Genomic DNA, 72,089 nt, shown 5'->3' on the forward strand with positions numbered 1-72,089 from the left:
AAATTTTGAAAATTATGTGCATTAAACTTATATGTCTATTATTTAATATAGAAGAACGGGAAGAGGCATAAATTACCTAGGTTGTGATTGGGTTGGTGGATTTTATATATTTTCATGATTTCAAATTCTTTAACTTTTAATTTGGATTAATAAAATTCAAGTGATTTTATAATCCGCTCAAAATCAAGTTAAGCACTTTCACTTGTAATTGTGATAGTTTTCAAGTTGATCGGCCAATAAATATATATATATATATATATATATATATGTATATATATATTTGAAATATATTTTTCGGATCATTTCCCCTTAATAAAATCTCTTTTGTCAAATATAATGCAATATAATGCAATTAATATTCAATCCAAGCAGAGCAGTTATTAATACTAGGGGTGAGTTTTCGTTATACCGTATCTGATATGAATCTTATGTATGAAAGGAAACACGACTACAACGAATCGCACCTCAATTCTATAACAAAAGAATTCAAAGATTTTTGTCCCGACTTTGAAACAAGTAACAGATTTTGGAATCTCCACCTCTAGTTGAACCTGTAACTAGCAACAGAGAATTCACGATAGAAAAAAAAATCAATGATTCAATTAGACCTTCAAAGAAACCTGTCTTTGGCAACCAAATTGAAAATCGATTGACAAACGCCACAAAGTTATGAAACTTTGATAAGTTTGATTTTGTGTAAAGCAAAAAGCTTTGATAAAATTCTAGAGAGAATTTTGTATTGAATAATCAATAATCTAAAAATCTTAATTGTTCTTAAAATAATGAATGTTGTAGTATTTATATTACAACCCAAAATATTGAAAGATAACACAAAATAAATCAAAAAGATATCAAAGATATATACTAAAGTTTTCTAGTAGGAATAAAACACCTATTACCAATGAGCTAACGAGCCAACCATTCCGACCAAAGTAAGGAATAAACAAAATAAAGCTAAAATATTAAAATTCCGAACACACACACAAACATATTTTGTGCGTGTAAAAACATCGGGGCGGGCGCGATAGGGAGTGACGCGGGCGCGTCGAAGTTGCGCAGAGCACGGCGCGGGCACGCCGAGAGTTCGCAAAAAAATTCGTCAATTTGGCATCCGAACGCGCGGGCGGGCCGGTGGTTCGTGAATTGAAGGCACGGGCGCGCCGCAGCTTCGAGTTTGGTCTTCAATTTCTTCACTTTCTTGACCCCCTTTGACCTCAATAAGATTATAACAACCTCCAAACTGAATGTCAATTATTCCAACGCCTTCTCGTGAATTTATCATCAATAATTGAATAGCTTCCTTGAACCTTTTATCTCGGCCTTTCGTAACTGGTCCTAGTGGTATCTCCAACGGATCCTTAGCCACTTGTTCAGCATGCGAGCCATCCATGATCGCATCAGTATCAAAAATATTGATATGAAAAAAATTCATATCGATACCGATATCAAAATTTCGAAATTTTGGTATGAAAAAAATCCATACTGATGCCGTACAGATACCAAAAAAAATTCGATATACAAAAAAAAATGTATATATATCGAAAATTTTGGTACAGTATCTCGAAAAGTCGATATTTTGGTTCGGTATCACAGCCCTAATTAATATGATTAAAACAGCAAAAAAAAAATTACTTGCTTTGAAACAACCTTCTCCCTTCATAATTACTCACTTACTAGCAATATTTATATAATAACTCCTAAACATAAACATCTTGATCATTTTATTTTAATAGATATAAAAATGTGTATTTCTTCCATTTAATAAAAGCTATTATAGGAGTCTATTTTAATAGATCCTAAAAATAATCAAATGATTTGTTAGTTATGATCAATAATTGTAAAAACTACAATTATCTCATGAATCAATTTTATGAGACAAATTTTTTATTTAACTCAAATATTCATGAAAAAATATTATTAAATAAGTCAAATTAACCCATCTGACCATATAAATATGTGAGACCGAGATCTGAACGAAAACCTTATAAAAAAAAATCCATGTACACAAATTATCACGTGGTTGGACTGCTGATTCATATTATTACATGGCTCCATCTTAAACTAATTAACCTACTGTATATGTGCTTCTCTATCTCACCAAAGAAGCCCTAAGACATTGACTAATTTCGGTTCCATCTGTCTTTGTCTCTCCATTAAAGCTTTCTTTTAAGAATACCAGCACTCAGTTGTTCTTGCCACTATAAATGGAGAGACAAATCCACAAAATACACCGCACTTAGCTTTTTCAATCTGATTCCCTCATAAGTTTATTAATCCCATTTCTCAAAACAAAATCCCAAACCATTTTTCAATATTTTCGCCAGCTTGGTTTATAGTTGATCCGTCAATCCTTTCGCCTGTTCTCTCTGTTCTTTCCCCAACAAAAATGGCGATTTCATCACATTTCAATCAAGAAATGCCACTTTCGAGCTTACCCTTTTCGTTTTTTGGCTCCTGTTGTTGAATTTGATGCGACAGATAAACTTTAATATATATACATGGTCTTTTTTTTTCTTTTTTTCTTTTTTAATGGAGGGAGCTGTATAAATTGATGATTCAATTCATATATATTATTAATTGTAGCTGCTTCAGCTGCACTTTGTGCAAATCTGAAACCCTAGAAAAAGCATGAAGAAGATTATAGGAAAAAGTTGTACGATCTTGTCCAAGATTCAAAACCCATTAACCCTAGACACATATATAATCCACGGTTGATTTGATTTGATTTGATTTGATTTGTTGTTGTTTTTTTTTTAATAATTTTTAACATCATATATATGGATTCTCCTGATCAAGTGGAAAGCGCAGACTCGAAGAATAACAGCAGTGGCAGCAGCATCAACACGGGGGCGGCCTACAGTTGTTCATCGGCGGGAAACTCGTCATCATCGGCCACTCTGAGCCGCTACGAGAACCAGAAACGCCGTGACTGGAACACGTTCGGGCAGTACCTGAAGAACCACCGTCCCCCGCTGTCTCTGTCCCGATGCAGCGGCGCCCATGTTTTTGAATTCCTCCGCTACCTAGACCAGTTCGGGAAAACCAAGGTTCATACCCCAATTTGTCCCTTCTACGGCCACCCAAACCCGCCGGCGCCCTGCCCTTGCCCCCTCCGCCAGGCCTGGGGAAGCCTCGACGCCCTCATCGGCCGTCTCCGCGCCGCCTACGAGGAAAACGGCGGCAAGCCGGAGACAAACCCGTTTGGAGCAAGAGCTGTAAGGCTTTACCTCCGCGAAGTTCGTGATCTGCAGTCGAAAGCAAGAGGAATCAGCTACGAGAAGAAGAAGCGGAAGCGGCAGCTGCCTCAACCACCACCGCAACCGCCGGCGCAGCCGGGTGAAGGTTAATCAATTAAAATGCACACTTCAAAACCCCGTAATCAATAATTGTTGTCAGCATATATATATTTCACTAAATGTTTAGACTTTGTTGGGGTTGAGATTTGACTGGAATCCGAAGCACAACCTGTGGCAGTGTTAGCAGCGATAATAGCAGTTTCAGTTCAGATCAGTAATTTTGTGCGCGTATAAAATTTATTTATATATTCTTTTATTATTATTAATAAAATAAAATTGCACTACTTCAATTCACTCATATGAGTTTTTTTATCAATAGATTAATATATATGGGGTTTCCTCTCAATCGATCATTTATTTCATGAATTAGTGTTTTTATATTGATTATTATTTTATGATTATATATTTAACAAAATATTTTTATAAAATTAAACCATACTTGGATAAGTAAGGTTAAACGATCATTATGGTGCACATGCATTCAAAGACCTTGTGTTTCATGGCTCCGGTCGATTTCTTTAGGTGAATTTTATTTATTTATTTTTTTTACATCGATTGTCGGTTATGATTTTTTTTTTCCCCCCATGATTTTTGAGACTTTCTTTTGATGATATGTTTAACGTACGATTATTTTTATAAAATTATATGATTTTTCGATGATTCTGGTTTGATGATCATGGGTAATGCTACATATATATTAAGAGTTACACGTTGTGTTACACATTGCACTTGAAATTACATGATTATACTATATGCATTTTTGAAAAAAAAATTTCCAAATAAAGTCATGTAATTTCAAGTGCAATGTGTAATGCTGCATGTACATTGAAAATTACACGTTGGACAATGTGTAACCCAACGTGTAATTCTCAATCTACATGTAACATTACCCAATGTTACATGACCCGATGATCATTTATATAGTTCTCTCTGGTTCGATGATTCTGGTTTGACTTTATACATTTAAAATCCAGAGTCAAGTGTAGTTTCTCCCAATCAACTACTCTTGAGGAAGTTGTCATGGGTTTTAAATATTTCATAAATTTTACAAATATTTCAGATGTCACGCGTCAACCTGTCCCAAAAATATTATATGTATGTCATTTTAACAAATAAGATATACATGCGTTAATTAGATTATTATATTATCCTTAAATTGAAAAAATAAAACAAACCGATCTTATATATATCATATATATTATGATTTTTCAGAAATTTATTTTATAAATACGAAAATTTGAAGAAGATTGAGTTGAGAGACGAGGTGAAAGTGGAAAACGTGAGAAGTGAAAAGAACAGTGGAACCTCGAAGAACATGAAAAGCAGTGTACAGAACCCAAAGCACATGTGCATAAAGGGGCAAACTGGAAAGCCTAATCAATTTATATAGGAAACCCCTACCTATAATGCCTCCCCACATATTATAGCTAACTATTAATAGAAATTTTAATGATATTAACCAAGAGAGATTCTACGCTACAGCGTAGCATGACAAGTATTTTTGGTGTATTTTCATGAGACGCAAAAATTTCGTTTGAAAAAAAAAAAAAAAAACTATTGGATTTCATATAAAATTTTACCGAAAGTTTTTATTTCGATGTAACATATAATCATCGTTAACTAGTTTATTTTGTATTAGGATCATATACAATATAAATTTTAAAAATTTATATTAAAATAGGGGTTACATATAATATATATATATATATATATATATTTTGTAGGGAGAATTGCAATATTAATATGTATGTTTATTATTATATTACCGGATTTCGATTATCTACTCAATATACTGTCAAATTTATCGCTTAGTTTTTTTTTTTTTTTTTGATGTTTTAGTGAATTTTCCGACAGTGTGAACTTATGCGGTATTGATGTGATGCAATGCTAGCTATGTGCAATATCATATTAATATTCTCGATGAAAAAAATAATTAAAATTGCGAAAAAGTGAAAAGAATAAAACATGCATGATTGTGACTGAAAATTGATGACTTGAAAGATTAAGTTCGTAAAAAACAAACATGTATAAGACTAAAACTATCATTTTCCCAATTTTGTATTGAAAAAAATCCATTATTAGCTTATCCTCTCCTGGCTATATTATGCCAAATTGGCATGTTCATGGTGATCCGAATCTCCTAACATTTCTTTAAAAATTAGGATGATGTTTAGTTAAATATATATTTTTACTTTATACAGTTTATAAAATATATACAATATCTTGTGAACTGTTTCCGTACGTGTTTATTAAAATTTGTGACCATATTTGATTCTTCAAAATGTTAAATCTGACCTTAGAAAATAAGTCAAGGACTCAAGGGACCCCAAAATTTGACAATTTTAAATTCTTTCAAAAATTTGTACTAAATATTTTTTTCGGTCGTTTGAGAACATAAAATTTTAGCAACACATGATCCAACCAACATATTAAAAAAATTAGGGAAAACTGCAATTTTGGTCATTTATGTTTGTCAATTTGCGATTTCACTCCTCTATGTTTTTAAATTTCAGTTTTCGTCCTCCATGTTTCGATTTTTAGCAATTTCAGTTTTTTTTATTCGAAAATGCTTACGTGGCATTATATACGTCACCTCAACATCAGCACTGCATTGGTGCCACATCGACGCCACATTGAAAAAAGGATTAAAGTTGCCAATAAATAAAGATAGAAAACTAAAACTGAAATCTAAAAATATAAGGATCAAATCGCAAAGTGACAAATATATAGGACCAAAAAATCAATTTTATCAAAAAATTATGTTTTTTGTGATATGATCTTGTATGAAAATCTATATTTATGAACATAATGACTCGATTCATATTTATAATAAAATGTATAATAATTATAATATAAATAATAATATTTTTTCGTTCATTTGGTCGAGTTGAGGATCTGTTTCACATGACCCGAGACATTCTCAAGTTTGGGGTGATGCTTGGCTCCACCGGATGAAATTCACCTGGTGGATCAAGACCGTTCATGGCCCGGGCCCCACATAAAGGGGCGAACCCACACATAAAATTGTTTGGAGCCCGGGCTCATGAACGATGGATGCTACACCAGCATGGAATAAACCCAAGTTTTGTGAAAAAAGAATTAAAGACCGTAGGTACGTAGGTCTACCAAAAGGAAAGCAACCAGCTTGGCCAGTAGTTGTTGTTCATTCATTAAGATTCCTGATCAGCGTCAATTATCCTTCAAATATCAATCGTCCCATTAAAAATAATAATTTTAATAGGAGAGTGATATTTAATATCTATCGATTGTAAAAAATGCTCTCGTGAGATTATTCGTGAATCAATTTTGTTAAACAGATTTCGAATCGAGTCCAACTCATAGAATTATCATTTTCATTCTAAATAAGAATCCAACTAACATATCTCAAAAATATAGATTTGACATGCCATCTCATATAAGATTTAATCATGGATTTATGGCTTGAATGGCTGGCCATTTTTTAGTATTAATATTTTTCAAGAAAGAATCATCAAAATTGTCTTATAAATTGCTGATTTATTTTGGGGACTTTTTTTTTTGGACAACTTGGTCCAAGTGTAATAAGTTGATATTCTTTTTCATATTAATTATTTTTTCTGAAATACCGACGCAGTATTAATAACATGAAAGGGAAAAAAAATTAGAACTTAAAAAAAACAACAATCTATCACATTAAAATCTAAATTCTACTATCTTAATTAACTACAACTAAAACACAATTGAGTAAGTATCTTGTGAGACGGTTTATCCGTATCAATCTTGCACATATTTATAATGAATAATAATATTTTTTGGATAAAAAATAATATTTTTTCATAGTGGGACTCGGGTTAAACAATAGATATATATCACAAAATTGATCTATAAAATAATTTTATAAGAATATTTGTGAACAAGATTACACCACCTTGTTTGACGACTTTGGTAGTTGCTCATTTTTGGATTCAAAGGTAGAGTAATTAGCATTTGTGTTTCTTAAAAAAAATATATACATAAATACTTAAACTTTTGGACATGTGAATGGTAGATTTGATCCTACATGTATAGATATTGCCCTAATGAACATCTAAAAATGAATATTTATCAATAAATATTTTTTGTGTAAATTTCATATATCACCCCTGTGAAATCGCGTGTTTGCTGATAACCCCCTATGAAAAGTTTTTGAGCTAGAAGCCCCTTATGATTCTAAATTTGTAGCATACACCCCATTCTGGCTAAAAAATGACTAAAATGCCTTTAATGTTATAAGATAATTTAATATTAAAATATATTTTGTGTATGACAATTATTATGATAAAATAATTATATATAATTTTCATAGTTATTTAAATAAAATTTGATTATTTTACTCAATTAAATATAGAATTATAAAAAAATTAATTTAATTATTTATTTAAGCAAGGGTATTTTTGTCAATTTTTAACTGAAAATGGTGTGTATGCTACAAATCTAGAATCACAGGGGGTTATTAGCTTAAAAAAATTCATAGGGAGTTATTGACAAACTCGAGATTTCATATGGGTGATATATGTAATTTTCCCATATTTTTTCAATATTTTTTCAGTGAATCTCATATATTAATAAATTTTCAAACTTAAATTAACTATTAAAACATTGATTGAACACATATAAGGTGAAATATTCCCAAGTGAACACGTAATTTTATATAATTTTATTTATATGCAATTTTAAACAAATAAAAATAATAGGTATTGGAATGTCTAATTTACCCCTACAAGTGAACACATGGTTTAGCTAGCTAGTGGAAGAGGCAGTGGGGAGCCGGAGGGATTCAAAAGGACGAGAATCCCGCATCCTTCGGTCAAGTCGATTAGATGTTGATTTGATCAAAAACGGGTCCCACGATTCGGAGCCCCATTTGGAGGAATCTCCATTCAAATTCCCACGTGCACCCCTGCCCCATATGTCTTCTACTGTTTTCGACCCATACCCGCTTTTTCTTTCGGGCCAAGTCTAAGAGGCAATGTAGGGAATACAAACAGAGAGATAAATATTAACTAAATGCTAGAATTCAAATTTGGGAAAATGCGATTATAGAAGTAGAACTAAAATATAGGATTTCAGTTTGCTATCAATTTGACAAATTTTGATAACTTGAGTTGATATATCTTTTAAATTTGACAATAAAATTATACATACAACAAATGTGGTGGATACTCAAATGGACCCCAAGGGAATACCTTTTTAAAAAACAAACGTACATACACTATTGAGACAGTCTTTTTTGTAATTGAGTTTGGACATAATTGCTCAAGCACTAAGTTTTTAACCTAAACACAAATGGATTTTAAGTATTAATTTTAAACCTAAAAATAAATTATTGAAGCAAGAAAAGATGTGGGGGAGTACTGCAGGTTCTCCTTGCTCTCTGATGTTTTATTCTGTTTTATGGATCTGTTAGTCTTTTATGTTATATGTTTTTATGTACTTTTGTATCCTTTGGAGAGGTCTTGGCCTAGTTCCCCTCTCTAGTTGGTGTTTGTTTTGTTGTGTTCATATAATAAGTGGTTTTGCCACCTTTTTCCAAAAAAAAAAAAAAAAGATGTGGCATACTCATTTTCTTACAAGTTTGTGAGTTTGAAAAATTTTTGCGGTAAAAATTATTACGAATATTAATACTTATACTGAAAAATATATATTTTGTAGTTTGTCGAATGAAGTTATTATTATTTTCAGAAAATGTCAAATTGTAAGGGTAAATTATATATATATATATATCCTTGGTTCTATTTGGTTGCCATCCTTTGATAAAGTTCCTAGATCCGCTCCTGCTCGCAAACATGTCTATTAATAAGCTCACGAGTTTAATTTGGAAGCTGGATGTAGTATTTTGAGATATTCAATGATGTGTTGAGTTTATGTTTTTTTTAGTTGTTAGGTTTGTTCTTTTCGTTATTTATGCAAGAATTGACTCTTTTATGTCTGAGTTGAGAATTAATTTATAGATATGCATTATATTGTATGCTCAAGCTCAATTTTATCATGCAACGAACTAAAATAAAACTCAAATTCAAGCTCAGTTGTATGTTTGACGAGCTCAAAAATGAGCCCGCTTAACGAGTTTTTGAGCTCACTTAACGAGTCTGAAAACGACGAGCTATTAATAAACCAAACTCAAACCTTTATATATATTGAACGAGCTGAACTTGAGTCTAATATTTTTTGGCTCGATCAACTCATTTATATCCCTAATTGAGGCAGGTTGTATTTCATAAGTGTATATTGAGTTTTTTGTTCACTAGTGTTTTATGTGGTTGATAACACAAACATTGAAGGTAGAGATGTCAAAATGGGTTGGCGGAGCGGGCCAACCCACAACCCGTCGCAACCCACTATTAGGCGGGGCGGCCCACATTTAAGGTGGGTTGGGAAAACTCCAACCCAACCCACCTATTTTAAGTGGAGGGACGGGCCAACCCGACGAGCTTATGTGTAAATTGGTGGGTTTTGGCGGGCCAACCCGCAACCCATCACAACCCACCATTAGGCGGGGCGGGCCGACCCAATTTTTAGGCGGGTTGGAAAATTTCCAACCCAACCCACCTTTTTTGTATGGCGGGGCGGGCCAACCCGACGGGTCTAACCCAAATTGACATCTCTAATTGAAGGTTGAATAGTCGAATCTACACTCAAATCAGACACTAAACATGATATCATCAATCATTCTACATAGATTACCTATGTAAATCAATTTTTTTATTAATAATTACAATTTCATAATATTAGATGACTTCATACTGTTGGAAGAAATAGGAGGGAGTATGATAATATTTGAATGTGGAAGATTTTGAATTATAATTATAAAATTCAATCCAATAAAATTAAGAAGTTATAAACGTGTCTCAACCAGGCTACATCAAACCCCTAGACTATGGGGAATTAGTTCATGCTCGAATTTAAATAAAACAACACCATGTTTCCAATTCTCAACATCAAATCAATAAAATAAAAAGTTCAGAAAAAGATAACAAATCCAAAGTCGGTCTCCCGTGTCCGGTTGAACGATCTTCGTCTTTGTTCTTCACTTGTTCTTCACAGATTTTCCTTCAAAATTACACGTCCAAGCTCTCAGATTTATGTCCTCATTTGTGGCGGCTGCTTCCTTCTTCTGATGTTTAAAGTCACTTTTATACGTCGTATGAAAAGCCCAATAACCAGCCCAACAAAATCTGAAAGTTTCCTTCCCGAGAAATTAAAAACTCTGAAAATCTTGATGGTGCGGGCGCTCAAACTAGGTGGTGCGGGCGCGCATAAGGTATGAATTTTATTTTCCAAGGCTTGCAAGAATAGCGCTACTGCGCTCCATCAAGCGTTGTTGCGCTTCTTCTTTCCTCTTTAGCGCTTTCTTCTTGATTACATCACTTCTTTCTTCCTTTCTTTTATGCTGTTTCTGCGTCTTTTTTTTTCTCTCTCTCTTATTCTCTTTTGTTTCTTCTTTTATTTCTTTTATTCTCCACTTTTTCACCAACTCGTGCATGTTCCTTCAAGCACACAAACAACAAGTAAAACACATAAATTTGCTCGAAACAAAGCAATTTACAATTAAAATCATAAACAGATTAAGTGCATAAAATGCACTTATCAATAAGAGAGGTTATACTTCCGACGACCCGTGATGAATGGAATACGTTAAGATTTCAAGACTTTAAAAAAGTCAGTGATTATAATTCTGCGATGTATCGAATAGTCTCACAATTAAAATTTTGTGGGCATGGGGTTACTAAAATGGAAATGCTTGAGAAAACATTTTTCACTTTTCATGCATCAAATATAATTCTACAACAACAGTATAGAGTGCGTGGATTTTTGAGATATTCTGAACACATCACATGTCTTCTTGTAGCGAAAAAGAACAACGAATTATTGATCAGAAATCATCAGACCCGACCCACTGGATCAACAACATTTCCAGAAGCAAATTTCGTAATTAAAAATGAAAATCAAAATCAAAGTTATAGACAAGATTTTGGTTGTGGTCGAGGTCAAGGAAGAGGATGTGGGCATGGATGTGGACGTAAAAATGATCGTGATCGCGGTCGCGGCCGTGGATATGAAAACAATCGAGATAGTTACTTCAATAAATCATCTCCAATGGGCGTCAAGAATCACCCACCAAAAAGGCAGCATGAAAATATGAGTGTAAATGAAAATCACTCAAAAATATCTGAGAGTGTTTGTTATAGGTGTAGCACTCTAGGACCAATTTTGTTGAAAATAGTGACCATTTAAGTGGTTCAACTCATTTCGATGCTGCTGATTTTTTGAATGATTTCGAGGACATTGATCAATATATTGGTGGAACAAAAATGTAACATATTTCTCATGTATTCGTTTGTTATTATTTTATTGTATAATTATGAAATATGTTATATTTTGCATATATTGTCATTAATTTTTCTTTACTGCTTTTTTTTTAAGTTCGATCTGGAAAACGGTAGAGCAAAGCTAAACAAGGAACTAATCTCATGAAAGTTTGCATAGTGGTACAACACACAATATTCTCCGAGATAAAATATATGAGCCGAAGTCATGGGAGTTTCACGTAGTTCACATCACCATGTCAATGAATGTCACAGCTTTTCGGCATTCAAGCCCCCTCAATAATATGAGCCGAGTATTGAAAAAGCTACCTAAATGAGTCCAATGAAGACCGTTCTTATAGTATGCATACTAGCACTTCTGAATCAAAAAAACAATAGTAATATTGAAACATGACTCTCGAAGTGTTAAAAAAAATTCTATTGTTAAAAATGCTCGCAAGCGTACGAGTGTTAAGTTTTAATAAAGTGATGAATCAAGTATCGTTTCCACAAGGAGTAAATTGTCAAATATTATTAAAATAAAGATTGTCATACAAGAGTTCTCTCAAGGACCATCGACCAACACATTGGCTCAACGGGCACCTACTCTAACAATCTCTCACTTGCACTAGAGCCAACTACCTATATTCTTCAAACCCATTGATTCGCGATGCTTTTCGAACAATGGTCCTGGTAAAGTCTTAGTTATTGGATCATCAACATTATCTGCGGAGGCGACTCTGTCTAACAAGACATCTCCTCGTTCCACAATTTCCCGGATGATGTGGTAGCTTCCAATTCCAAACGCAACTGGATTTGGCACCAGAGACTAAATCACCTCAACTTCAAAACTATTGCCAGTCTGAGTAGGCTTGAGCTAGTAACATGACTACCTAAAATTGATTTTTCTAAGGACAAAGTTTGCTCAGCTTGTCAGTTTGGGAAGCAAGCAAGGTCATCTTTTAAAAACAAGGGTTATAAGTCATCTGTCCGATGCTTGGAACTGTTGCATACTTGGTCCTATACCAGTAACCAGCTTAGGGGGAATGAGATACACTCTTGTAATCATTGATGACTACTTTCGTTTCACCCGAGTCATTTTCTTAAAATCTAAAGATCAAACTGCTACCCAACTGATCAAGATTTTCAAAAGACTTTTTAATGAAAAATCAAATAAGATTGACAGAATCAAGAGTGACATGGGAACTAAAGTTGTCAATCAAACTTTGTCTTCTTTTTTAGAGCATTATGGAATCAAAAACATACTTTTATCCTTGAATTTGTGGGTACCTTTCTTCGAATGACAGCAGAGACCTGTTCTCCCAATTCAACTTTCTAACACCCCTTCAGTTTGTGTCTTCTCTTTACAATAAACAACTCTTTTAGAAATTTAGCATAGCGAGATACTTGTTTGATAGCATCTAACAAAGGAATATTGACCTCACATCTACGAAAACTTTCATACAACCCCTTGATACCTTCATCCTTCCTAGACTCTTTCAATGCAAGGGGAAAAGGGGCTACAGGTTTATACTCAGAAAGAGGAGAAAACTTACCTTTTGGTGTGTCTTTCTGACTTGGCTCACTCTCCTCTACCTTAGATTCCTTCACATCATCATTATGTACTGGTTCTTGCATCACGTCTTCATGAACCTTCAACTCTCTTCCACTCCTCAAGGTGATTATACTCACATTCTCTTTCGGATTCACCACTGTCTGTGATGGTAAGCTGCTAGAATTTTGTCTCTCCAACCTGTTAATGGTTGTTGCCAACTGCTCCACCTGAGTGTTCAAGTGCTGGATACTTACTCTCGTTTTCTGTTGAAAATTTAAAGTATTATTTGCAAGATCCTTAACTATAATTTCTAGAAACTCCCAAAGCGTTGGAATTTGAGGACGTTGTGGTGGAGGATACGGTGTCCTGTAAGCTTGACTATTTGGCTGCACTTGAGGTGCAGGCTGATTCATCGGAGGGTTTCTGTATCTAAATTTGGGATGATCCTTCCAACCTGGATTGAATGTATTCGAGTAAGGATCATAATTTCTCTATGGTGCCCCAGGAAATCCTCCAGCTGCATTGACTTGTTCGCTCGTTTCCTCTTGAAGCGTGGGACACATGTCAGTTGCATGTCCCCTTGCAGTGCAAATTCCAAAAACCTTCATATTTTGTCCATTCCCTACAGCCATTTGACGAACAAGAGACGCCAGATCAATCAGTTGTTGTTCAAGAGAAGAAACATTTACCTCATTACTCCTTCTCGGTGCATAATCACTTCTGTTACTGCCAAATTACTAAGAATTGGCAGCCATGTTCTCGATCAAGTTTCTTGCAGCTTGCGGTTTTTTATCAACAAACACTCCTCCACTGGCTGCATTGATAAGAACGAATCTTATAGCTTATTTGGCATTATATTTTGTCGTATTCGTGCTTAATTGTCATTTTTATTCCGATTTTTGCGCCTAAATCGTCATACTTTTATGTGTTTGTAGGTTTGACTAAAAGTTGAGAAAGCTTAAATATTGAAGAAAAAGTCAAACAATGAGATGCCACGTCAAAACTTGGCCGAAAAACACGGATAAATCATAAGATGCCAAGAAGAGTGAAAGAAAAATAATGTCCGGACCCCGTGCTTGAGCTGGAAGGGGGTCCGTGCATTTTGGAGAAAAAGAAGGAGTCGTCCCAGAATAATGTTCGGACCCCGTGCCTCCTTTGGAAGAACCCCCGTGTCAATGAAATTGAAGAAATCCGAGACAGACGACCTCCGGAGGGGTATCCGTACCCTTATCCGGGGTCGGGTGGTTACTGTTCACGTTTGAAGAAAAATATCCAGAGGTGTATTCGGAGGGGTATCCAAGGTCCGTGCCTCACGAATTTGGAAAAAATTATATTGCCAGAATTTAGAAATTTTGGGATTCTGATTATTTTGGGCAATATTGAAAGCTTTTTGGGAGACATATAAAAAGGAATAAAGCCCTAATTGAAGGGAACTTTTGACTCGGAGACTTTTGCGGGATTTTTCGAAATTTAGATGTTGCGCTCGATCCTATGAGTTCGTGGGATCGAGTACATGGACTTTTTTTCCAAAATCCTTCTTCTTGATCTTCAACTTGAAATCTCCTACAAATTAAACCCGGGAGTATGTGATGAATATAAATGCATGCAAAAGACAAAACTAAGGTAAAACATGAACAAAAACAAATAAACGTATGCAAACTACTAACAAAATAACAACAAAATATGCAAACAAAACACGACTATCAGTCGACCACGCCTGGGTCAACCAAGTCGGGCAGCCCGGATTGGTCGACCCAGGCTTGGTCCACCCAAACCAGTATATATATTTTATTTGTTAGTATTATTATTAAAAATATTGATGGTTTAGTGGTTAGAATCCGGGATGAGAGAGGTGAGCCAGGTCCAAATCTTGGAGAGGAGAGAGGGAGACGGAGGATGGGAGTTCCACATAATTGATTTTTTTTTTCAAAAAAAAAAGACCAAGCTACACTTAATGAGACCCTTTGACTGAATTAAAAAGTCAAGAGTCCCTTTTATTGAATTGAAAACAAGATCAGACCTATATATTTAAAGGCAAACACTTGTATGCAACCGTTGCACGGGTCGTATTCGTGTGACGGATCTTTTATATGGGTTATCCATTAAAAAGTATTATATTTTATGTCAAAAGTATTATTTATTATTATAAATATGGATAGGTTGACCCGTCTCACGAATGAGACCGTTTCACAGGAGTGTTACTCATATTTAAATGGCCCCACATCTCATGCCCAAACACACACCAACATACACGAAATTTCCCCCCTGTTCCTCATAGCACACCCGACGGCTTCCATCTTATCTTCTTATCCATAGCTCACGCCGCCAACCACCTTTCTTCTCCGGAAAAAGTCCACCACAGCGAGCTAAGCGAGCTGTTTCCCTTATTTTTGGAGCTCGATTTTAGCTTATTCCAGCTCTCCATCATTTCGGCCGAGCTCCCCTTTTTCTGATTTCAGTAGCGTAAGGCAAGATTTATGGGTTTCTTTGGCCACCAAGTAGATTAATACTATGTGTGCTTGTTTTCCTTGCTTACATTTCGATTTTGTTGGATTTAAGGAGCAGCTCGAAATATTTTCATTTTTATTTATTTATTTTTCCTGATTTTTGATGGCTCGTTCGAGCCCTATTCTTCTATTCTTGGATGAGCCGTTTGAGTTTCCGTTTCATTTAGACGTATTTTAAGTGCTTGTGATCGTTATACGTTGTTTATCTTGTGTGTGTGCATTTCATTATTTTCGAAATTTTTTGCATTTCCCTATTCGAAGGATGCCCTGTTCGAAGCTTTCTGCCCAGATTTTTTTGTTTTTTTGTCACGATCATGCTTGTGGAATTATGATATTATGACTTTTATTTTTGAGGAATAAAACGAGTTATGCATTTGATTGGTGTCTTCATTGATGCCCATGTTCTTCGAAATTTCCAGAAAATGTTCATTGTCTTGCTTGGTTTGAAATTTGTGTGATGTTGTTTGTGTTGATTTGGATGGTGGATTAGGGGCTACCATGGGTGAAATGTAGTTCACATGGTAGTGCTTAGGATGACTTGAAGTTAGTAGGTTGGGTTGGATTGTAGGTGAATTCGAATTGAAAGGGGGTAGGGGCTCGGTTTTTGTGGTTGGAAGTTGCCCTTGTCGAGCTAAGTTCAAGCTGGTTATAGGCGTGCTTATATAAGTTTGGGACGAGCCTAAGTGTTGGTCTTGGTCCTAGTCTAGTGGTTTGGAACTTGGGAGTTTCATAGTTGAGTTTTATATTAAGAACAAGTAGTAGGCTTGAGCAGATTTTTCTGAAATGTTTGAGCTGTCCGTAAACTTATGGTTAAGGCTGGGTAAATCTCATGATTTGGTTAAGGGCTCGGGTTTGGAATTGGTTTAGGATGTTAGGAATATGTCGGTAAAAGCGGAATTTAATTCGATTAAGTTTTGGTTGAGTTCTAGACATTGGAATTTATAGGTGCAGAATTTTAGTGTGTTGTGCTTGCTGTCCGGAAACAAATTTTCATAAAATTATTGGATAGGAATAATACCCTGAAGATGAATTATTTACTTAGTTCTAAGTGTGTGGGAGTTGTGGTTTCAAGCGGAATCCTTTTTGAATAAGAATTGAGTGAGTTATAAGTTTTACGGGCGAACCGCTCGAATTGACTTGAGCACAATTTATGGTTTAGATTCCTACCCTTGGTTTGTTTCCTAAATCACCATCCCGGTCATCCATATTTGAGTCTCTTGCATGATTATTGAGTAAACATTTACATGTACGTCATATCTACATATGCATGCTAAGTCCATGAATCAAGAATGAAAGAAAATATTTTTAGGAACGAAGTGAGATGATTGTGACTATAGAAAGTATGGGTTTGGACGAGTTGGGAGACGTTCTGACTTCCCTTATCAAATTTATGGGTTTGGACGATTTGGGAGAAATCCTGACTTCCCTTACCAAGTATGGGTTTGGACGAGTTGGGAGAAATCCTGGCTTCCCTTACCAAGTATGGGCAAGACGAGTTGGGGGTTATCCTGACTTCCTTGCGGCATAGTGCACTGTAGCCATGATCATGATCGAAGCCACAGAGTCACAATTCAAGGATCTAAGTTCACAGTTTCAGTTCAAATCATTTATGACCATGTTTCAGTACAGTTTATTCAGTTACAGTGATTATATTCGACTTAGTCATGCATATGTTTCATTCATATTCACTTCATTCTTTTAGAAATCATTTGTTTAAGTTAAGGGCACAAAGTATTTTTAGTATCAGCTATTTTTAATCTGCGTGTGCATGTATTTATGTAGTACTTGTTATTCCCCCATATTCTTGTTGAGTCTTTAGGCTCACTACATCTATTTGGTGCAGGTATAAGTTATCATAGAGATTGAGAGGCAGAACTATCAAGTGGACTGCGATGCGGGCACGACACATCCCTCCGACCTATGTCAGTCTTCCGCAATAGTTTACTTTAAAAATTTAAAGTCTTCCATTTTGTTGTGTTGTTTAGAAAAATGTTATTGTAAGGATTTATAGAATTATTTGTGGGCATGTAAATATGAAATTGCTTAATCTTTTGTTGTTCGTAATGTCGAATATTTTTCTCTGGTTCTCGTTCCTTTCTCGGTTTAGTTTATTTAGTAATGTTGGTTGCATTTTTGTTAGTTGTTGCTGTTTGTGACAGGCGGGTTTAAATATAAACAGATAGGTGATGCCGAAATTTTTAATTAAATTTTTTGAAAATTCGTATTTTATTTAGTTTAATTTAAAGTAGAACTAGGGTCGTTTCAAGTTGATAAATCCTTACAAGTGTGTTTTAAAATTTCAAAGTTTGCAAATTTGAATATATATAATAAGGAATAAAAATCTAACTTGTGATTTTATGATATTTTATTACTAAAGGACTAGTAATAAGCTGGTTTGGAGGTGTGATGATGCTACAACTTAAATTGTAATTCATCCAAGTGTAGGTTGTCTGCAAGTAATATACTCGTGAGTACGAGATCGATCCACAGAGAGGATGTTGTAGGTTTAATTTTAGCAATGATATATTATAGATGAAAATATTATTATAAAACTTCAAATACAAATTATAAAATTGTCAAGGCTTCAAAGGTTCATTGTTGGTTTATTTAAGATTGCTTAACAAAAATAAATAAAAGAAACTAAAATAAGAATAAACATAAAAGAACAATTAAATATTTATACAAATATATCATATAATATAGTTTCCACTATATTAAATTCAGATTAACCGATATTTAATACATGATACCCATAATATATATATAAATGCATAATATAAACATAAAAGAACAATTAAATATTTAAACAAATATATAATATAATATAGTTCTCACTATATTAATATCATATTAACCGATAATTAATATATGGTACCCATAATATATATATAGGTGCATAAATATAAATTAACATAAAAGTAAATGTTAGATCAAATCACATATTTCATTTAGAACAACCGGCAGAGCCACGCTATCGTCAAATAAAATATATGACTTTTTATGTTAGATGCGATAAAGTAAATGTTAATTGCGGAAATGTAAATGTTAGTTGCGGAAAGTAAATGTTAATTGCGGAAAGTAAATGTTAGTTGCGGAAAGTAAATGTTAGTTGCGAGAAAGTAAATGTTAGATCAAATCACAATATATTATTTAGAACAATCGGCAGAGCCACACTATTGTCTAAATAATATATATGACTTTATTATAAATTGATACATATATTTATAGTATATAATTATTGTAGTATTTATTGTATCATATTAGACAACAAATCAAGGTAACCACATTCAAGGTACCAAGTATTTGATATAAATAGATAACAATAAATCATCCAAATTATACCTACAAATAAAGATCAATTAGTAAAACAAAATAAAAAAATAGAAAAAGAAAGAATATACAAAATATAAAAAATCTTACTTGACCAACAATGAAACCTTTTCACCTTGACATAAAAAGATTTAGCTTGCCATGAACATGAAACTCAAGAATAAGGATAAAAGAAATTTCATACTTGAACTTGAGAAACTTGCACACTCAAAATTTTATTCACACACACCCAATATTTATTTTACAAGTGAGGAATTTCTCTACACTTTTGCACACTACAAAGCTTATACAACACATCTATTTATAGGCCAAATGAGAGCAAGAGTCCAAGGCTCATTAAATGTGGAATAGTAAAGTTGGTGGGTGCTTGTCTCCTTGAATGTCAATACCATGACCCAACTTTAATTGGCATATTTGATGCCTTAGACCACCGATTCAGCCTTTCCATTCAACATAGAACATGTAGGATATTTTGTGTAGATGTGTTTGGACATATAATTCACCTCTTTTGGGTAAAAGGTGAAATAGTTATGATATTTTTACTACAAGCTGGTCATAGTAAAAGTAAATATGTCTCCATTTTGATGTTTGATTATTTTGATCATCTTAATGAGGTTTTTGGAATTTCTTGTCTTCTACAAAGTTGAAGATGCCTCTTTTGTGATTCTACAGGATTTGAGATTACTCCAATATGACCTTTGTAACTTGAGTAATTTTATTTTTACCAAACCTGCGCAAAACATAAAATACAACATTTTTAGTAAAATATTTAAATATAAACACATAACACTAAAATAATACAAATTCATAATTTTAATGAAACTTTAATTTTAAAACACACTTTTTAACATATAAATAATTACAAATTTTAAGTTTCATCACACCCCAAACCGGCTCATTACTAGTCCCTTAGTAAAAAAAATATCATAAAATATCATAAAATCACAAGTTAGATTTTTATTCCTTAATATATATATTCAAATTTGCAAACTTTAACATTTAAAAACACACTTGTAAGGAAATCATATGTTTATTTATAAATCTTGTTATCAACTAATATAATAATATATAATTGGATGTGTTATACATATATATTTCACACAATATCAAAATATTAAATATATATAATTTTTTATATAAATATTTTCTAAAATCTTTGAGAATAATAATAATCAAAATGATAATAGAAATCATTTTTATAACATGTATAATATCAGAAATATTAATGTAAAAGTCTCAACTCCATATTCTCTCGGGTTAAAGTATTTCATATATAGTTGTTTTTCACTCATGAAGTTGGAAGAAAACTATACACTCATTGAAAATGGCTAATATGTAAAGCAGACAATCAAATAACCTAATATTGAAAATAAGATAGGATAATTTACAAAGAATAAACCCATTTTGTTTTTTTTTTTTTGTTTTTTTTTCTCTTTTTTTTTTCTAATTTTTTTTTAAAATGGGTTTAATCTAGTAATCAACCATTTCTTAATAATCAATAAAAGCTTATAAGTTGTTTTCTCAATTCTCACCTCTCACTCACAAAATTTATGTGAGTATATATTGCACTTTTACAAATTTATTCCTTCAATTATACATGTTATTATTCATTCAATCAATATCACTTTAACTATATATTCCTAAAATTTTTAGAAAATATGTTATTTGAAAACACACAATTATATATTATTTATAACTTATATCCCATCAATTATATATTTTTTTATTAAATTGATAAAAATAAGTGTAAACGAACATATATATACAAAAAGACTTCATTTTCTTAGTATTTTGCAATTTGAATATATACGGAATATTAAAATCTAATCTATTGTGATAATATGATAAATAAAAACTAATGCGTGTCAGGAGTTTTTGACTCCTTACTCTGCCATTGAAAAAGGAAAAATAAATATTATTATAGAAATATTTTTTTTATTTTTTAAAATTTTAATAATTTTTTTTAAAGATAAACCCTCCCCCAAACCTGAATATGACATTGTTTTTAGTTTTTTTTTATAAGAAAAATAAAGAGTACATGATGAAAGAGATATCACCTGGAATTTATTGAAGATGAGGGACAAACACAAACCATTTCGTGACATGTTGAATCAATGATCCAGTTTCCTTTTCTTACTAGTTGGTTGAGACCAATTGATCTTTGTTATAGCCGAATCAGGTTGATGAACAAAAGCTTGGAGATCATCAATTAATTGGTCGTCATTCGAAGCAGAGATGAGCATCCTTCGTGAATTTTCTGAAATGAAATTTTGTTCTACAGCTACATCAAGAAAAGTCAACAAACCATCATAATAGTTATTGATATTCAACAAGCCAACATGTTTATTATGAATATTAAGTTGTGCCCAAGAAACAACATGAAAAATTTCTTCTAAAGTACCAAAACCACCTGGTAAGGCAATAAAAGCATCAGAATTATCTATCATTCTAGTTATTCTCTCGTACATTGATGAAACTTTCAAATCTTCTCCAACCGTAACACCTGTAATATTTCCTTCAGCTAAAGCTGTAGGAATAATACCCAAAACCTGACTACCTCCAAGATGAGCTGCTGTTGAAATAGATCCCATTAACCCAATATTGCCTCCTCCGTATACCAAATGAATTTTTCTCTCTGCTAACTTTTTTCCAAGATTAATTGCTGCATCAACAAATATTTCACTCTTTCCAGTATTAGAACCACAAAAGACACAATATTTTTCAATTTTTGTGAAGAAGATCCTGCCATGTTTTTTTTTCTTTTCTGCAAAAATATAGAGATATTTGAGTGATTTTATAAGAAAAACAAGGAATACGACAAAAATAGGAATAAAGGTGTGAACATAATAACGAAAACAATAAAAAAAATAATATATAATAATGACATGCATGCGTATATACAGTGATTGTGGCTTACAATGTTCCTTCAATATTTATGAGTTTAGGGTTGGCTTACCATCCAATTTTCTTATAAATTGGCAAATATGGTCTTTTTTAGTCAGATTCCCAAGACCATTACCATGACGCTGTGCTTGGAATAGTTTTCATAAACGGAGAAGTTGACCTTGCACATCTCCACTAGAATGCGTCTCAAGAGTCAATGAGATATCATCTAATGACTCTTTACTCAGCCCATTCTTAATGAAATCAATTTTATCTTCTCTATTTGTGGAAACATATCCCAAAGATCTGCATCGTCTATCACAAGTCCATCTGGCACATTTATGACAAACATCTAACCTCTTGGCCCTCCTTTTCTTCGCATAGATGCTTTTTCCTAGTCCAGACATATTTCGAACAAGTAAGAATTTTGGAACTTCACCACCCAATCGAACTTTGGCTTCAATTATAAGACGAATATCCTCCGGAATTTCTTTTTGCATAAGCATTCTCATTCTTTCACATCTACCTTTATAAATCATTCTCAGAACTTTTTTAGAAACAGGCGGAAAATATTTACCATGTTCTTTGATAGCTTCATCCATTTTGAAAATAAAGAATTTTTTTTTTCAATTATTTTGGGAAATTGAAAGAAAAACGACTAAAAGATGTCACGGAGTACCGTTATCCGCCACTTAACCGGGAAGTGAACTCAATTCTGCAAAAAAATAAAATGAAAATATAAGTAACAATTAATTGGGATCATATAGAGGCATAAAATCATCATTAAGAATTTTATTTTCTAAAAATGGTTTAAGTATTTGTCCATTAACTTTAAACACATTATTATTTTTAGGATTTTTAACATCAACAGCACCATGAGGATAAACATTTTTTACAACATATGGACCTGTCCATCGTGATCTAAGTTTTCCTGAAAACAAATGCAAGCGAGAATTATAAAGTAAAACTTTTTGTCCAATTTCAAACGATTTTCTCATAATATTTTTATCATGAAAGGCTTTTGTTTTATCTTTATAAATCTTTGCATTTTAATATGCATCATTTTTTAATTCTTCTAGTTCATTTAGTTGCAATTTTCTTAATTTAGATGCATCATCTAAATTAGTATTAAATGCTTTAATAGCCCAATAAGCTTTATGTTCAATTTCAACAGGTAGGTGACAATGCTTACCAAAAACTAACCTATATGGTGACATCCCTAATGATGTTTTAAATGCAGTTCTATATGCCCATAATGCATCACTTAATCTTAAAGACCAATCTTTTCGATTTGGATTAACAGTTTTTTCCAAAATTTATTTTATTTCTTTATTTGCAAGTTCAACCTGACCATTCGTTTGAGGGTGATATGGAGTAGAAACTTTATGTGTAATACCATATTTTCTTAACAAAGAAGAAAATGACTTATTTATAAAATGACTTCCCCCATCACTGATTATAGCTTTAGGTATTCCAAATCGACTAAAAATATTTTTTTTCAAAAATTTTATCACAACTTTATGATCATTAATTCTACATGCAATTGCTTCAATCCATTTTGAAACATAATCGACAGCCACTAAAATATAAGTAAATCCAAAAGATAATGGGAATGGACCCATAAAATATATTCCCCAACTGTCAAATATTTCAATAATCATGATTGGATTTAAAGGCATCATGTTTCGTTTTGAAATTGAACCCATTTTCTGACAATTTTCACAAGATTTGCAAAATGAATGCGTATCTTTGAATAAAGAAGGCCAATAAAATCCACATTGAAAGATTTTTGCAGCTGTTTTCTTTGACGAAAAATGACCTCCACATGCCTCAGAATGACAAAATTTAATGACACTACTTACCTCATTGTCGGGTAGGCAACGTCGAAAAATTTGACCAGGACAATACTTAAACAAATAAGGATCATCCCAATAAAATTTTTTGACCTCTTTCAAGAATTTATTTTTATCTTGTGAACTCCAATGAGAAGGCATTTTATTTGTCACAAGAAAATTTACAATATTAGCAAACCAAGGCATAGTAGTAGCATAGAATAGTTGATCATCCGGAAAACTTTCATTTATTGGTATTTTATTTTGAGACGATTCAAAAATTATTCTTGATAAATGATCGGCTACTACATTTTCTTTTCCTTTTTTATCTTTTATTACAAGATCAAATTCTTGTAACAACAAAATCCATTTTATTAATCTCGGCTTAGCATCTTTTTTATTTGATAAATATTTTATGACAGAATGATTAGTATAAACAATAGTAGTAGAACCAATTAAATAGGATCGAAATTTATCTAATGCAAACACTACTGAAAGTAATTCTTTTTCAGTTGTTGAATAATTGATTTGAGCACTATTTAAGGTTCTACTAGCATAGTAGATCACATGAGGTTTACCTTCTTTTCTTTGTCCTAACACGGCTCCCACAGCATAATCACTTGCATCACACATTAATTCAAATGGTAAATACCAATCAGGAGGTTGTAAAATAGGTGATGTAGTTAAAAGATTAATTATCTTTTTAAAAGCAGTTTCACATTCTTGAGTTCATTCAAATTGTGCATCTTTTGTTAAAAGATTTGAAATTGGTTTCGATATTATGCTAAAATTTTTTATGAATCTTCTATAAAATCCCGCATGACCCAAAAATGATCGAATTTCTTTGATCGTATTTGGTGATGGTAAATTAGCAATAACATCAACCTTAGCTTTATCAACTTCAATTCCTTTTTCAGATATGACATGCCCTAACACAATTTCGGATTTAACCATGTAGTGACATTTTTCCCAATTTAAAACAAGATTTTTTTCTTCACATCTTTTTAAAACTTCTTCCAAATTTTTAAGACAGTTTTCAAATGAGTTTCCAAAAACAGTTATATCATCCATAAAAACTTCTACAAATTCTTCAATCATGTCACTAAAAATACTTAGCATGCATCTTTGAAAAGTAGTCGGAGCATTACATAAACCAAATGGCATTCTTTTAAATGCAAAAGTTCCAAAAGGACAAGTGAAAGTAGTTTTTTCTTGATCTTCTAATGATATTGGTATTTGATAATAGCCCGAATACCCATCAAGAAAACAATAATAAGGATTACCTGCCACTTTATCTAAAATTTGATCTAAAAATGGTAACGGAAAGTGATCTTTTCTAGTTGCATCATTTAATTTTCTATAATCAATGCACATACGCCAACTAGATGGAATCCTAGCTTGTAATAATTCACCTTTTTCATTTTTTATAACAGTAATGTCTGATTGTTTTGGTACTACTTGTGTTGGACTTACCCATTTACTATCCGAGATTGGATAAATAATTCCGGCATCTAATAGTTTTAAAACTTCATTTTTAACAACTTCTTTCATGTGTGGGTTTAATCTTCTTTGTGGTTGTTGATATGTTTTAGCATTTTCTTCCAAGTGAATTCTATGCATACAGATTAAAGGATTTATACCTTTTATATCTTGCAAAGTCCATCCAATTGCATTTTTATGCTTTTTAAGTAATATTATTAAATCTTCTTCTTGTTTTGATAGGAGGGTAGAAGATATTACAATAGGATATGTTTGATTTTCACCAAGAAAAACATATTTTAGTTCTTTTGGCAAAGGTTTTAATTCAAGTTTTGGATGATCATCTTCTTTTACCTTTTCAAGTTCATTAATTTCTTCAAATAACTTTGATTTAAAAACACTTTCCACTAAATAAACTTCAAATTGTTGATTTAAGTTTTCTTGGTGTATATTTTCTTCCACAATTGTTTCTATTGCATTATCATCTTCATCTTCATTAATAATTGGTTGTTTACATAAGTTGAACACATTAAGTTTTAACGTCATATTTCCAAAAGATAATTTCATTATTCCATTTCGACAATTAATTAAAGCATTTGAAGTTGCTAGAAATGGACGTCCCAATATTACTGGAATTTCATTATGCACTTCTATTGGTTGTGTATCCAAGACAATAAAATCCACAGGATATATGAATTTATCGACTTGAACTAACACATCTTCTACGATACCTCTAGGTATTTTGATTGACCTATCGGCTAGTAAAAGAGTGACAGATGTAGGTTTTAAATCTCCCAACTTAAGTTTTTCATAAACTGAATAAGGAAGTAAATTCACATTTGCTCCCAAATCTAACAAAGCTTTTTTAATTTTATTTTTTCCAATAATGCATGAAATTGTTGGACAACCTGGATCTTTATATTTTAAAGTAGAATTATTTTGAATAATAGAACTTACTTGTTTAGTTAAGAATGCTTTCTTCTTTACATGCAATTGTCTTTTTACAGTACATAAATCTTTTAAAAACTTTGCATAAGAAGACACTTGTTTAATAGCATCTAATAATGGAATATTTATTTTTACTTGTTTAAAAACTTCATAAATATCATAATCATTTTTTTGTTTTTTATTGTTTACTAATGCATGAGGAAAAGGAATAGGTTTATTTGACTCACTTATTACTTTATCATCAACTTTCTTATTTTTAGGTCTTAAAGTATCATCTTTCTCAAAAGTATCAAGATTTTCATCCTTACTCTTTGAGTTTAAATGATCTTGGTTTTTATCACTATATGGATCATTAACTATTTTACCACTTCTAAGAGTAATAACAGCTTTTACTTGATCAAATTTATCTTGATTTTGATTTTTAGGATTAGGTTGTGGTTGAGATGGAAATTTTCCTTTTTCATGAATATTAAGTGCGGATGCAAATTTTGCAAGAGTTTCTTTCAAATCATTCATAGATTGAATGTTTTGAATATTGATAGACTCTTGCTTTTGAATGTATGCATGAATTTCATCTTCAAAATGTCTTCTTGGAGGTGGGATATAAGGAGCATAACCTTGATGATTTTGGTTATTTTGAAAAGGTTGTTGTGAAGGTTGTGCATTATTATCGTTCCTCCAACTAAAATTAGGATGATTTCTCCAACCAGGATTATATGTTTGTGAAAAAGGATCTAATGTTGATTTTTTAAAATTGTTAACATAATTGGCTTGTTCATGGAGACATTCTTTAAATGAAGGCAAAGTAGGACAATTTTTTGTAAGATGATCATGTGTATCACATATAACAAACAATTTCTTGAACACTTTTTAATTGATCACTCTTTTTCATTTCTAATGACTCAATTTTCCTTGCTAAAGATGCAAGTTTTGCTTGAATATCTACGTCATCTTTAAGATGATAAATACCAACCCTATTTGTTGAATTATTGGTTTTACTTGGTGGTTCAATTGAGTCTATATTATCCCAATTTTGAGCATTTTCTGCTAATGACTCCAAATATTCCATAACTTCATTTGGGTTTTTATCTTCAAAAGTTCCATTACACATGAATTCTATCATTTGCCTATCTTTAGGTATTAAACCTTCATAAAAGTGAGAAACTATCCTCCATATTTCAAAACCATGATGTGGGCATGTATTAAGTAACTCTTTATATCTATCCCAACATTGATAAAATGTTTCCCCTTGTTTTTGAGAAAAAGTTGTAATTTGTCTTTTTAAAGAGTTTGTTCTATGGGAAGGGAAAAACTTTTTTAGAAATTGTTGTTGCATTTCTTCCCATGATCTTATTGAACTTGATCTCAAATTTTGCAACCATGTTTTAGCTTTATCTTTTAAAGAAAAAGGGAAAAGCTTTAATCGAACAATATCCATGCTACAATTTTGATCATTTTAAGTGTTGCAAACCTCCTCAAATTCTATTAAATGCAAATATGGATTTTCAGAATCTAGGCCATGAAAATTTGGTAAAAGTTGAATAATTTGAGGTTTAAAATTGAAATTAGATGCATCAGGAGGAAAAACTAAACAAGATGGTGTACTAGTTCTTATTGGATTCATATAGTGCCTAAGTGTTCTTGGTTGTTCATGTTCTTGATTATTATTATTATTATTATTATTATTATTATTATCATCTTGATTATTAGAATTATCCTCCATGTTTAAAATATTTTCTGATACTCGAACAAGTCTACCACTTTGTTTACGACTCCAAACAATCATACAATTAAAAACAACATACTATTTACATAAATAACATAAATAACAAAAATTAAACTTAATTTATACCTCCCCGGCAACGGCGCCAAAAACTTGCTACAACTTAAATTGTAATTCACCCAAGTGTAGGTTGTCTGCAAGTAATATACTCGTGAGTACGAGATCGATCCACGGAGAGGATGTTGTAGGTTTAATTTTAGCAATGATATATTATAGATGAAAATATTATTATAAAACTTCAAATACAAATTATAAAATTGTCAAGGCTTCAAAGGTTCATTGTTGGTTTATTTAAGATTGCTTAACAAAAATAAATAAAAAAACTAAAATAAGAATAAACATAAAAGAACAATTAAATATTTATACAAATATATCATATAATATAGTTCCCACTATATTAAATTCAGATTAACCGATATTTAATACATGGTACCCATAATATATATATATAAATGCATAATATAAACATAAAAGAACAATTAAATATTTAAACAAATATATAATATAATATAGTTCCCACTATATTAATATCATATTAACCAATAATTAATATATGGTACCCATAATATATATATAGGTGCATAAATATAAATTAACATAAAAGTAAATGTTAGATCAAATCACATATTTCATTTAGAACAACCGGCAAAGCCACGCTATCGTCAAATAAAATATATGACTTTTTATGTTAGATGCGATAAAGTAAATGTTAATTGCGGAAATGTAAATGTTAGTTGCGGAAAGTAAATGTTAATTGCGGAAAGTAAATGTTAGTTTCGAAAAGTAAATGTTAGTTGCGAGAAAGTAAATGTTAGATCAAATCACAATATATTATTTAGAACAACCGGCAGAGCCACGCTATTGTCTAAATAATATATATGACTTTATTATAAATTGATACATATATTTATAGTATATAATTATTGTAGTATTTATTGTATCATATTAGACAACAAATCAAGGTAACCACATTCAAGGTACCAAGTATTTGATGTAAATAGATAACAATAAATCATCCAAATTATACCTACAAATAAAGATCAATTAGTAAAACAAAATAAAAAATAGAAAAAGAAAGAATATACAAAATATAAAAAATCTTACTTGACCAACAATGAAACCTTTTCACCTTGACATAAAAAAATTTAGCTTGCCATGAACATGAAACTCAAGAATAAGGATAAAAGAAATTTCATACTTGAACTTGAGAAACTTGCACACTCAAACTTTTATTCACACACACCCAATATTTATTTTACAAGTGAGGAATTTCTCTACACTTTTGCACACTACAAAGCTTATACAACACATCTATTTATAGGCCAAATGAGAGCAAGAGTCCAAGTCTCATTAAATGTGGAATAGTAAAGTTGGTGGGTGCTTGTCTCCTTGAATGTCAATACCATGACCCAACTTTAATTGGCATGTTTGATGCCTTAGACCACCGATTCAGCCTTTCCATTCAACATAGAACACGTAGGATATTTTGTGTAGATGTGTTTGGACATATAATTCACCTCTTTTGGGTAAAAGGTGAAATAGGTATGATATTTTTACTACAAGCTAGTCATAGTAAAAGTAAATATGTCTCCATTTTGATGTTTGATTATTTTGATCATTTTAATGAGGTTTTTGGAATTTCTTGTCTTCTACAAAGTTGAAGATGCCTCTTTTGTGATTCTACAGGATTTACGATTACTCCAATATGACCTTTGTAGCTTGAGTAATTTTATTTTTACCAAACCTGCGCAAAACATAAAATACAACATTTTTAGTAAAATATTTAAATATAAACACATAACACTAAAATAATACAAATTCATAATTTTAATGAAACTTTAATTTTAAAACACACTTTTTAACATATAAATAATTACAAATTTTAAGTTTCATCAGATGACACTTAAAATTATTAATTATTTATATGTTAAAAGTTGTGCTTTAAAATTAAGTTTCATTAAAATTATAAATTTATATTATTTTCGTGTTATGTGTTTATATTTAAATATTTTACTAAAAATATTGTATTTTACGGTTTGCGGCGGTCCGGCGGCGGCGATGCAAACTTCTCCAAAAATTATGAAATTCGGCAGGATTGTAGATCTCGACGAGACGATTCTAATGTACCAAGCCACGACCGGACTAGAGCTCCGACGCACCGTAGATATGAGAAAAATAGAGCGATTCCGGCGAAGCTTTTTCGAGCTTCGATATGCATGCTTTTTCCACGTAAAATGCTATAATAAGCTCGAGAAATGATCTAAACATCTCAAAGCATCATCTAGTACCTTTAAAATCAACAAAATCGAGCTTGAATCACAAATTTCTGACAAAGAAGACGATGAATAGTGAACTCGCGACTGAAAATCGACGATTCCCGGCGATCCAACTGTTGAAACTTTGATTTCTTGATATAGTAGGAATGGTCTTGATCTCCTCTAGATTGTGACCGTTCGGATTTCTCATCGGAGCACTTATGACCGGCCGACAAAGTCAACCTGTGAACTGCTACAGTAAAAATCGAGAATTTCGGGAAAAAAATCGGGGAAAAATCTTGATCTGCTAATCCTGTTGTCTTCACTGGTCACTGGCTACTCCAAGCTCCTGGTGCTCAACCTGCACCTACACTTGCCCTTCGAATGGGGTGTCCAGACATACCAAAAACACAGGACGTGAGCGACTACGCTCAATACTGAAGCAATGATATATATAATATATGCAGCACATAAGTGTGTTTAAAACGAGGGTAAAAATACAGTACTCAGAGGCGCCATGAATATACAGGGAAATGCCGGATAGCTAGTCCGCAGTGCCGCTCATATATTCTCCTATCCACTATAGCGTGTACTCCACCGTCGTGGTCTCTTCTAGTGATAGCAAAACCATGGGCTGAGTGTCTCCAGACACGAATCCATAAGGATTAACTCATCACCGATGGAAACTGTCTAGACTCACATCATACCAGATGCAGTCTTACGTAAAAATCATGCATGTGCTAAAGTAGTAAAACATACAAAACACGTAGCACATACCCATGCAACACATATAATATATATCATGTTGGTCATCTTAGTCAGTACTTACGTACCTTACCACAGGAAGTCCCTAGCAGTCCCACTCTAGGTTCCAAGCCTATCATCAATTCTACAATGGAAATACCCATGCATCATTTAATAAGCTCTAAAAGCCTTAACTAAGCTATTGCATACTCCTAAATAATTTAGGGAGACCATAGATATACATGTGTCCGTCGTCAGCCCGCTGATGAAGATTACTTCAAAACTTAGGCACAACTCGGCTACGACGCCAGGATCTCTATGCCACTTTCGGAATCCCAAAAGAATGCCTAGAATTCTTTAGATCTAAGTTAGAAAGCTAAGGAATCGAGAGAGAGTTGAGCTAAATTCTAAGTCGGTCTAAGTACTACTATGCCAATCTAAGTCTGATTGGGTCATTTTAAGTGTGATTGAGCCAGTCTAAGTATTTTTGGGTCAGTATAAATGTTAATGAGTCAGTATAAGTTTATGACCTTTAGTTAAGGGGCAGCAACTCGAACTAGCTAGTGGCAAACAAAATAGTCCGTAAATATATATATTTAATTGATGTATATTTATATACTCATATAATATGATTTTTATTATGAAAAATGAATTAAATATATATTTACGGGCAAAATTTTAAGAAAATGATATTTATAAGTTAATGATTCATGCATATATTTTATGATTAGATATCGGGCTTGTAAAGAAAATATTTTTGGGAAGTCTAAGTGATTTGTGACAAACACGGGACTAGAGGTCGGGATACCGGGCCCGATGAACTTTCCACTTACGATTATGAGTCTATGGATCCTCAAAGGTTGGGTGAAGTGGCATAGGGCGTTAGGGGTACACCCCACAGGCCGCCACCACGTACGATGGATTTAGATTGATCAATAAAATTAGGTTACACTTTACTGGTATGACCCACAGAAAATGATTTTTATGTTTATGACATGCCAATGTTTATGTTATGTATTATGTTACGTATTATGTTATGATTTAGATTACGACACAATTTATGCATACGATTTTACGATCATGAATGCATTAGAATTCTCAGGTTATTTTTATATATGTTATGTGCTTGCATGTGGTTTTATTTAGTAGTACTCGTTATTAAAGGTACAACATGCAGGGCCTTTAGGCTCAATAGATCTAAATGGTGTGCATGTGAAATTTTATGTTATTCAGGAGGTTGTAATCCCGACTAGTGGTGAAGACCTTTGTGCATCCGTGGCGAGCTAGCACACCCGTGACCTTCGCCAGCTCATGTTTCAGTTGATTTAATTTATGATGAGATATTTTATGTATTGAGCTATTTTCCGCACATGTGTACTATTTCTCATTAGTTTGCATACTTTTGAGATTATAGTCGTTTGCATGGATTTTAATTTATTCGACTTTTTAAACTTTTAAGATGCAATCGATTTTTATTATGCAGTACATTTTATGAAAATCTATTTTAATTATAGATGCATATATGTATGGGCATATATGTAGTATTAAAAAAAATTCGAGTAAGGGTCGTTTCATTTGGTATCAGAGCAAGGTCCTTGGAGGGTTGGCTAGCCTGCTACGTGGAGCTCAGAAGTCGCACTGCCAGTTTGTGAGTTTTTAAATGCTTTTAATTACGTTTTATGAATGGGACCCATGAGTTAGATTTTTTTTTCACTGAAATTTATGTTACAAGGCTTTTAAATTAAAATAAATAGCTATGCAATATGGTTGCGTGAGGGATTATTGGGAATTGCAGTATGTCTCCGAGTCGCGTAATTTGCGATGCGGGTAATCAAGATCCAACTTCGCCTCTACCTTCACCTGCAGCTTTTGAGAGGGCCAACATGGGCATGCTAGCTGGTATCACGAGTTTACTTGAGCATTAGGCTGAACAGCTTAGGAGGGCACACAAAGAGGACATCACTGAGTGGTTCTGCAAGCAGGGACCGAAGGATTTTGCATGAACCCATGATTCACTTGTGGCTGAAGAGTAGATTCTAGCGTTGGAGACGATCTTTGCCTACATGGGGACCCACGATGCCGATTGGATCAGATGCACAATCTACATGTTGAAGGATGATGCAGCTCTCTGGTGGAAAGGCGCAGTGACTGGTCTTGATCTGGCTAGGATGATTTGAAAAGATTTCAAGATGGCTTTCTTTGAGAATTACTTCACAGAGGATGTGCGAGGCCAGCTGATTTGTGACTTCATGAGCCTCCGACAGGGAGACAGGACTGTGGCCGAGTAACTGAGTAAGTTCGAGCTGGGTTGTCACTTCGTGCCCATAATTTCTACAGTGGAGAACGAGAGGCTGCGACATTTCACTGATGTCTTGAAGTCTGACATCAAGCATGATGTTTCCATGGCGAACGTGACAACATACAAGGTAGCGGTTAATCGAGCGTGCCGGTCTAATAAGGGGAGGAAGGAGATGCAGGCTGACTTCCAGAATAAGAGGCAGTTCCAGCAGTCATCTAGAGGACATTCCTTGCAGCAGCCAGCATAGAAGTATTATCTTGGGTCGTCAAAGGGCTCAGATTCTCTTAGACCGCAGCAGCGGCAACAGTAGAGGCCGCAGGGCTCGCAAAGACAGTAGCCTTAGGGGACAGTTGCTCCTAGCACTGGATGGTTATCTTTATACAGACAGCGTCATAGGCTTCATTCTGGAAAGTGTTTGGTTGGCTCAGGCAGGTGCTACCATTGCGAGGATCCGGAATAATTTCATGGAACTGTCACAGGGCGAGGCAGACCACAGGGCGCTTGTTTGTGGTACAGGCTGAGGATGCATATATTGATACTTCTCTTATCGCGGATAGTCTTAATTTGCGTTCTTAAATTTCAGTTAATGGGATGTTTAGTTCATATTTTTATTGAAAATTGCTTGACTGTTGTACTTGTGTTTTAGAAATGCATGTGTAGGATGAGAATTATGAATTGGTGAAATTAGAATGCATAGGATTGAACTTTAGATGTTAACTGGTTTGCTCTAGAAGAATGATCTAGATCTGTTGGTAAATCTTTTGCGTACAGGGAAGATTATCATTAGATGTATTGTTACCTTTGTGTTGCTAGATTCAGGAGCTACGCACTCTTTTATCTCTCAGTAAGTTTTGAGGATTTTTAGTAATTGTTTGCTATAGGTTAGATGCGAATGTTGGGTCGTAGAGAATGTTTTGAGAATTATCTTAGAGATTTGATTGATAGCCATTGAGGAATTCCGATTTCATTTTTTTCTCAGGAATCGTTGAGCCAAATGATTCGGGTGAAGGGTACTATTGAGAGATGAATTAGTTTGTTGCAGATATGAAATTTGGGAATTTGGTGATAGTTATAACTGATTAATTAAGTATTGATTGACGTTTAGTTGATTTTGTGAGGGTTTGGGAAGGTGCTTTCGGGATAGAGGAAAATCAGTTATGTGAGCCATTTTATCGATTATTTCTGAAAATATTGGAATCCTTCTTGTAGTTCATGCATTCCTTGATTCGCATGAAATTGTTCATTGAAATTCAATCAATTTGGCTTCGAATGATATTTCGATTATGAATTTGAAAATTTATATTTCTTGAGAACTTGAATTCTAAATCTAGACAAGGATATTGATTTGGGTGATTATTGTTATTCTATTCCATTTGGATCTCGATTTTATTTTGTTGACATCGGATTACACCTTGGGATTTTATTTCTTTTTCGTTGAGTGCGTGCGGATTTTCTCGTGTGTAAGTCACACTGACAACCTTGATTTTGATTTGTATTGATTACAGACATGATGTCATACATGTTGACAGGTGATCACCTGACTTGATATTGATTGATTGACTCATATCCCTTGTTCATGGAGCCTTGAATTGATTCGCTCACCCCGTGTATTAGACTGCAAACGAGTTGTTTCCTTTTAGCAGATTTGTTTTCTAGATTATTGTATTTTGATATTGTTCTGAACCATGTCCCTTCGATTTCGATTTGATTATGACCCAGCAAGTTATTTATTGAGTTGAGTTATACTGAACTTCGTCTTGACATTGTTTTGGCTCTTAACTGATAGATTAGAATTTAGTGATTGGTGGGTACCAGATATAATCGTGAGACTGTTGATATCGAGGTTTTGTTGAGAGCCTGTTGTGATTGAATTTCAGGGCTCTTAGGAGTTGAGACTACCTTTAGTGGAGTTCACCTATAGCATCAGTTGTCAGGAGTCTATAGCTATGGCTCCATACGAGACTTTTTCGAAACAAGGTGTAGATCTCCCGTGCATTGGGACGTTGTTGGCGAGAGGATTCTCTTAGGTTCCGAGTTAGTTCAGTAGACTGCAGATATCATGGCTCGAATTCGGGATAAGATGAGGGCCACACAGAGTCGTCAGAAGAGTTATGCTGACCGACGACTATGAGACCTCGAGTTTGCTGTTGGAGATCATGTGTTTGTGATGATTGTGGCCATGAAGGGCGTGATTCGTAATGGATATGAGCCTCTGCATTTTGCGTCAGACTTTTCGTCCTAAGAACGACTAGGGTAGATCTTAGCACGGGAGGAGCAGAGACTAAGAATGCGAGTTTTTCCCTTGATCAAGGTCCGGTGTAAGAATCAGTCAGAGGAGGAGGCTCTCTGGGAGGCCGAGGTCGTTATGCGGACGTATTGTCCAGAGCTTATCGGTACTTACTCCAATTTCGAGGACAAAATTCCATTTGAGGGGGGAGAATTGTAACGCCTGAAAAGTTTTGCATCGCCGCCGAACTCCTGTGAGTTAACCATTTTTGATCATATCGACGTGATAGATCCAAATGTTCGAGTTTAGATTCGAGATTCAAAATCGTGAAGCGGTGAGAACGAAATAAAGTTCGGTAATTTTTGGTCAAAGTTTGACCACAGTTGACCAGGGTTGACTTTTGACCGTTATGTGATTTTTCGCAGATTGAAAGCTAGATGGGAATAATTAGAGGCAGAAATCAGCAGTTTAGGGATTTGAGCTTCAAGAATTGGATAATTATGAGATTCCCGAGTCCCCATAAATGCAACCGTAACAATATAGGTTTTTCGTGCGTTTTAAACGCAAAGGCATGTTATACCCTTCCTTTCTCACACCATTTAGATCAGTATATTCACTATTTTGATGATTAAATTGTGTTGTTGCATTTGTATGTGAATACGATAGCTCAGATTTTAACTCATGCATTATTCACGTTTTTATGTATTGTGGATGATTTTTTTGCCATGGCTAGGTCTTAGTTGTTGTTCAATGGTTGATGGTTGGATTAGGTCCCTTTTGGTGTTGGTTTAAGATGTCTTGAACTAGTGTCGGCTAGGTGAACAATTGCATGGTTGTAAGGATGGTCTATCTAGCGGGCAGCTCAGGCAGGGCTCGGGCGAGTGGGTCGTTCGGGTCGGATAAAGTGTATTAGGGTCATATGTTATGCTTTGGTTTCAGATTATTTTATTTTGGGCCGGGTAATTTATTTAAGAGTCCAAGTGTTTGGTTTATTCATGGGGCCAAGTTTGTTATTGGGCCTAAGATGTTTATTGTACTTAATTTATTTATTGGGTCTAAGATGTTTATTGGGCTTAATTTGTTTATTGGGCTTGAGTTGTTTATTTGAGCTTAAATGTTATTTGGGCTTGAATGAATTTATTTAGTTATTGAGTTAAGCTTATTGGACTTAAGATAGATATTGAGGGCTTAATTTATTAATTGGGATAAAATCGTTAATGAGCCTGAGTTGTTTAATTTATTTGGTTGAGCTAAATTCTATGTCGGTCTAAGTACTATTGTGTCAATCTAAGTATGATTGGGTCATTTTAAGTGTGATTGAGCTAGTCTAAGTATTTTTGGGTCAGTATAAATGTTAATGAGCCAGTCTAAGTTTATGAGCTTTAGTTAAGGGACAGCAACTCGAACTAGCTAGTGGAAAAAAAAATAGTCCGTAAATATATATTTAATTGATGTATATGTATATTCTCATATAAGTATGATTTTTATTATGAAAAATGAATTAAATATATATTTACGGGCAAAATTTTAAGAAAATGATATTTATAAGTCCATGATTCATGCATGTATTTTATGATGAGATAACAGGCATGTAAAAAAATATTTTTGGGAAGTCGAAGTGATTTGTGACAAACACGGGATTGGAGGTCGGGATACAAGGCCCGATGACCTTTCCACTTACGATTATGAGTCTATGGATTCCAAAGGTTGGGTGAAGTGGCATAGGGCGTTAGAGGTACACCCCACAGGCCGCCACCACGTACGATGGATTTAGATTGATCAATTGAATTAGGTTACACTTCACTGATATGACCCACAAAAAATGATTTTTATGTTTATGACATGCCAATGTTTATGTTACGTATTATGTTATGATTTAGATTACGACGTAGTTTATGCATACGATTTTACGATCATGCATGCATTATAATCCTCAGGTTATTTTTATATACGTTATGTGCTTGCATGTGGTTTTATTTAGTAGTACTCATTATTAAAGGTAGAGCATGCTGGGCCTTTAGGCTCACTAGATCTAAATGATGTGCGGGTGAAATTTTATGTTATTCAGGAGGTTGTAATCCCGACTAGTGGTGAAGACCTTTGTGCATCAGTGGCGAGCTAGCACACCCGTGAACTTCGTCAGCTCATGTTTCAGTTGATTTAATTTATGATGAGATATTTTATGTATTGAGCTATTTTCCGCACATGTTTACTATTTCTCATTAGTTTGCATACTTTTGAAATTATAGTCGTTTGCATGGATTTTAATCTATTCGACTTTTTAAACTTTTAAGATGCAATCGATTTTTATTATGCAGTAAGTTTTATGAAAATCTATTTTAAGTATAGATGCATATATGTATGGGCATATATGTAGTATTAAAAAAATTCGAGTAAGGGTCATTTCATTTGGTATCAGAGCAAGGTCCTTGGAGAGTTGGCTAGCCTGCTACGTGGAGCTCAGAAGTCGCACTGCCAGTCTGTGAGTTTTTAAATGCTTTTAATTACGTTTTATGAATGGGACCCATGAGTTAGATTTTTTTTTTCACTAAAATTTATGTTACAAGGCTTTTAAATTAAAATAAATAGCTAGGCAATACGGTTGCGTGAGGGATTATTGGGAATTGCAGTATGTCTTCGAGTCACGTAGTTTGCGATGCGGGTAATCAAGATCCAACTTCGCCTCTACCTTCACCTGCAGCTTTTGAGAGGGCCAACATGGGCATGCTAGCTGGTATCACGAGTTTACTTGAGCATCAGGCTGGACAGCTTAGGAGAGCACACGAGGAGGACATCACTGAGTGGTTCTGCAAGAAGGGACCGAAGGATTTTGGACCCATGATCCACTTGTGGCTGAGGAGTAGATTCTAGCGTTGGAGACGATCTTTGCCTACATGGGGACCCACGATGCCGATTGGATCAGATGCACAATCTACATGTTGAAGGATGATGCAGCTCTCTGGTGGATAGGTGCAGTGACTGGTCTTGATGGGTGATTTGAAAAGATTTCAAGATGTCTTTCTTTGAGAATTACTTCACAGAGGATGTGCGAGGCCAGCTGATTTGTGACTTCATGAGCCTCCGACAGGGAGACAGGAATGTGGCCGAGTAACTGAGGAAGTTCGAGCTAGGTTGTCACTTCGTGCCCACAATTTCTATAGTGGAGAACAAGAGGCTGCGACATTTCACTGATGTCTTGAAGTCTGACATCAAGCATGATGTTTCCATGGCGGACGTGACAACGTACAAGGTAGCGGTTAATCGAGCGTACCGGTCTAAGAAGGGGAGGAAGGAGATGCAGGCTGACTTCCAAAATAAGAGGCAGCTCCAGCAGTCATCTTGAGGACATTCCTTGCAGCGGCCATCATAGAAGTATTATCTTGGGTCGTCTAAGGGCTCAGATTCTCTTATACCGCAGCGGCGGCGGCGGCAGAGGCCGCAGGGCCAGTAAATGTTGGAAAACTGTGTTCAGATCAATTAGAATTGATACCCGGTGCAGCAGAAGTTTAAAAATTTTATTTTATTAATATGGAACGATTCCATATCTGGGTATCAAAACTTTACGATTAAATTTGTGTAAGTAAAACAAATAATCACAATTAAATATTTTACCTTAAAATCTCGAAGCGAGATTATGGACACCAACAGAATTTAATCTGCTCTTGTTGTATATCCCCGGAACTGATGAACGAACGTTTCTTCAATCAGGTCCACGAATTGAAAACAAAGCCCTCTGATTGACTGCACTAGAAATCAATCAGAAGTTTGCGTAGAGAATAAACAGATATGATTTGTTAATTCAGATTGTAATTTTTCACAAAAATCACAACCCGAATTTTTCTCCAAAAGGGACAGAGGATTTCGAAAATCCCCTTGAAAATTCTAGAGTGTATTTTCGAAAATTGCAATATACAATGTGTCTGATTTTCAAACCCAACACCTCTATTTATAGATAATTTCTAGTTATAATTGTATCAGGACTCTAACTCCTTAAAGCCCACAATCCATAACTTAAGCCCAACAAGCCAAGCCTGTTGTTATAGAAATTAATATAAAATTCATCGTGACTCCGATTGATAAACTGATTTCACCAATGTGCACAGAAACCATTTCTGCATCATTTAGAGTCAAGATAATTTTTCTGAATCCGAATTCAGTGATTTCCAAAAATGCCCATCCCTATGTCATTTTAGGAAATCCCACTCCCTTTAGTTAAGAAGTCCAACTTCTCTTTCATTAAATTTAACTCTTTAAATTCAACTATCTCTATGGGGTTTTAGTAATCTATTACTTGTGTAACCCTCAATGGTTCAGGAATACAGCTAGCCGTGGGCTCACAACTCCTTGTGACTCGGAACAACAATTTCCGACTTACCCATCGAATCATGGTAAGAGCGCCAAGCAACATCGCCCCATGATTCCCTAGGTATTACTGATAGTGCCTGCAAGAACCAGTAGATTTTGTTTAGCGTACAGTACGGTCCCTTCAACCATATATCCCGATCGAATAAACAACCATTGGTGCATCGAGAGTCGTTCGAGATTCGATAACTATGCATAACATCTTGGAGATCAAATAGTGACATCGCATATATTACTAGGATAACCCATTAACCTAAAACACATCATGTACTCTGGCCAGAGATTCGTCACACTAATATCTCCTCAGATCGCATAGGATATCCACACTCGCAAGTATGTGATGAATCCTTGACAACAAAGCATCGACTCCTATATGTGTCGTAACTGTACCCAATCCCGACACCTGATGACCCCAATAGAGTCGGTAAACGAGTCAAAGTACAGTACTAGCATATAGAGTCTCAATAATGTTTCAAGTAATAAGGACTAATGGTGTACAACCAAAACCGCGGACTTTATCCACTCGATAAGTGATAACCACTTGAAAAGTCCGAATAGGGTAGTTCGATCATTCATCATATGAATATCCATTTGCATGCTTTGAACATCTCTATGTTCCATACCAATGAAACGTGGTACTCGGCATCGCAAATGCTAGTCTCAATCTCGAGCGATCCTTATCCTTATTTGCGGACGGCTCAATTGACTAGGAACAGTTTAGAATATACAGTGACTATAAGATGTGTTTCATGATAGTCATCCCCATGTGCTACCACATCTTACATACACTATAGTATATTCAAGGTCTTTATCAAAACAACAATAGTATATCATAATATAACAATATGAAGAAAGATAAAGTCAATGCCATTATAAAAGTGTAAATTATATTAAACAAAAGATTGTTTTACATAGAGTCATAAAAGCCCTTAGCCACCAGTTGGCTAACCGGGCACCCACTCTTTCAATCTCCCACTTGCCCTAAAGCCAACTAGTCATACTACGTAATCCCATTGCTTCGCGATGTTTGTCAAACAATGGTCCTGGCAAGGGCTTAGTAAGCGGATCAGCGATATTGTCTGTAGAGGCCACTCTCTCGACACTGATGTCTCCTCTTTCCACGATCTCTCGGATGATGTGGTATTTCCTCAGTACGTGTTTGGACTTCTGATGAGACCTTGGTTCATTTGCCTGAGCAACGGCACCCGTGTTGTCACAGTACACCGGGACTGGACCAACAGCTTCAGGAATTACACCCAACTCTTGGATGAATTTCCTTATCCAAACCGCCTCTTTGGCAGCAGCTGATGCTGCAATGTATTCTGCCTCAGTGGTGGAATCCGTTGTGGTGTCCTGCTTGGAACTCTTCCAAGAGACAGCACCACCATTGAGCACGAATACAAATCCAGAGGTTGATTTCGAGTCATCCACGTCACATTGGAAGATAGAGTCGGTATAGCCTTCCAACTTCAATTCTCTCCCTCCATAAACCATGAACAAATTCTTAGTCCTTCGCAAGTACTTAAGAATATCCTTCACGGCTTTCCAATGCATTTGACCAGGATTGGCTTGGTATCTGCTCGTGACGCTCAGAGCATAGGCCACATCCGGTCTGGTAGATATCATCCCATACATGATACTACCTATGGCTGACGCATATGGCACGTGTGTCATCTTCTCTATCTCTTCGTCAGTTTTGGGACACATAGACTTGGATAGAGAAAATCCATGACACATAGGTAGATGTCCTCTCTTGGACTCATCCATAGAAAACCTTTTCAATATGGTGTCGATGTAGGTTGATTGAGTGAGTCCTATCATTCTTTTAGATCTATCTCTATAGATCTGAATTCCTAGAATATAGGATGCCTCACCTAAATCTTTCATCGAGAATCTACCTAATAACCATATCTTTGTTGACTGCAACATCCCTACATCATTCCCCATGAGTAGGATGTCATCAACATAAAGTACTAAGAATGTTACCGCATTCTTAACTACTTTCTTGTACACGCATGGTTCCTCCGGGTTCTTGATGAAACCAAAATCCTTTATTGTTTCATCAAATTTCTGGTTCCAACTTCTTGATGCTTGTTTGAGACCATAGATTGATCTCTGAAGCTTGCATACCTTATGCTCGCTTCCCATGGATGTGTATCCCTCAGGCTGCGTCATATAGATCTCTTCCTTAATGTTTCCATTAAGAAATGCAGTCTTTACATCCATTTGCCATATCTCATAGTCATACCATGCTGCTATGGCAATAAGGATTCTTATGGACTTGAACATTGCGACTGGTGAAAAGGTTTCATCATAGTCAACTCCTTGTCTTTGAGTATAACCTTTTGCCACCAATCGTGCCTTGTAGGTCAATACCTTTCCATCAGGCCCAAGCTTTCTCTTGTAGATCCATTTGCACCCAATTGGAACAATTCCATCGGGAGGATCTACTAAAGACCAAACTTGGTTAGAATGCATCGAGTCTATTTTCGATTGCATAGCTTCAAGCCATAAATTCGAATCCGCATCAGAAATTGCTTCCTTGAAGTTTCTTGGATCACATCCAATGACGGGTTCACTTTGATCCCCTTCAAGAAGAAGACCATATCTAATAGGAGGCCTAGAAGTCCTCTCGGATCTCCTAGTAATAGGCGTGTCTTGTGATGATTCTTGAGGTGTAGGATCGCTATTTTGTATCTCGGGTTCTTCTCGAATTTCTTCGAGTTCCATCATCTTGCCTTTCTTATCCAATAAGAACTCCTTCTCCAAGAAGGTGGCATTCCTTGAAACAAACACTTTTGTTTCAGCAGGATGATAGAAATAATATCCGATTGAATTCTTCGGATACCCTACAAAATAACATAAAGTGGATCGAATATCCAATTTATCTCCCACTGTCTGCTTCACGTAAGCAGGACATCCCCAAATCCTCAAGTACGAATACTTAGGAGCTTTGCCATTCCATAACTCGTATGGTGTTTTATTTACTGCTTTAGTGTGGAGTTGTTTAACAACAATACCGCCGTTTCAAGCGCGTAGCCCCAAAACGAAGGTGGAAGCTCAGTGAAGCTCATCATGGATCGAACCATGTCCAACAAAGTTCGATTGCGACGCTTCGAAACACCATTAAGCTGAGGTGTCATAGGAGGAGTCCACTGAGAGAGAATCCCATTCTCTTTTAGATAGTCCAAAAACTCGGTACTTAAGTATTCTCCACCTCGATCCGATTGAAGTGCCTTAATACTTTTACCTAGTTTGTTTTCTACTTCAGCCTTGAATTCTTTGAACTTTTCAAATGCTTCAGACTTATATTTCATTAAATATAAATACCCATACCTAGAATGATCATCAGTAAAGGTAATGAAGTAGGTGTTGCCACATTTAGTACCAATCCTAAATGGACCGCAAACATCTGTATGGATCAAATCCAACAGATTTTGACTACGCTCAGGTTTCCCTTTGAAAGGAGATTTAGTCATTTTTCCCTTTAGGCAGGACTCACAAGTAGGTAGAGAGTTAATATCAGACATATCAAATATGCCCTCTCCCACTAGCTTGTTCATCCTCCTTGAGGAAATATGACCTAGCCTAGCATGCCAAAGGTTTGTCGGGTTTTGACTATCGTCCTTTCTTTTAATTTTTGTTACCGGTTTATCAACATAATTAATTGGAACGTCTTTTAATTTTAAGCTATATAGATCGTTTTCAAGTTGTCCATTTCCAATCAAACATTCATTCTTGTAAATATTGCAAATCCCATTCACAAAATTGCAAGAAAAACCATCTCTATCAAGCATAGAAATAGATATAATGTTTTTGACCAAATCCGGAACATATAAAATATCTCTCAAAAATAATTTAAAATTGTTCTGCAAAACTAAATAAATGTCTCCTATAGCTTTGGCTTCGACTCTAGAACAATTCCCGAGCCTTAGCTGGGTCTCACCCATCCTTAGCTTACGACTTCTTGTCATCACCTGCAAATCATTGCAAATGTGAGATCCACATCCGGTATCCAATACCCAAGAAGAAGTATTAAGCGAAACATTTATTTCAATGTAAAACATACCCTTTGCAGTTCGCAACTGTTCGAGGTATTCCTTGCAGTTACGTTTCCAATGACCGGGTTTCTTGTAGTAATGGCAAACGTTTTCATCTTTTATCTCAATTGAAGCCTTGGCCTTTCCCTTCTTATTTGGTACAATCTTCTTGGGGGGGGGGGGGGGGGGCAGAACGTTTCTTACCCTTTCCACTTGGTCCTTTCTTAGAGTTAGAAGAGGAGCCAACCAAGAGTACCGGTTTATCCTTTTTTAGTGTGGCTTCATATGTGACAAGCATATTGACCATCTCTTCGAGGGTGGCCTCTATCTTGTTCATATTGAAGTTCATCACAAAACCGTCAAACGATGAAGGAAGTGATAGAAGCAACAAGTCCGCGCTAAGTTCATGCTCCAAAGTCAAGTCGAGTGTTACCAACTTTTCAATGAGCCCAATCATGTGCACCCCATGCTCACGGACCGAAGTCCCATCTCGCATGCGGCTCGTCATGAGCTCTTTGACGGTGGCATACCTCTCCGACCTTGACTGAGCTCCAAAAAGTTCCTTGAGGTGCACGTGTATGTCAGCAGCATTCACGGTATCCTCAAATCGCCTCTGGAGTTCATCAGACATTGAAGCTTGCATATAGCATTTAGCCTTGATATCATGGTCCCACCATTGATCAAATTTTACCAATTCTTCCGGACTTATATTAGCCGGTGCTTCCTTCGGAGGCGGCTTCTCTAACACGTAGAAAGCTTTTTCCGAAGTGAGAATAATTTTCAACTTACGGAACCATTCCGTATAGTTTGCGCTAGTCAATTTGTTTTGTTCGAGAATTGAAAACAGTGGATTGCGAGAAGTCATTGTAATAGTATACTGAAAAGGAAACAGCCAATAATCAATGATTTGTTTAATTAATTTACTAAGACATAAAATATGGCGAATTTCATTTTATGAATTACACTCCCACTATTTTGACGATTTCACTACCCTCTAGTGAAAACGAGAAACATTTTCTTTAGTGGGAACATGGAGTCCAATTGACAAACTATGATCCCGAATAATATCAGCCAACCATAATTTTCAAAAGGTAGAGCCCAATTGCTTCCAAAGCAACCTCCATGTTTTTACCTCATGTCCAATAAGGGCCCAATAATATGACGCCGTTTATTGTGACATGTCAAGATGACCCATCAATATTAAGTTGTGATGGACGGTCGCCATGTGGATCCCCAATAATATGAGCCAATCCCATGGGAGTTCCACCCAACTTACAACATGTGTCGATCCAATATACAGCTTTCCGACGAACGGGCCCCCCCAATAATATGAGCCGGACAGTATCCGCGGGTAGCATCACATACATTGATCGTTGATGGAAGGTAGGAATTTTTAAACAATATTTAAAATTCCTTTTGTTTATCTTGATATCAATTTTAAATCATATTTAAAATGAGGTATTTTTAATTTTGAAAATTTGTCTCATCATGCATCTTATGTATGCTTGCGGGATTCATACAATTTAGTCTAAACATGCATACATCAATAATATCATATATTATTTAAGAATGATCGATCCCATTAACTAGTTGACCCGTGGTTGCCAATCACGAGTCTAAGTCCAATCCTAGGTGATATGTAAGTATGCAATGCAATCCTATTACATTGTGCTTCCAATTTACATTTCTTGGTCTTCATTGTCTGCTGGGCCCACCATTTCTTCAAATCTTTGTCTCCCACTAAGTCTAATAAATTTACAATAAATTTCGATGACAAATATGGGATACATTTTAGGGGTGGGAACGGGCCATAAACCAGGCCCACTTTTATTACATATGACAATCATATTGGGCTATAAACCAAGCCCATTAATAAACACCAACAATAATAAGACAAATGTAAATCACCTAACATACACCTAAAACATTGGTCATGACAATCGATCATCCTTTATCCATTAATTAATTCAATAATTAAATAATTAGATAAACATGCAATGACATCATAATTAAAAGATAAAATCATATTTTATCTTATCCATCCATAAGATCATATCTTATCATCAATTGTACCAAAATAATTAATTTTATAAAATCTAATTTAACGGATAAAATTTATAAATTTTCCAAAAATTCAAATTTATCCAAAAATCAATTTTAAAAATTTCGGACTCGAAAAATTCGATCCGATGCCTCGTGATCTAATCAAAAACAATTTTCGATCGGATCAAACACTAAAATTTCAAAAATTCAAAATTTTTTCAAAAATTAAAATTTTTAATTTTCCGGGCTGCCCGGGATTGTCCCGACCGGGGCTCGGGCTGGGCATCCCATCGCTGCCCATTGGGCAGCGCCGTGCGCTGCCCGTGTTTTGCCCGTCAAAATTTTAATTTTTAAAAATTTGTTTTGTTTCAATAACCGAGGCTTAAAAATTTTGTACAATCGATTAATTTAATCGTTTAATCTGAGCAACCTGGCTCTGATACCACTGTTGGAAAACTGTGTTCAGATCAATTAGAATTGATACCCGGTGCAGCGGAAGTTTAAAAATTTTATTTTATTAATATGGAACGATTCCATATCTGGGTATCAAAACTTTACGATTAAATTTGTGTAAGTAAAACAAATAATCACAATTAAATATTTTACCTTAAAATCTCGAAGCGAGATTATGGACACCAACAAAATTTAATCTGCTCTTGTTGTATATCCCCGGAACTGATGAATGAACGTTTCTTCAGTCAGGTCCACGAATAGAAAACAAAACCCTCTGATTGACTGCACTAGAAATCAATCAGAAGTTTGCGTAGAGAATAAACAGATATGATCTGTTAATTCAGATTATAATTTTTAACAAAAATCACAACCCGAATTTTTCTCCAAAAGGGACAGAGGATTTCGAAAATCCCCTTGAAAATTCTAGAGTGTATTTTCAAAAATTGCAATATACAATGTGTCTGATTTTCGAACCCAACACCTCTATTTATAGATAATTTCTAGTTATAATTGTATCAGGACTCTAACTTCTTAAAGCCCACAATCCATAACTTAAGCCCAACAAGCCAAGCCTGTTGTTATAGAAATTAATATAAAATTCATCGTGACTCCGATTGATAAACTGATTTCACCAATGTGCACAGAAACCATTTCTGCATCTTTTAGAGTCAAGATAATTTTTTTGAATCCGAATTCAGTGATTTCCAAAAATGTCCATCCCTATGTCATTTTAGGAAATCCCACTCCCTTTAGTTAAGAAGTCCAACTTCTCTTTCATTAAATTTAACTCTTTAAATTCAACTATCTCTACGGGATTTTAGTAATCTATTACTTGTGTAACCCTCAATGGTTCAGGAATACAGCTAGCCATGGGCTCACAACTCCTTGTGATTCGGAACAACAATTTCCGACTTACACATCGAATCATGGTAAGAGCGCCTAGCAACATCGCCCCTTGATTCCCTAGGTATTACTGATAGTGCCTGCAAGAACCATTAGATTTTGGTTAGCGTACAGTACGGTCCCTTCAACCATATATCCCGATCGAATCAACAACCATTGGTGCATCGAGAGTCGTTCGAGATTCGATAACTATGCATAACATCTTGGAGATCAAATAGTGACATCGCATATGTTACTAGGATAACCCATTAACCTAAAACACATCATGTACTCTGGCCAGAGATTCGTCACACTAATATCTCCTCAGATCGCATAGGATATCCACACTCGCAAGTATGTGGTGAATCCTTGACAACAAAGCATCGACTCCTATATGTGTCGTAACTGTACCCAATCCCGACACCTGATGACCCCAATAGAGTCGGTAAACGAGTCAAAGTACAGTACTAGCATATAGAGTCTCAATGATGTTTCAAGTAATAAGGACTAATGGTGTACAACCAAAACCGCGGACTTTATCCACTCGATAAGTGATAACCACTTGGAAAGTCCGAATAAGGTAGTTCGATCATTCATCATATGAATATCCATTTGCATGCTTTGAACATCTCTATGTTCCATATCAATGAAACGTGGTACTCGGCATCGCAAATACTAGTCTCAATCTCGAGCGATCCTTATCCTTATTTGCGGACGGCTCAATTGACTAGGAACAGTTTAGAATATACAGTGACTATAAGATGTGTTTCATGATAGCCATCCCCATGTGCTACCACATCTTACATACACTATAGTATATTCAAGGTCTTTATCAAAACAACAATAGTATATCATAATATAACAATATGAAGAAAGATAAAGTCAATGCCATTATAAAAATGTAAATTATATTAAACAAAAGATTGTTTTACATAGAGTCATAAAAGCCCTTAGCCACCAGTTGGCTAACCGGGCACCCACTCTTTCAGTAAAGATAGTAGCCTTAGGGGACAGTTGCTCCTAGCATTGGAGAGGTATCTTTCTACAGACAGCGTCAGAGGCCTCATTCTGGAAAGTGTTTGGTTGGCTCAGGCAGGTGCTACCATTGCGAGGATCCGGAATAATTCATGGAACTGTCACAGGGCGAGGCAGACCACAGGGCGCTTGTTTGTGGTGCAGGCTGAGGATGCATATAATGATACTTCTCTTATCGCGGATAGTCTTAATTTGCGTTCTTAAATTTTAGTTAATGGGATGCTTAGTTAAGATTTGTAAATTGCTTGCCTGTTGTACTTGTGTTTTAGAAATGCATGTGTAGGATGAGAATTATGAATTGGTGAAATTAGAATGCATAGGATTAAAATTTAGATGTTAACTGGTTGCTCTAGAAGAATGATCTACATCTGTTGGTAAATCTTTTGCGTACAGGGAAGATTAGCATTAGATGTATTGTTACATTTGTGTTGCTAGATTCGGAAGCTACGCACTCTTTTATCTCTCAGTAGGTTTTGAGGATTTTTAGTAATTGTTTGCTATAGGTTAGATGCGAATGTTGGGTTGTAGAGAATGTTTTGAGAATTATCTTAGAGATTTGATTGATTGCTATTGAGGAATTCAGATTTCATTTTTTTCTCAGGAATCGTTGAGACAAATGATTCGGGTGAAGGGTACTATTGAGAGATGAATTAGTTTGTTGCAGATATGAAATTTGGGAATTTGGTGATAGTTCTAAGTAATTAAGTATTGATTGACGTTTAGTTGATTTTGTGAGGGTTTGGGAAGGTGCTTTTGGGATAGAGGAAAATCAGTTACGTGAGCCATTTTATCGATTCTTTCAGAAAATATTGGAATCCTTCTTGTAGTTCATGCATTCCTTGATTCGCATGACATTGTTCATTTAAATTCAATCAATTTGGCTTCGAATGATATTTCGGTTATGAATTTGGAAATTTATATTTTTTGAGAACTTGAATTCTAAATCTAGACAAGGATATTGATTTGGGTGATTATTGTTATTCTATTCCATTGGGATCTTGATTTTTTTTTGTTGACATCGGATTACATCTTGGGATTTTTTTTTTTCGGTGAGAGCGTGCGGATTTCCTCGTGTGTAAGTCACGCTGACAACCTTGATTTTGATTTGTATTGATTACAGACATGATGTCATACCTGTTGACAGATGATCACCTGACTTGATATTGATTGGTTGACTCATATCCCTTGTTCATGGAGCCTTGAATTGATTCGCTCACCCCGTGTATTAGACTGCAAACGAGTTGTTTTCTTTTAGCAGATTTGTTTTCCAGATTATTGTATTTTGATATTGTTCTGAACTATGTTCCTTCGATTTCGATTTGATTATGACCCAGCAAGTTATTTATTGAGTTGAGTTATACTGAACGTCGTCTTGACATTGTTTTGGCTCGTAACTTATAGTGATTGTTAGCACAATTAGAATTTAGTGATTGACGGGTACCAGATAGAATCGTGAGACTATTGATATCGAGGTTTTGTTGAGAGCCTGTTGTCAGGAGTTCACCTATAGCATCAGCTGTCAGGAGTCTATAGCTATGGCTCCATGACTTTTTCGAAACAAGGTGTAGATCTCCCGTGCATTGGGACGTTGTTGGCGAGAGGATTCTATTAGGTTCCGAGTTAGTTCAGTAGACTGCAGATATCGTGGCTCGAATTCGAGATAAGATGAGGGCCACACAGAGTCGTCAGAAGAGTTATGCTGACCGACGACTATGAGACCTCGAGTTTGCTGTTGGAGACCATGTGTTTGTGAGGATTGCGGTCATGAAGGGCATGATGTGTAATGGATATGAGCCTCTGCAGTTGGCGTCAGACATGTCATCTGAAGAACGACTAGAGAAGATCTTAGCACGGGAGGAGCAAAGACTTAGAACGCGAGTTTTTCCTTTGATCAAGGTCCGGTGTAAGAATCAGTCAGAGGAGGAGGCTCTCTGGGAGGCCGAGGTCGTTATGCGGACATATTATCCAGAGCTTATCGGTAATTACTCCAATTTAAAGGACGAAATTCCATTTAAGGGGGGGAGAGTTGTAACGCCCGAAAAATTTAATATCGATTTAATTGGAAATTTAAAATAATTATTGAGTTGGAAAAATAATTATTACTGTCAAATGAGTTATAGAGTGTATTTACAAAATACACGTGTCAATTAGTCAATGAGTTTGACTATTTTTGGATATCTGATAATATTGACATTTTTGAGATAATTATTGAGATACTGGAATTAAAAATAATTATTTAGACTAGAATCTTTAATTTGGAAGAATGTTTGACCGAGTTGACTGGTCATGTTCTAAGTTTGACTTAATAATTAATTTGAGAAATTATAAGTCTAATTGACTAGTCAAATTCAATAATTTCAGAAATTGGTGTTAATAGTTGTGGAGTGTGTGTACTAGAAGAATATCAGAATAAAGGCTAATTTTACTAGTTGGGCACCAAATAAATTAGTACAGATTAGAAAATTATTGATTTTCAATAGATCGCAAAACACACACTGAAACACACTCAAGAAAACTCGATCAAGATTTTTCCCCGATTTTTTTTTCCGAAATTCTCGATTTTTACTGTAGTAGTTCACGGGTTGACTTCGCCGGCCAGTCATAGGTGCTCCGATGAGAAATACAAATGGTCACAATCTAGAGGAGATCAATACGATTCCAACGGTACCAAGAAATCAAAGTTTCAACGGTTGGATCGCCGGGAATCGTCGATTTTCAGTCGCAAGTTCACTATTCATCGTCTTCTTCGTCGGAAATTTGTGATTCAAGCTCGATTTTGTTGATTTTAAAGGTACTAGATGATGCTTTGAGATGTTTAGATCATTTCTCGAGCTTATTATAGCATTTTTCGTGGAAAAATCATGCAGATCAGAGCTCGGAAAGCTTCGCCGGAGTCGTTCTGTTTTTCTCAGATCTACGGTGCGTCGGAGCTCTGATCCGGTCGTGGCTTGGTCCATTAGAATTGTCTCGTCGAGATCTACAATCCTGCCGAATTTCATAATTTTTGGAGAATTTTTGCATCGCCGCCGCCTTTTTTGATTTTCCGACGACCTCCGGTGAGTTAACCATTTTTTATCATATCAACGTGATAGGTCCAAATATCTGAGTTTAGATTCGAGATTCAAAATCGTGATGCGGTGAGAACGCAATAAAGTTCGGTAATTTTTTGTCAAAGTTTGACCACAGTTGACCAGGGTTGACTTTTGACCGTTATGTGATTTTTCGCAGATTGGAAGCTAGTTGGGAATAATTAGAGGTAGAAATCAGCAGTTTAGGGATTTGAGCTTTAAGAATTTGATAATTATGAGATTCCCGAGTCCCGATAAATGCAACCGTAACAATATAGGTTTTTCGTGCGTTTTAAACGCAAAGGCATGTTATACCCTTCCTTTCTCACACCATTTAGATCAGTATATTCAATATTTTGATGATTAAATTGTGTTGTTTCATTTGTATGTGAATAAAATAGCTCAGATATTAACGCATGCATTATTCACGTTTTTATGTATTGTGGATGATTTTTCTGTCATGGCTAGTTTCTAGTTATTGTTCAATGGTTGATGGTTGGATTACGTCCCTTTGGGTGTTGGTTTCAGATGTCTTGAACTAGTATCGACTAGGTGAACAATTGCATGGTTGTAAGGGTGGTCTATCTAGCGGGCAGCTCAGGAAGGGCTCGGGCGAGTGGGTCGTTCGGGTCGGATAAAGTGTATTAGGGTCATATGTTATGGTTTGGTTCCAGATTATTTTATTTTGGGCCGGGTAATTTATTTAGGAGTCCAAGTATTTGGTTTATTCATTGGGCCAAGTTTGTTATTGGGCCTAAGATTTTATTGTACTTAATTTATTTATTGGGTCTAAGATGTTTATTGGGCTTAATTTGTTTATTGGGCTTGAGTTGTTTATTTGAGCTTAAATGTTATTTGGTCTTGAATGAATTTATTTAGTTATTGAGTTAAGCTTATTGGGCTTAAGATATATATTGAGGGCTTAATTTATTAATTGGGCTAAATTCGTTAATGAGCCTGAGTTATTTAATTTATTTGGTTGAGCTAAATTCTAAGTCGGTCTAAGTACTATTGTGCCAATCTAAGTCTGATTGGGTCATTTTAAGTGTGATTGAGCTAGTCTAAGTGTTTTTGGGTCAGTATAAATGTTAATGAACCAGTCTAAGTTTATGAGCTTTAGTTAAGGGGCAGCAACTCGAACTAGCCAGTGGCAAACAAAATAGTCTGTAAATATATATTTAATTGATGTATATGTATATTCTCATATAAGTATGATTTTTATTATGAAAAATGAATTAAATATATATTTACGGGCAAAATTTTAAGAAAATGATATTTATAAGTTCATGATTTATGCATGTATTTTATGATGAGATAACAGGCATGTAAAGAAAATATTTTTGGAAAGTCGAAGTGATTTGTGACAAACACGGGACTAGAGGTCGGGATACCGGGCCCGATGACCTTTCCACTTACGATTATGAGCCTATGGATTCCCAAAGGTTGGGTGAAGTTGCATAGGGCATTAGGGGTACACCCCACAGGCCGCCACTACGTACGATGGATTTAAATTGATCAATCGAATTAGGTTACACTTCACTGATATGACCCACAGAAAATGATTTTTATGTTTATGACATGCCAATGTTTATTTTACGTATTATGTTATGATTTAGATTACGACGCAGTTTATGCATACGATTTTACGATCATGCATGCATTATAATTCTCAGGTTATTTTTATATACGTTATGTGCTTGCATGTGGTTTTATTTAGTAGTACTCGTTATTAAAGGTAGAGCATGCTGGGCCTTTAGGCTCACTATATCTAAATGGTGTGCAGGTGAAATTTTATGTTATTCAGGAGGTTGTGGTCCCGACTAGTGGTGAAGACCTTTGTGCATCCGTGGTGAGCTAGCACACCCGTGACCTTCGCCGGCTCATGTTTACTATTTCTCAATAGGTTGCATACTTTTGAGATTATAGTCGTTTGCATGAATTTTAATCTATTCGACTTTTTAAACTTTTAAGATGCAATCGATTTTTATTATGCATTAAATTTTATGAAAATATATTTTAAGTATAGATGCATATATGTATGGGCATATATGTAGTATTAAAAAAAAATTTCGAGTAAGTGTCATTTCACGGTCAATATGACTTAATCAGCTTACAATGTAAAGCCTGACACATGGCTTCAAATGAAGGAATAAGAATTCAAAAGAGGTAGTAAATGATGTTCAATCTCTACTTTATACTCCTTTTCATTCAAATTGCACACTTTTTCTTCTCCTCATTGATTTTTTTCATTTTTTTCTTCTTTTTCCACAACATTTTTTTTCTTTATTTTCTCAACTTTTTCAAAACTTTTTCATCACTTTTTTCTTTATTTCTTTTCTCTACTACCTTCTTGTTTTTCAATTCTTTTCCGCCACACCATTCCATATTCACAAATATAAAATAGGAGCACATAAAATTCTAACATTCAAATTACTCCCTTAAAGGTAAGAAATAGTGTTTAGGCTATTTGCCCGGCTAAATAGGTGTGATATGAATCTACTGGCAAGCGTACCAGGTCAAGTAATAGTAAAGTGGACAGAGATTCCAAGTATCGATCCTACAGGGACTGCAGTCAATTCTCAAGAATTAATTATTTAGCTTAATCTAGAAAAAAAAAATCATAAAAAGCAATTTGATTTAAATAAAATAAGAATTTATAATAAAAACTGCTTAAGAAATAAGAATTAAAATAACTGAAGATAAAAATAATTAAAACGAGACAACCAAGACACGCGTAGGTACCGAACAAATCATGTAACAAGTAGTCGATTCAGGACTCGGATTTAATCTTAAATTACGGGAATTCTCCTATCTTGTTCAAAGGTCTATTTCTAGAACAACTTGAACAATACAATAATAGAATCTAGAAAGATAAAGAAGTCGAAACCAAACCGAAGCCTGTAATAAATTACAGTTTCCTTAAAACATATTTGTCTCCTCCTACAGTGCTTCGAAGTTCACTGTAGATGATAGTTTCCCAGGATACAAGGTTGATACCTGCAACAACTTAGCACAAAGTCCGATACAGACGAACTGAATAGTACATGAGCTTTATCACGACTTGGAGAGAAATAGCACAGACAAAAACCGAGAGAGAAAGTAAAGAGAATATTGGTATTCAAGTTGTGAAGTTTTAAATGAAATGACATCTATTTATAGGAAAGGAAATGACCCTTCAGTATGCCAAGGGTCAATGTCCTTTAGATATATCAAAGGTTAATTAACCCTTGAGAAAATGTTATTAACCTTTCAAAAATACAAAGGTTATTGACAATTAGATATTTTACTTTTCAGAAATCCAAAGGTTGCTGACCTTTTAGAAGCCCAAGAGTTATTTAACCTTTTATTAATTTTTATTCAATAATAACATTATAACTATCCCCCACATGAATGAAATTAAATCTACGGAAATTATTGTGATAAAGTTCAACAATTGAATCTTGCATCTTGTGAAAGTACTGTTTATTTACTAGTGTCGACTAGATGTGACTCTTTGAACCTTCCCTTGTGAAAGTACTGTTTATTTACTAGCTGACACTAGACGTGATGTCCTTGAATTGTTATGCCTTTTATGTAAACTAAGAAATACTTCACACATGATTCTCCCTAATAAAGTTCAGTTCTCTAGAAGAAAAATATTTGTTAGTAACCTCATTAACTGTATTGAAAATCTCATACAGTACAATTCAGCTTTCGTGATAACTTGTTTCTTTTCCTATATTGTTCTATGCTTGGCAAGGAACATATATCAAGTCTACTCTGTCATGCTGATTATCATTTCGAAATCTGTATCTATCATACACTGTTCGACTTTCATTCTGTACATAACAATCTTCACATTTTCTGTCTTTTCGCAAATCTGATATGATCTTCAGAAATATAGAGATATTATCTCAACACAAGGACTCTGATTATCTTCTCATTAATTAATCAAAACACTATCTCTATATCCTTCAAATAATTGTCACATGAATTCAATTCAACTAGTGGCAAAATCAATCAATTGGTACCGAATCAGGTACTAGAGTCCTGAGTAACTCCTCAAAATCTGGATAGTCATATCAGACAATCCATCGATCAAAGGTTGGTATAATGCAATAACATACAACCAATCACTCTGAATCTCTGATAATCAGTGCCACCATCTAACAAAACAAATCTAAAGTTTTCATCTCAACAATAGATTTTTCATAACTCTTGTCTTTTCAAACATCTTTATCTTCTTGATAGCTACCAAATCATATCTGTATTGTATCTAATACAGCATATTCTAGAATTTGTCATAATATACCTCAATTCAAATCGCATATTCATGACGATCTGAATAGTTTCGAATGACAAATTTGTCAAAAAACTGTTCTTATTTCGATTCTTAAGTGGCTAAACTGTATCATAGACCACTTGGTCTCTTTTTTTCTGTTTCTATCATTGGAAATATTGATATCCAAAATTCAATTTTGTCATATCTGCATTCATTTCCTTTTATCAACATCGATTCCCAACGTCGTTCATACATTTTCAAACAATTAAATGGATATTCAATCTGTTGTAGTGTGCCTTTTTCAACTTTGAATATTATATATCGAGAATATCTGGAATCATTCAATGATTAGTCACCACAAAATCTGTAGTGACCCTTACCCAGATCACCTGCTAAATAGAACTTAGACATGCAATTAACTTAAACAAACAGATAAATCAGAATTATTACGGAAAACATAAAATATACAATTCCAAGACAAGGAATCTGCAATACTCAAATTGTTATACAACCAGATCGAAATAGTGTATAAACCCAATACAACAGAAATAAAATCTAGACGAAGCTCCAGCTGGCCATCCACTGCCTAGCCCCTCTTGGACCCACCCGCATCGTCCAATCGCAAACCTGCCCCATGGAATAGGGTGTCCAGAAACACAGAGTACGAGACGTGAGCATAAACGCTCAGCACGAGAGTATGAGTATACATGAATGCAAGTGAACCGCCTACTGACTAGAGGTCAAGAAACAAATAACAAAGACAGATCGGACCCTGGTATGTAGCAAGTTATGTCGTCGCTTCAGGAGGTGGCTCCCATACCGAAATACCAGTGGATATGCCGAACCCAATTCGATGGAAGTCCAACCACTAACAGGATAGGGTAAAACCCTACTAACAGACATCTCAAAAGAGATAGCACAATATGCAAATGAATGCAGCATAATATCATGTAATATAAATCATGCAGTCACATAATACATGCATACTCTGTCAGGATATCTCGAACAGTACTTTCGTACCTCAAATACTAGGCAGGCTCTACCAGCTATAATTCCACGCCTATAATCCGCAATACAAAGCCAAATGATGCTAATATCATTATAGTGCTCTAAAAGCCTTAACTAAGTTCTTTCATACTCCTAAATATTTTTAGGAAGCAAGAGCTATACCTTCGTCCGTCGTCAGCCCTTTGCTGACGGTTGCCTCAAAACTAGGCCAAAGCTCCGCTACGACGCCTGGACCGCTACCCCACTTCCGGATTTCCAAATGGTCGCTTAGAATACCCTAGATCTAAGCTGGAAGACTAAAGAATCAAGAGAAAAGAGGTAAATGGTGTGCTTTATAATGAATCTCGGCACCTCTATTTATAGACAATGATCGGAGCTTTCGAACCTCGATCGGAACGTCCGTTCCCCGATCGGAACGTCCGATCCTACCATCGGAGCTTTCGAACATCCTCATCTGCCACGTGGCAAAATATCATTGGTTGGTTGCGGATAAGGGAGATCGGAACCTCTGTTCCCGATCGTTTCCTCCGTTGCGTCATGCATGACGTCTTTCTGATCGGAGCTTCCGATCGCCAACGGAACGTCTGTTCCTTGCAACGGAGCGTCCGTTCTGCCTGGCCCTCCGGACAATTTCTTATCATTCTGGGTCTATATACGAACTCCGTTAACCCATTAAGAGTTTCCTTAATCACTTTTAACTGAAATGATTAACATTAATCACTAATTTTGGGTACAGGCTACTACATTCTCCCCCACTTAAGATAATTCGTCCTCGGAAACAGATCTTAAGTACTGAATGTAAAACAACATGCAGAAACATTCTTTATTCAAATCAAACGTTTATGTAACGCCCCAAAAATTAGCCTAATCGAGATTTTTAGGAGATTAAGATTGATAGTCGGAGATTAAGAAATTCAAAAATTTGATTGCTATTCGATAAGGGACTAGACTGCAATTTTTGGAAAACTCATGGACCAAAATGCAATTTTGAGAGTTTGACTTGGTCTTTAATATAAAATAGGAGAGAGAGGCATGGTCTTTTTTCCTGTTCAACATAATTCGGGAGGTACTTCTTCGATCTTGTCATATGGCGTGAACTTTCATTGTCGAAGTACCAATTACCTGCAACATTAGTTTTCAATGAAGTATAAACAACATTATAGTTGGATTTAGCTTTTGGTACCCAAACCTTTTTCTCAATATTTTTCTTCCTGCAGCGTTTTGGCGCAGTGTTGGCAACAAGGGTGGCAACACTTTCCTGGTATTCCAGTACATATAGTCATACCTGAGCTTAAAACATTAAGGCTTGATGTGACCTTGCTTGTGACAGTAATGGAAAACAAATCTACGCTTCCTTTGTTTTATCTTCTGAGCAGGAACTTGTGCTTTTAATGAAATTGGTTTTTCCTTAGGAGTTGCACTTGAACACTAGCAGAGTTACTGTTCTCCTTGACAAAAATAGTTTTTGAAAACTCCCCTACTTTAAACTTGCTATTTTGAAAACCAAGACTACTTCTGTTTCCCATCATAGAATCAAGCTTGGATGTACTTGAATTCGCAAGTGTTAGAATTGATTTTTCAAGCTCCCCCTTAACCTTGCACAATTCAAGATCTTTCTTTTTGTTCCTTTTTCTCATCACGTAATCTTAAAATTTCTTTGTGATCAAGAAAATTGAATCTTCACAGAAGTCTAAACAGTTGAAATCCGGTGGCCAGAGTTCGTCGTTAGCAACCGTCACTTCCATGATAAATTCCTCTCAAACACAAAAACCAGAATCACACTTAGTATCGTAAAGTGTTGGCTCTGATGTCACTTGTAAGAGTTTTGACAGTTTCGACTACGGAAATACCAGAAGTTAATTTGAATAACTTTTTGAGTAAGTGTTATCTCTTAGTGATGTCAACACTTCAAGACACACTAGGCAGCGGATTAATTAAATAAAAATAAATAACAAGAAGATATTTATGCACAAGTACTAAGTACTTGCGCGATGCCTTATGGCAAAAAGATCACTAGAAAATATATTAGTTTACAAAAACCAACTAGTGAACGTAATAATTTCTTAAAAACTAGTAAGAACTAGAATAGAAAAACCAATAGGAAGTTCTCATAAGCCGAAAAACAAAAAACAAGGAACCACTTTCAGAACAACATTTCACTCGTGTGTTCTTCTGTGTTTCCAACACTACTCGATAACACAGTTATTCAGCAACAATCGGAGATAAATCTTATTCTCGAAAATCTTGATCAACTCTCAATTATGTTTTGAATTAATCTCTTTGTTGATCTCGCTTTGTTGCTCATGTCCCGTCTCTTTTATATGCGTGCAGTAATCCTTAAATAGATAGGTCTTCAAGCTTTAATAGGATTTCTTAATTAGATTCCTACACAATAAGGAAAGCAAGTTCATTAGGAAATAAATTCTTTTAAATACTAAGGAATCATATCTTACTAATAAATGATAATTATAAATCTAGAAAATAACAAGTCTAGAAAGGCAAAACTCATAAATAAAATCTCATTAAAATTATGAAAATATCATTAAGGAATTTATGTCTTGCAAGACAAGTCATATTTTTTTCAATCTCTCCCTTTTTGTCTTTCTGGATAAAACACGCAGAAACGAGTCCCAATAAACTCCCCCTTAGTTGAAAACCATTTCTCCCCCTGAATAAGTAAGTCTCCCCCTGAATTTAAAATATACACAAAGTGTTGTCACTCGTGTTGGCAACACAAGGGATACCATGTGTAACAGAGTAGCATGGGGATCCTATTCATATTAGAGAAATATAGGAGTATCATCATAGTATTACTTAGGTGTAGTTAAAATTAAAATTAAAGTATAGTAAAAAGATATAAAAATTCAAAACATTGAGACTAGAGTAAAAGAATATATTGACTAAGGATATTGCTTCTTCATCTTTAGCATTTCCATCTTCAGTCCAACATTCGAAGTTTGTGCACTATCTCTCCCGTTTTTTTACCAAAAAATTTCAGTCCAAGCATCAATCAATACATAGCCAATAAAGCTTCATGTTACACAATGAGTTATCTGAAGAAATCGGTGATGGGAGAAGTGTAGCGCAGAACTTCAACAGTGTTGGCATATTTTGTTGGTAACACTCAACTCAACACTAGATGCAGACCAAGTTAGGTCTATCTTCCTCAATGACAAAAGAAGTAGGAACATGTTTAAAAGTTTTGTCATTCTTCAAAATGATCAGATTTTGCTCAGTAAAACCTTCTCTTATCAAAACACACGAGTTAGTATCTCATCAGAGTAAAAACATTTGCCTTCCAAGTAAATGAATTAGAAATATTAAGTAGGGAGTTAGAGAGAATATTGAACATCACAAAACAATGAATGTGATGTTGATCAATTTGTGCAAAATATAGGGTGAACAAATCATCCAAAAAAGCTACTATAAGCCCTTCGCCTTTTAAAAGACCATGCAGAAACACTTTCCAAAAAAAACAATGGGTAAACATCTGAATTTAAAGAAATAAATTCCAACCCAATTATGGAAATAACCCGAGATTCAAAGTAGCCAAATATTCCCATAAATAAAACCACATCGGCTGAACTCCACTAAATCATTGTCAACAACAAAATATCAATTTTTAGCAAATAGGGTATTTCACCTTATTTTTTCCGTTTAGAACTTACAAACCTGAACTTAAAATATTCACAATTTATGATATATGCATGACCTAAGTTATGCCTAACACAGAATGCAATGATATTAAATCAACAATAAAATGCATGTGGAGTGTGTGCACAGTATTTTTTAAGCACTAGTGTTGGCAACACCTTCCAACAACACTGTACTCTTCAATATATTTTTTTGAATTTGATAAGTGCATTTGTGCACTTAATTTGCTTTTGAGTTTCTTGTTAATTGTAGTGTTTCGAGCGGAATTATGTGGTATTTGTGTTGTTTTTGTTGCGTGAAGTGAAAGAAAGAAACGATGATTTTTTGTGTTGATGTGAAGGAAAAGAGCGTGGAAAAAAGTCTAAAAAGCAAGATGAGATAAAAAAAAGAGTAAAAAAAGGTTGAAATTCGAAACAGCGGGGCGGCCGCGCAGCTTTGTTAGCACGCCCGCGCTGTTGTGGAACCAGGAAAAAAATAAAATTTGAATGGTTAGTGTGCCCGCGCCATCAGTGCAGAGCTCCCGTGCTACCCGAAATTGCTGAAGAAAATAAATATGTAGCTGTAGTGCGCCCGCACTATAGGTGTTACGCGCCCGCGCGACGGGAAATCCAGATTTTAAGAGGCTGATTAATTATGGTAATTTGAGGAATTTCGTGAACTTTTTCTTGGACGAGTTCTAGGCCATATAAAATAGAGTTTTTCAGTTGGAAAGAGGGTTAAAAGCCGCCACAACACATCCGAAAAAAATGGAGAATTTAGATCGAGATTTTGAGAGCAAAGAACATCAATCAGCAAAGTTTGAAGATCGATAGACCGGACATGGCATCGAAGATTCGGCTTTCTTTTCTTTTCTTTCCTTTATATTTATTTCTGAATTGATGTTGACTCTTATAAACATGTTTTGTGTTTATTTAAATTCGATTATGAACTAAACTTCTAGAGTCTAGAGGTCGGATGAAACCTGGTGTAGACACTTTCATGAATTTTTGATTTTACTGAATTGAGTTCCTCTAGATTAATTGTGTTTCTAGAATTGCATGTATTTTCAATTACCTGATCAATAATTGAGTTGTAATATTTATTTGAAATCTGGCACTCGATAGAGGGGATTTTGAATAGGACCAATAGAAATTACACTGCTATTTATTTATATAACTCGAGAGAGTATATAGTTTTAACGTAACTTAGAAAAGAACATCATTTTACATAGATCACTACAAGTAGATTCTTAAAAGGGATATTGAAATTGAACTGCAGTTGATATATTTTATTCGGCACTCGGGAGAGGAAATAATAAACTTAAGTGTTCTTAGTTATTAATTGAAAGAAATTCATGAAAATAAATTATTTAGGAGTGATTGTTGTCGAAACCAGGTAAAATCTAAACCTCTAGACCATTTTTCCTCTAATTTATAAATCTCTGAACTTTGTGTGTGTGCTATAAAATATTCTGCTTATTTAAATTTTCTGCAAACCTTTTGATCATTGATTTTCTAAATAAAATTAAGACTATTATAATTACAAGTACGGAATATTTTCAATTTACTCCTTGTGGGAACGATACTTGATTCATCATTTTATTAAAACTTGACACTCGTACGCTTGCGAGCATTTTTCACAACAAGTTTTTGGTGCCGTTACCGGGGACTAAATTTTGATTTTTTTTAGTCTTGTTACCAATTAGTCTAAGTTTTAATTTATAGCTTTTATTTTATTTTAAAGTTACTAATTGAATTCTTCTTTTTTTATTTGCAGTATATGCGAATATTTCAAAGTGAAATTTCTCTACTTTTTGATCCAAAGATCGAGCGAACTGCATGTGCTTTGAGAAGAGCGAGAAGAGAAGAATTAAGGAACATGGATGAAGAAGTACAACAACCTCCCACGATGCCAATTAGAAATCACTTCCGGCCAACGATCCAGGCTCACTATTCTGGAATCGCTCGAAGGACCATTAATGCCAATAATTTTGAACTGAAGCCAGCCTTGATCAACATGGTTTAGCAGAACCAGTTCAATAAGAGTGCAACTGCTGATCCTCATCTACACCTGCGCACTTTCTTGGAGATAACTGATACGGTAAAGATGAATGGTGTGTCTGAGGATATTATATGTTTAAGCTTGTTTGCTTTTTCTCCCAGGGATTAGGCACGGAGCTGGCTCCAATCATTGCCTCTAGGAAGAATCACTACTTGGGAGGATATGGCGGCCAAGTGTTTAGCAAAATATTTTCCACTTGCCAAGTCCACCCAACTGAGGATAGAGATCAGCACCTTTCATCAGCATGACCATGAACAGCTGTACGAGGCATAGGAAAGGTATAAGGATTTACTTAGACATTGTCCAAACCATAAATTTGTAGATTGGGAGCAAATCGAGTTGTTCTATAATAGGCTGAATGCACCTACTCAATTGTCGGTGGACTCTGCTGCTGGAGGCACCATTTTTGCTAAGGACCCTGTACAGGTCTATGATATGTTGGAGCAAATGACGATCAATAGCTTCAATGGCCATCTGAGCATATGGGTGTCAAGAAGCTTGTGGGAGTGTATAGCGTTGATCCTCTTACGTCTATCACTGCCCAATTATCTTCATTGACGACGGAAGTAGCTACTTTGATTAAGGTGAACGTTGCAGATTCAGCTGGAGTTTCAGTTGCCATTGAAGGATCCCATCCCCCATAGGAAGTGAATTATCTCAATCCTAATGGCTACCGAGGTTATGGAGGCTATAGAGGTAATCCTGCTCCCAACACTTATCATCCAGGTTTGAGAAATCATGAAAGTTTTTCTTACGCTAAGAATAAAAATGTGTTGAATCTTCCTCCGGGATACAACATAATTAAGGGTGATGGTAAGCCATCTTTGGAGAACATTGTTAGTAATTTTGTGCAGGAATCAAGCAAGCGGATGGCAATGACTGAGACTCTCCTGGACAGCTTAGAGACGCACGTGGCCAACATGGGTGATGTGCTTCAATCTATGGAGACTAGAATTGGGCAGCTGGCGAATACCTTGAAAGATAACAACAGAGGCCAGTTTCCAAGCAACACAAAGGTAAATCCCATGGAGCAGTGTAATGCTATCACATTGAGGAATGGGAAGCAGGTGGATAATGAAGAAGGCAAACCTGAGAGCAAGACGTCTGAAAAAGTTTCAGTTGAAAAGAAGGGAGTCGAGGAGAATGAGAGTGAACCTGAGCAGAAACCGATGTACAAACCTCCTCTTCCATATCCCCAAAGGTTCAAGAAGAAGGCTTTGGATGAGCAATTCTCCAAGTTCTTGGAGATTTTCAAGAAGATTAATATCAACATCTCCTTTGCTGATGCTTTGGAACAAATGCCGAAATATGCAAAGTTCATCAAGGAGGTGATGTCCAAGAAGAAGAAGATGCATGAGAATGAAGTGGTCAATATCACTGAAGAATGCAGTGTTGTGCAACAAAAGAAGATGCCACAAAAGCTTAAGGATCCAGGGAGTTTTACTATTCGTTGTTCAATTGGTGGATCTCATATTACTACTGCGTTATGTGATTTAGGGGCCAGTATTAATTTAATGTCATTTTCTGTTTACAGGGCATTGGATCTTGGGGAGATGAAGCCGACATCGATCACTCTGCAGTTCGCAGATAGAAGCATAAAGTATCCACGAGGTGTCGTAGATGATGTACTCATCAAGGTGGATAAATTCATCTTTTCGGCGGATTTTGTGATTTTGGATATGGAGGAAGAGCATGCCACGCCATTGATTTTTGGGAGACCTTTTTTAGCTAGGCGGATGCAAAAATTGAAGTGAATAAGGGTGAATTGTCGATGAGTGTGTAAGGAAAATGGGTAATTTTTAATATATTCATGAAGACACCTAATCCACCCATCGAAAAACTATGTATGGTTGAGCCTGTTGTGAAGCTAGAGGGCTGTCAAAAGGGTGATATAGTGGTTGAATCATCAAATGAGAAAGCGCCACATTCGCCAAAGAAGAAAACCACAAAAAAGAAAGCAAAATTTAAAAGGCGATTTGTGGAATATATTTGGCGTGTGAAAGAGAAGGGAAATACCGCATAAGACCGGTGAAAGTCGGGCTGGCGACTATAAAACAAGCGCTACTTGGGAGGCAACCCAAGCTTTTCGTTTATTTTATTTAGTTTTGATTCCATTTTATTTAAGTTTTGTTATGTAATTTTTTTAGTTTATTATTATCAATTTTGGAAACCTAATTTCATCAATTTTTCAAAAATTTTCAGGTTTGAAAATTTCTAATTCAAAGCAGTGGTGCGCCTGCTCTACATTCCTAGCGCGCCCGCTCTATTTCTGTGGAGCCTTCATTCAGAATATTCGAAAACGCAGTGCGCCCGCTCTACCTTGATTGCGCGCCCGCGCTGGTCTGGGCGATGAAGTGATTAATTAATTTGATGCTCTAGTGCGCTCGCTCTACATTCCTAGCGCGCCCGCGCTAAATCTGCCAAAAAAAATCTAATTATTTGAACCAACAGTGCGCCCTCCCTGCCATACTTGAGCGCTCGCGCGACGTGTTTTATAAGCTAGAAACAGATCGGCCCTTCCCACTTCTGCTCAATCTCTTTTCCCTAAATTTCTAAATCCCTAAACCTCCATCCTTACACCTCACGATCTTTGTCTACTGCCCCTTGAAGATTGTTAATTTCTCTTATCTCTCCACTTCTTCCTTCCCATATCTATCTAAACTACATATTCTCTGCTCTTTTCTAAAACATTCTTCAAGGGTCGGCTTCGAGTTACTTGGCAGGGTCGCTCGGATTTTTGTGAAACTGCAAGGTTGAAATTTTTGTGTGGTCCAAACTAATTCATGTGTAACTTCTCTTTATTGTCGTGGCTTCAAATTCTTAGCTGGTAATTATTGATCGGCAGTTGAAGTTGAACGTGAGTATTGGCTGAGTTTTTATTTTTGATTGTGGAGTGTGGTTTGTGGTTATCATTTGTGGATTATTGTTGTTGTGATTGAATTTGAATTTTGGGGGGAGTTTTTATGGAGGTGGTGTTGAGAAATTTTTCTTTTGAAATAGTGCTTGGGAAGTGTTTGATAAATGGCCCCAAAGAAAAAAAAACAAAAATATGGGGCATCGTCTTCATCCGCTCTAGCCTATGATGATCATCGATTTTGGAATGAAAAGGCTGCTGAGAATTATCAAAATCTCTTATCTAAGAGTATGTTGGCGGAGCGTGGATTTGATATGACAAGTGGTTTTGATCCGGATCATCCGGTGTGTGCGGTTGCTCAAATTGTTTTTGCTAGGCATTGGTTGAAGTTTGCTCAACAGCCTATGGATGCAGTTATGTTTCTTGTCAGAGAGTTTTATGCTAATTTGAAAGTTCGGAATATTGGGATGAGCGTTCTAGTGAGAGGCAAGTTGGTGCCTTTTGATTCACATACGATTAATACTATCTATGAGATGTCGGCCCTTATGCATGATGAATATGTTGAGTACTTAGCGGGAGAAGTTGATTATGACGCCATCTTGCGCCGTATTTGCAAACCTGGTGCTCAGTGGAGACTGGGTCCAGAAAATCAACCGGCTATGCTGAATAAAATTGACTTGTTGGATAATGCTAAGATTTGGTACACCATTGTTTGTTCGAGACTGAAACCAACCGATCATGATCCTGATGTGACGCGCGACAGGGCAATTCTTGTTTATTGCATTTTGACGGGAAAGACCATTGATTTAGGCCAAATCCGTCAAGCGACAATTTCTAAAGTGGTGGCAGGAAAAACCACAGGTGGTCTTGCCTTGCCTTCTCTGATTACTGATCTGTGTGTTGCTGCAGGAGTGACATGGCCTGATAATGAAGAGAAACTGAAATGTCATCAGTCTATTCCTTGTGAACCTCCCGCACCCTTTGTCTCCCAGACTGAGAGACGTGCTCTCCAAGAACGAAGGGCTTTTACTGCTAAAGCGCCTGCTCGCCAGGAAGCAGCTCCTTGTCATGCTGCCCCTCATACATTGATTGATCGAGTTACTTCTTTAGAGTAGGCGATGCGTCAACAACTGACATTTCAGCACGAGTCCAGAGCCTTTATGCACTACATGATGGATTTTGCATCGGCTATGGCTCATTAGTTTCCGGGTGCTGCGAGTTCTTCATATCCGTTCCCTCCACCACCACAGTGGCAGCCCACTCCTGATACTACTGAGCCGCCCCCTCCTTTTGATGATGAGGATGCTGGCGACCACTGAGGGTCGTCATTTGAGGTACATGTCTCTTATTCTTTCTTGTTTTATTCATTGAGGACAATGAATGTACCAAGTTTTGGGGGGGTTGTCAAATTCTGAAAAATTTGTGCTGAACTTTTTGCTTGTTTTTAGTTTAGTTTGCTTTTGTTTTTTTTAGTTTTTTTTTTGTGTTTCTACGGTGATATGTGCTATGGTTGGCTTCCATTTATGTGCAAGTAAAAGTTGTGTGAATGTGAACTGAGTGTGAGTGCTTTGAGAAATCAAGAATGAAATGGATAGATGACTAATGATGTTAGAATCTTTGTTCTATTACTGAAATCCATGACTGTCCACCTATCTGACCAAAATTTTGAATTTATGGAACCAAGTGAACGATTGAACTCTTATATACTCTGTGATTTGTGCTTGCATCTGCATCTTGAAACATACAAACATAGATATGATTGAGGCATTATTTGGATCTTTGGGCCTACTTTTCATTGAAATTTATCCTTAGTTGCCCTTTGAGCTTTCACGAATTATACGAGTACTTGAGGTACATGCTGAGAATTTGCTGAAATTCATTGTTTACTGCTGATGATTATTTATTCTGCACTGATTGGAATTTGTATGAATTGATTGTGGATTGAGACTTGTCTAGAACTAGTTCGGACACCCCTCGAGACAAAATACGGGCATAACTGTGATTAGGAATGATTTAGACAATTTTTCTAAAATCTTTTGTGCCTTTAAAGCTACCTTTTGATGCATGCTGTCCCTAGTACCTTGTTTGAGCATTATTGAAAATCGAATGGCATGCGTGTAAATATGTGATAAACCCCCATTCGTCATCGTTTAAAGGTCCTACATTGACTACCCACGAATAGTGATAAGTGCACTTTGTGTGCATTATTTCGTGATAGGGTTATGTCTATTTTGTGTGCATTCATATTGTTTTCATGTGTTTTAGTGCATGCTTGTGTATTTCACTCCTCGGGTTGATTTTGTAGGAAAATGGATTTTTGAAGAGTGAATTACGAGCAGCTTTGGTCAAAAAATCAAATTTAATTTCAAAAAGATCCAAATCCAATGTTCATTGTTCGGAATGAAGTTCAAGATGTTTTGAAGCTGCTGTCCAAATTTTAGCTTGATCCGACGACTAGATCTCGAGATATGAGTTTTTCAAAATAGTTGCTCGGATCAGATGTCCAGAATTCTTTTTTTTTTTTGTTCTGCGTGCGCGCGGGACTTCTTCCACGCGCGCATATTTACCGGTGTCAGATTTATGCGAGAATCCTATTTTGTGTAGGAAATTAATTGGTACAGGATACATACACTATAAATAGATGATATATCATATTTTGAAGGGTTCCAAAGGTTCCAGAACGCAGACAACACAAGGGAGGCGGCTACAAGGCTTGGGAGAGAAGATTTCTCTTTTCTTTTCTTTTCTTCTCCTTCTTTTATTTTTGAATCATTGTTTTCAATTATTGAGTAGTTTGTTTTCAACCAAGACGGCGTGATTGGGCTGAACAAATTTATGTAGAAAACTTGGATGTTTGTTTGGGATTTTTCAGAGTTGATTTTATTTTATTGATTGTCGAATTTATATTTCTCTTGTGAATAGCCTGATCAACTGTTTGCTTGCATGTTAATTGATTCCAAGTCGACACAGGAGGTATTGGTTTTGATCACTCTGATAATCAACATATTGTAAAACCGACTAGAAATAGAATTCGGTTTCAGTGTGCGGTTTGAGTGTAAACTGAATTTTCACAAATATTTAATGCATTCAAATTTGATTAGAATTATGAAAGATTAGTTCGTCAATATTTGAATATGTTTGATTGTTCTAGAAATATACCTTGAACAAGATAGGAGAATTCCCATAATTTAAGATTAAATCCGAGTCCTGAATCGACTACTTGTTACATGATCTGTTCGGTACCTACGTGTGTCTTGGTTGTCTCGTTTTAATTATTTTTTCTTTAGTTATTTTAATTTTTATTTCTTATGCAGTTTTTATTATAAATTCTTATTTTATTTATATCAAATTGTTTTTTTATGATTTTGTCTAGATTAAGCTAAATAATTAATTCTTGAGAATTGACTGCAGTCCCTGTGAGATCGATAATTGGACTCTCTGTCCATTTTACTATTACTTGACCTGGTACGCTTTCCAGTAGATACTTATCACACCGATTTAGCCGCTCAAGTTTTTGGCACCGTTGTCGGGGACTATTTAGTTAATATTAGGATAGATTATTTGCTTGAGACTAGATATTTTATTATTTTTAGTTTTTTATTATTTATTTTTAATTTTATTGTTTCATACTTGTGAAGTAATTGGAGATGGATCATCAACAGGTATTCACAAGGTTTGGCCAACAATACTCAAAGTCATTCTATGCTGCTTGGGAGAGATTCAATGATTTGGCGAACAAATTTCGATGTCATCATTTTTCGAACTGCACCCTTACTCAAATTTTTTATGGTGGTTTGGATGCGACAACAAGAAGTTGGGTAGATTATGGAGCTTTGTCAACTGGAAGTCACTTGTGTAGCACCTAAAATCCAATCTATTAAGAATCACATGCATTAAATTAAATAAATGTTATGATTATTATTTTTAAGTTAATCGATTTAAAATTTTTTAACTTAATTATTTGTTAATAAAATATTAATTATTTATTTAAATGTTTTTATTATACTAACTATTTAATTAATAATTTTAATTGCTTAAGTTTAATTGCCAAAATGATTTTTATGGTGAAACTTATTTGTTTTAAATATTTTATGGTTTAAGTTTGCTTAATTAAATGATTTTAATTATTTAGTTTATTCGTTTAAATGATCCTAACTGTCCCACTCATTTATTTGAAATGATTAATTTTATTGGATTATTATTTAAATGATTTTAACTGTTAAGCTTATTTATTTTAATATTTTTGGATGGTCCAACTTATTTGTTTTAAATAACTTAATTTTAGCGGTTAGTTATTTTAAATAATTTTAAATATATAGCTTATATATTTAAATGCTTTTAGTTCGTCCAAAACGTTTTAAAGATTTTTATTCCTTGTTTATTTATTTAAATTACTTTTAAACAATCATTTGGTTTATTTAAATTATTTTAATACACTTTGTTTTGTTGTTTAAATATTTTATTTATTGTTGTGACATCAAAATATTTAATTTATTGATTTTAATTATTTTTATTTAGTGTTTAAATTCTTTCAAATGTTTATTTGTTTTTGTGACGTCAGAGTTCCATAATTTAAATTTCATACCTAAATTAGTTTTGATATTTAAATTTTTAAAATTCATGGTGATTTAAATGATTTAAATTCATACTTGAAATTTGTGGTCTTCGACTCCGGCACGCGGCAAAGGTGGACACGGAGGGAAAACCTCATATTCTAAATTTTGATTACCTAAAATTCATGAGAGATGAAGAAAATAATTGGAAAATTTTATTTTAAATTTTTCTGGGAAAGAAAATCGCATAAGTGCACTCTTGCGCGTAATTACCAAAATTTCCCAAAAGTAGCCTTTTTAGACCCGGACTAGTGAAATTCTATTCTTAATATTTAAATTAAATATTTTAGATCTCAATTTTAAAAATGAGTGCAATTCTACAACTTAAAGTTTTAATATCCAAAGTAGCACTTTTACTAGTGAAAAAAAAAACACTTTTGTGCATATCCTACACACACCACCTACCTATACATACACTACACTTAAAATATCACACACCACAATTAACCCATGCATTTTTGGGCCGTATTTCAGCCGCCTCATTCTTTTCCCTCTCCCATTCTCACGCTTCTTCCATTTCCTCACCCCTTCTTCACATCGGCTTTCACCATTTCTTCCTCCCTTCAACTCCGGCCGCCGCCCAGCCACCTAACCACTGCCATGCCGCCCCGAGGTCCACCTTAGAAGAGCATTTCAGCTGCTGGTCGTGAATCTCAGCCCCTTGGCCGCCTCTTTTTCTTCTTTTGGTTGCAAGTTATGGCAAGAAAACTCTTTCATTTTTTTTAACCCAAGCATAGGATATAAATTATCTTGGCTCCCTTCTTGTTATTTCGAATTTGGGCAGAATTTTTATGTGTATTGGTGTGTGTGCTGTTCGATTTTCAGTAAGTAATGGAGCCATGGGGTTGGTTTTGTGTATTTTAAATTGCTAGCTTGCATATTGATGTTGTAGGGATGATTTACTTGCATCCATATGAAATTTTGGTGATTTGAATGAAAAATAAGATTGTAGCATGATGTTTTCAACCCATTTCCATGTGTGTTTGATTGGTTTTAAGTCTCATGGTATTATGCAAGTCACATTTTATTTATGCGTTGAAAGGTTGCGAATCGTATTGAGTTTGTGGCGTTTGAATTGAAAATTTTGTGTGAATGGATGGAAGGAGTGGAGGGGCTTCCTATGGGATGTTCATGGGGTTAAACATTTGTTTTTGAGTGAGTATTAGGTGGGCTATGGGCTGGAGCTTGTGGTATTTGGTTGGAATGTTCTTTAGGAAAGTTGGAAGGGGATCGGGCGAGCGTTTTTGAGCAAATGATTGAACGAGCTAGCGCCGGGCAAGCGACTAGCTCAAGAACCCTTTTATGGTCATTTAGGGATCCTTAGAGGATGCTTGGGTGAGTTTTTGAGATGTTAGGTTATAAGGAGCGAGTTCGGGAAGCCTTAGCGTTAAGGGCACCAAAGCTGAAATTTTTATCCTTCGCATTCAACCTCTAAATTTTAGTTCTGTTGTGTACCTTAGCAAGACATGGGCAGGGGATACCCCCGATGTTCTAAATGTGTGTGATTCTAGGGTCTTTTCGGTATGAATTCGGCTCATTTCGGATAAGAATCGATTAAGGTATGTGCATTTTAAGTTAGTGTGGCATGAGCAGATTTTTAATCATTTATAGGCTGTCCGGGAGTCTAGATTGTTGGGTTTGTTTGGGCAATTATAAAAATGTAAATTCTGGTCATAGGAGTATTTTAAGGTGTGTTTGAGGTGCCGGTTTGAACGGGAAAGTCTTTTGAATTTTAATAGGATGAGTTATGGATTTTCAGGGTTAACCGCTCAAGTTAGGCCCTTGTGAGCGTAAACTTAAGTGGAAGGACAAAAGCCGTTAAGGTGAGAGTGCTCCCCTACACTCCAATCATCCATAAAATTCACGTCATGCCATCTTTTGAGTTTTTTTCATTTAAATTATTCAACGCCCATTTATTCGCGTGTGTGAGTTCAAATTCATTTATATTCTAGTCCCGAAGTCTTATTTAAAGAATGCTTGTAAATATAAATGTTGAAATGAGAAAATGATGAATGAAAGGAAAATTTAAAGAATGAAGTGAGTTGGTTGTGACTTGTACGTGCAATGTCGGTCGGGGGATGCCCTGACTCACTTGCCCAAATGAGACGTGTAGTAAGCGGCTGGGAGACATCCCAGCTCTCCTACCAAATGAGACGTGTAGTAAGCGGCCGTGAATTCATCTCAGCTCCCCTACCAAAAAGAATGAAAAAGGGGCAATGTGGCAACGAGATTAATCTCGGCGTCCTTGCCGGCATAGTATACTGCAGTCATTGATCGATCAAAACCATAGTCACAATCGAGTATCCAAAATCAA

At 35.2% G+C, this 72,089-nt stretch overlaps 1 protein-coding gene, 1 non-coding gene and 1 pseudogene across 2 annotated transcripts; 2 read left to right on the plus strand and 1 right to left on the minus strand.

Annotated features, from left to right (window-relative positions):
• The first annotated feature begins 2,114 nt into the window (after nt 1–2,114).
• On the plus strand, nt 2,115–3,464 carry LOC140864511 (protein LIGHT-DEPENDENT SHORT HYPOCOTYLS 3-like). Its single transcript, XM_073268743.1, has one exon. The coding sequence runs from the start codon at nt 2,778–2,780 to the stop codon at nt 3,345–3,347; it is 570 nt and encodes a 189-aa protein (XP_073124844.1). The 5' UTR covers nt 2,115–2,777; the 3' UTR covers nt 3,348–3,464.
• Nucleotides 3,465–22,644: 19,180 nt separating this feature from the next.
• Nucleotides 22,645–58,251, minus strand: LOC140874264 (uncharacterized; annotated as a pseudogene).
• LOC140876835 (small nucleolar RNA R71) lies at nt 27,336–27,446 on the plus strand. The gene has a single exon (XR_012149067.1). It is a non-coding gene; the product is annotated as a small nucleolar RNA R71 (small nucleolar RNA).
• Nucleotides 58,252–72,089: the final 13,838 nt, after the last annotated feature.

Source organism: Henckelia pumila, chromosome 1 (genome assembly GCF_033568475.1).
Source record: "Henckelia pumila isolate YLH828 chromosome 1, ASM3356847v2, whole genome shotgun sequence".
NCBI classification, from domain to species: Eukaryota; Viridiplantae; Streptophyta; class Magnoliopsida; order Lamiales; family Gesneriaceae; genus Henckelia; species Henckelia pumila.

Coding starts and splice junctions, on each gene's coding strand:
- LOC140864511 (XM_073268743.1), top strand. CDS start 2,778: ATGGATTCTCCTGATCAAGTGGAAAGCGCAGACTCGAAGAATAACAGC.